Here is a 72,089-nt window from a genome sequence, read left to right as displayed (position 1 = left end):
GCCATGCCCTGCAGCACCAAAACACCACAGGGCACCTTCCATCTGTAGCCACCCCAGCAGTCCTCCCATCTACAAGAATCAGTGAGACTGTGTGTGGGTCTTCCCTTCCACCACCACCACTTTGTCTTATTTGGGTCACAGGCTCCATTTCTGCCAAGGAAGAAGGATGCTGTGGCCATGACTAACATTGCCCTTCCACGGACACATCACCAGACCTCTCCTCTCTCAGACAGGCTGCGTTAGGATCCAGCGCCTTCCAGGGGAGCCCCATCATGAAGGATGGAGGCTGCTGAGAGCTGGCAAGGCTTGCTGAGGTTTCATAATTCATACTTGGGTTTTAAGAGCCACTAAGAACCCGCTGCACGAAACTCAGCAGAATACTCCCCTACGCATACCCACATACAGCAAATTGCACACAGGATATTCAGAACACGATGTTGGCTTTTCATTTATTTCTTTTTAAACACTCTAGCATCAAATCTTATACCTCGAAAACACTCTGGGCACATGATGATTTGTTTTGGAAGCTCGGGTTACCAATTCAGATGGAACAAGCTAATCATGATTTTGTCTCTATATTTAACTCATAAGCCAAAGTTAAATAGTCAAACCTGCTTTTTACTCCTACTTGTGGACAAAAAAAAAAAAAAAAAAAAAAGAAACCGAAAAAGAAACCGGAGATTGAAAGCTCCTATAAATCTCTGCAAGCCCATATGGATTTTCTTGTTAAAAAGGGTAAAAATATATTTTTTTTTCCTTGAGAAGATAGTGTCAAGAACAAGCCAATCATTAAAAACACGAGCAGCAGACTGGGGATCTCCCCAGCCGGCACCATGTGTCTTCCATGCGAGAGGAAAACTCCCTGTAAGGCAGACAGGGAGTTTGAATTATTAAAGCTGAAGGAATAATACTCAGACTGATCAGAGCAGGGCTCTCTCGAGGGCTGCTGGGGTTTTTCCACTGGCAGGCAGACTACATCGTACGTGAGCTGCATTTAAAGCATTAACCAGCGTATTTCCATATTGCTTTCTCAAGCAGAATCTCTATTTGCTGCAAGTATTCCCCCCCCTGCCCCCACCAAAAAAAAACTCTCCACCCCCACCTCCACTGTTAGAGATGATCAAAAAATCAAACGAGAAAATAGGATTAGATTCTCCAGAGAATATAATGTAATTTCCCCATCACTTCACCAGTTCCACGGGAGGACTTTTTTTAATTATGAATAATTGCACCTACAGGTGCATAATGCAGCAAAATGAAAATCTATGAGCACAGGGTTTCCCAGGCAACCTCTTATCAATTGTCTGTTTCTAGGTGATACCATTCACTACCCTATAAAACCTTGAACAGGCTCAGCCGTCGCAGACTAAAAGAAGGGGGGGGAGGCAGAGGGAATCACCCCAACAGGAGGTTCCTTTGTTGGAATATATGAAATCTCTGTAATTGTTTTGATTCCTAGGAATAATTTGTGAGCTATCTGCGTGCAAATACTCATTGTAAAGCAGTACACTTAAGAAAAAAAAAAAAAAAAAAAAAAAAAAAAAAAAAAAAAAGAATTTATTATCCTGAAGACCAGAAAATAAATATTTAATCTCCTATAGAAAAAGTATCTTACAAAAGAAAATAAAATTTAGAAAAGTCTGGCATCTCTGTGAAATATTTCTGGCTTATTTTGTATTTCAGTTGTGTCACTCACATTTAATATGACTTTCACCTCCTGAGATTTCACAAAAAGAAATGCCAATCACACTACAGACATACCGCAAGTCTTTTCTCTCCGTGTCAGTTGCTTTGTTCCTAAATTCTCCAAGATGAAGAGCACAGGGAGAGGCTGGGGGCTGCTCTCCCACATGCCAGCATTGCGTGGTGTTATGACAGTGGGCTTCAGTAACAACAGCTAGTGTGGGAGCTGAAAGCCTGTGTTTTGGGAGAGAATTTACGTGTCACAGGGTTGCCTGCCCATGCTGAGAAAACAAATCAAGAGCCTCCAATTACTAAACCCAAAGGCTTTCCAGGTAGCAAGAACACTGCATGCAATAAGCTTTCCCTCCTCACTGTCAAACAACTTGCAGCAGAATCTCTCCTGCGAGTTCTTTCAGCAGCCACATTCCCCCCTCATCTTTCTCTTCAGCTCAGTTCCCTTGCTATGCCCTTTCCTTACCCTTTCCTTTTCAGTCAACTTGCCTACACAAAAATTAAAAAATAAAAAATCCTTTGGACCAGTCAGTCAAGGCAGGGAAAGGGGATGAGCTGGTAACCTCACTCACAGCACTGCAGCACAGAGACCACCAGCATATTCCAGGAGCTAACCCCCTTCCTGCTGCACCTTCCACTCCAGTCCCTCAGTGACCAAGAGGAGGAACACTGATTTTTCTTTTTTCCCTTTCATATTCCCTTGAGACGACAATGAAAAACCACCCGATATTTTGGCACATACAAGTGGAAGAAAACAGATGCTCTCTTTGCTTCGTCGGCCACCTGGCAGGGCAGAGGCTGCCATCATGGACAAGCTGCATCCCAGATTCTTCCCTGGGGTAACTCAGATGGGAAACACATGGTCAGGAACCTGCAGATCACTAACAGTTAGCAAGGGGCTAAAGAAAAAGATTGAAGCTAATAAAATGAAAAGGTCAAAAGCTGACTCCTAACTTTGAATACTAAACAGACAAGCGCTGCCTGGACACACTCAATTACACTCCCCTGTTTTTGCTGCAGCTTCATTCCAAATTTAACAATTAAGTCACAAGGATAAAACATGGAACAGAAAGAAATTAACACCTAATTTCGGTAACAGCAATAACAGACATACACTGAGTAAAACAGAACACTATCCAATGGTAGTTTACAATAACTTAGTAAGAGAGAGCATTTGAGACTGGCAAAGTAAAACATAGTAACAGTTATTAAAAATTACAATAGGAGATTGCTTTCATTTTGAGCCAGTCCCAAATGACACGATACAATTTAGTCCAATTTTTTAGGATGGTTCTTTGTGTGGTGAGGTTTTGGGTGAGTTGTTTTTTTTTGTTGTTTTTTTTTTTTTGGCTGTAAGTAAACTTCAGAACACTTATACAGTTAGTGGATGTTTTGCAAATAAATAAAAGCAGAAGACAATCTATTATGCCCCATCTACAAGAGCTGAAGGGAATTACCCAGCATTATTGTATCATAAAAATTATTCTGGAACATGTAATCCACTTGGCAAGGCTAGCCCAGGCCCTGATGGGTTTCTACTCCAGAGCAGCGCACATGGGTGGGGAAGTGCACTCTGATGGTGTCAGTACTGCTTCTTCTGTGACAGGTTGTCCGGCCAGCAAATTTTGGAGGTAAAGCTCTAGGCACAAGAGAAAGAACGTCAGCTGGTGTGAGCTTAATCACTGCAATATCACAGGCATTACAGAGGAAAGTCAACTGTAACCAAAAAAAACACTGTCTTCATGAAGTCTTTTGGTGCCAGAAGAAACCCCTAACTCTGCTCTGGTTTTATTTACATTTTTTTGACAGTAGCTGTAGTCAAGCAGACAGGCTGGAGCTCCCTTGGGCTGAAGTCCTTCACCGTTGACTTCCCCAGGGTTGCTGGGTCACACAGAAGCTGGAATGAATGAAACCCAAAACTGAGGATGTCAAAAGTAGAAATCTTTTCTTCATGAAAATGGGATGATGGGGCGAAATTAAGATGCAGCTCATGATCTTGCCAATGTCGGCCTCCTCTTGTAAAATGTTTTATTAGCTTATAAAAAAAAAAAAAAACTTACAAAATATTATCTCATTAGGGCTGAGTACTCTTAAATCTTCTTCAAATAGTTTTTCTGTATGTACAGATGGCCATAATCCTTTAAAAGCCCTCTATTAATTACCTCAATTAGATGTGCAAAATGTAATAGATGATTGAGAACTTCTAACGAGGAGAGAACAGCACACAGAAGCAGCAGTGCTGGACATACATAACCCTTTACCCCAGTACCACCAGTTCAAAGCTGGCCAATATCAAAGCAGACAGAAGCACTCTCATCTGACAGCAACTATATGGGCTGTATGAAATTAGTGGGGGGTTGCACCCCAAACATGGTGACAGTGCCCTTCCCACGCCCCAAATCCAGCAGCTGCACAGTGTAGCACGAGGTTTCTGCTCCCAGTGGGGAAGGAGCCTGTGCTACCCCTTCATTGAAGCCTTGATCTCTGCCCAGCTGCAGGCCATCCTGTTGTAGGCAGAGAGCTCTGCTGCCTCCTGAAAGGCGATGTGTGGGGACAGCTATGCTGTTCTAACAGCCTCACATCCTCCTTGTGCTGGGGCCCCAGCCCTGGACACAACACTCCAGGTGGGGTCTCACAAGGGCAGAGCAGAGGGGGACAGTCACCTTCCTCCCCTGCTGCCCACCCCTCTGTTGATGCAGCCCAGGATGCAGTTGGCCTTCTGGGCTCCAAGCACACCCTGCTGGCTCATGTTGAGCTTTTTGTCCACCAGAACCCCCAAGTCCTTCTCTGCAGGGCTGTTCTCAGTGAGTTCTTCTCCCGGTCTGTGCTCATGTCTGGGTTTGCCCCAACCCAGGTGCAGCACCTTGCACTTGGCCTTGTTGAACCTCCTTATCTTCACATGTGCCCACCCATCCAGCTTCTCCAGGTCCCTCTGGATGGCATCCCTTCCCTCCAGCATATCGACTGCATCAACTCAGCTTGGTGTCATCAGCAAACCTGCTGAGGGTGCACTGAATTCCACTGTCTGTCACTTTAGGAAGGTGAACTTCCAAATTAGAAGAAGTAAATAAGACAACTGTCATGGTAATCCCTTCGTTTCAGCAGTAGAAGGAGGAAAAAAAAAAAAAAAAAAAAAAAAAACTTTATGGCTGATTTCTTAATAGTAGTTTCACTCGGTATTGCCTGAAGAGACCTAAGCAAAAGCTGTTCCCCATGCACAACTCTAGAGTGCTGTTAATAGCAGTAATTAGCTGAACAACCAAAACATCCTTTCCCTATAAAATAGGATCGGTTAAATTTTGAGAGCTTGGATTCCATTCAGAATACATCACCAACACAGTTAACAGGCTTCAGCATTTTATTACCTTGCAATAAAACCCAAAGCAGTACCAGTATTATTGAGATGTACTCAGCTAGGGTGTGAGAGAAGCAGAGCAGCTTTACAGAGGTTAGGAGCAGGAGCCTCAAAGTTTAAATATTGTTGTTGTGTTTGTTTTTTTTGCTAATGTTTCACAATAAAGCAAAAAGTGTGGCATAATTAAATATATTTAAAATTAGCTTTCCATCAAGGGTAAATAAAATGAACCTAAAATATTATCATAATTACAGCTGATCTGCATTCATTTTAGATGTAAAATCTGCAAGGTTACTAAGCGGTAGCATTAAAAAGCTGTAAAACTAAAAGTTATTACGGAATTCAGTCACACAAAACACAACTGAATATCTTATTCTGAAAATATAACAGGCTTTCCCTTAAGAGGGCATTTCAAGGTTATTAGAGTTTTTAAAAGGACTTAATATCATCAGCCTGTGGATTGAAAATGTTTACTTGAAGGGGAATGTGCTAGAAAGTGCAGTTCCATTGTTAATAAATAAAGATTTCTAGTTAAATAAATAGATGAGCTAGATAGCCACAGAGCCCTGCTGAAGGCTTCACTCACCAGCAAAGCCAGGACCCTGTCTGCTGAAGGTGGTGGACCCAGGTTAGTTGGGACACGAGTTTCCACCTCTCCTGTTTGGTGCAAGCCTGTACCTGTAAAATGAGAGTGTGGAAACAGAAAGTGTAATAAACACAGGCATCTCTGTGTGAGTGCTAGGGTCACCCCGCAGCGTCCCACCAGTGCTGGTTTATACAAGTGCTCTGGCAGTTTCTCAAGATTTCAGTATCATGGTGATGGGAGGTTTTTTACTCCTTCACAGCACCTCTGCCTTCCAGATACAGTCATTAGAGGCCTCTTGGTTTTCTCCACTCAGAAATCTGCTTTTAACAGCATGGTATGATACAATACAAGCAACAAAGAAAAGCCTCATTTCGGATGGGGCAGTAAGAGCTGCTGAGCTGCTCACAGGGTGCATGTTTCCTGCTGTGAAAAAGCAAACTAAAGTGGTGCGGTTTCATTTTTTTGCCTTGGAGTCACCTCCATATCAGGAGGCAGCACCAGTACCCACAGTGATGGTGATACAGTGATGCTGGAGCAGCCAGGACATTTAGAAGGGTCCACCACGAAACTTAAAAGTTCATCAGATGACAAACTGAAGTCATTGTTATCTCTCAGTTTTTTGATTGCTGCCAGTTTGTAAGCAAGAAGTTCCTCTCAAAAGCTGGTCCACAGCAGAGAAGGTTAACAAACCCTCACAGGACAGATACAGCTTACACAGCAGGACTGCTTGTGCTGACACAGCTTAATACTACTGCCACAAATGAAATAACCTGTATTGACTTGTTTGTCAAAATGAGTTGCATTTGCAGTAGGTATTTACTCTGCTAGTATGAAAATGCTGATCATTTTAGTTTTCACCCCACAGATAGACTTGAAAACATTCCTTGCATTGACCCGTGCCAGTGCCTTTCCCTCTCCCTGCTTGATTGTCTGCATTTTTAAGGTTGGTGGGCAGCCATACTTCTGTATGCAGTCTTTAACCATTCTTTGCTTACTGCCCTTATTGGTGCTTTCTTAGGAAGTATTTTTTAGGGGCAGTGGTGAGGAAGGAGAGTGACTTTTTATTTTTATTTAATGATACCCCCAGAAATCAAATTTGGATTGTAATTTTCCAGAAAAAGCTCCATATGAAATATGTTGGTAGTACATTTGGCACAGGCACAATTCCCAAAAGACACGTATGATCTTCCAGACAGGTTGCTGTGGAGCATGAGGAATATTTCTTTCCCCCTTGCCTGCCTAGTCCAAAATCTTGTCTTCACAAATTAAGGTCTCTGATCACTCACAAGATCAAGGATGACTATCCAGAAACTTCTCATATCATTTCATTGCTTCCAGTGTATTTCTGCTCCCTCTCAATCTATGTTAAGGAGATTGCAAAGACAAGTAACTTTGCAGATACAGGAATAGCAACCACCCCAAGGAAAATTGTATTTACTGGAGAAAGAGAATCAGAGTACAGAAAAACACACATGCAAAGCATTTGATACTGTCCTGCATAACATCCTTGTCTCAACTGGAGAGAAGAGGATTTGATGGATGGACCACTCGGTGGGTAAGGAATTGGTTGGGTGACCACACTCAGAGAGTTGCTGTGAATAGCTCAATGTCCAAGTGGAGATCAGTCGCAAGTGCTGTTCCTCAGGGTTCAGTACTGGGACCAGTGCTGTATAACATTTTTGTCGGTAACACGGACAGTGGGATGGTGTGCACCCTCAGCACATCTGCCAATGACACCCAGCCGAGTGGTGCAGTCGATACGCTGAAGGGAAGGGATGTCATCCAGGGGGACCTGGACGGGCTGAGAGGTGGGCCTGTGAGAACCTCATGAAGTTCAACAGCCCAGGTATAAGGTCCTGAACCTACACCAGGGCAATCCTAAGCACCAATACAGGCTGGGCAGAGAATGCACTGAGATCAGCCCTGAGGAGAAGGACCCAGGGCTGTTAGTGGATGAGACATGAGCCAGAAATACGAGCTTGCAGCCCAGAAAGCCAACCATAACGTGGGCTGCACCAAAAGCAGCATGGCCAGCAGGGAGAGGGAGGGGATTCTCCCCCTCTGCTTTACTCTTGTGAGACCCCACCTGGAGCACTAGGGACCTGTTAGAACAAGCCCAGAGGAGGTCCATGAGGACGATCAGAGGGCTGTAGCATCTCTCCTACGAAAGAGCTGGGGTTGTTCAGCCTGGAGAAGAGAAGGCTGCAGGGCAGCCTTGCAGTACCTAAAGCAGGGCTACAGGAAAGCTTGGGAGGGAGTCTTTGTCAGGGAGTGGAGTGCTGGGACGAGGGGGAATGGCTTTAAACTAAACAAGGGCAGGTTTAGATTAGATGTTAGGAGGAAATGCTTTACTCACAGGGTGGTGAGGCCCTGGCACAGGTTGCCCAGAGAAGCTGTGGATGCCCCATCCCTGGAGGTGTTCAAGGCCAGGCTTGATGGGGCTTTGAGCAGCCTGGTCTAGTGAGAGATCTCCCTGCACCTGGTGGGGAGGTTTGAAAAAGATGGTCTTTAAGATCCCTTCCAACCCAAACTATTCTGTGATTCTATGCCAAAGGGAAAAACAGAACTAATTCACTTATTTTAACACACAGGTGCTCTGCATTCCCTTGGAAGTTTCATAAGATAAGCTGCAAACAGCAACTGCCAGAGAGAAAAAGAGTGATCATGTCTCCTTGGCTTTTTAAATACAAAGACCAAGGGCGAGATTTGTGTTATACTTTGGAAATGCAAAATTTGGAAATGCAAATCCTACCTGTCTGATCAATTCGAAATGCAGTAATTCTAGACAAAACTGACAGATTTTAACAACTGCTTGTTAATTAAGCTTCATAAACACTATGAAGAGATGGTTCTTCTGAAAGTCCCAACCACACACAGTTACCTGTGAAATAAACAATGTTTAAGGGTATATATCCTGTTATTTAAGGGTGAAGACTTTCTTGTTTTTTAATAACATTTTTTTACCTCCTTATAGATAGAGGAAGCATAAGACAGGGCAAATACAATTACCAAAACAGAAACTTAGAATAAACATACATTAGTTCAGTGCTTTCTTTATTCCCTTCTGTAAACTGCCTCCAACCAGATTTTTAAACATTAGCTTTGAAAATGCTAATGTTTATTATATTTAACATTAAAATATCAGATGTCACCAACCTTCCCAAGGTCTTTACTGCCTGACGTTGGAAGATGTAATTGTTCACATACATGCTCTTCTCACTCCCAGTTAATTAAGATCCATAAAGAATGGTTCATTAGCTGAATGCAATCAACCAGCAAGAGTTTTTTTGGTGTTGTTTTTTTTTTTTTAAAAAAAAAAAACATTTTGTTTCTGATAAGGATGTAAACAAAAAGCTACAACAATTAAAGAATATTCATTTCTATGTTCCGTGGTATAGATTTTTCATCCTCTATTTGTGAAGCTTTAGTTCCTATATTTTAAGCCTTTCTCGACAGAACATCGCCACCTTGTGACTGTGGCTGTTTATGGGAGCGTCCAGAAACCAGATTAAAGGACCTTGACACGGGAAGGCTGATAGGCAGGAAAAAAGCAAATGAGGAGGAAAGACTCTTTTTGTTATTTTCATTTGGAACAGTTTCCTAAGTAATTCGAAATGCAAAAAGATAATTACAAGTTGATTAAATAATTAACAAATAAGTAACAGTACTTACCATCTCAGATAAGAGAAGCCAAGCTTTTAGCTCACACTGTATCAGATCAGTTTAGTTCAGTAATATCAGACATAATTTGAATTCGACTAAAATGTAAAAGATTAAGACAGAAGAAATTCAGACAGTGTCAGCAAAACCTTCCCAACAGTGAGACCTATTCACTGGAGATACAGACTCTTGATTCCTCATGGGATTTTAAGTCTAGGCTATACATAAGCCTACCTTGCAGAGTTCCAGCCCACAGTTACTAGATTAAAGCAACTCTGTCTAGTCCAATGGATATTTTTTTTCTCAGACTGTTTTTTTTTTTTGGGGGGGGGGGGTTCCAAGATATCTAAAAGACAGAGATCTCATTTTTAGGTAAGGTCCCCACAATAGACCACACACTATTGAAGTGTTTCTTTCTTCAAGACCATACTACCACTCCAGCTGCACTCTGTTCACTGACTTCAAAGTAATTTTATGAGACAGGAATCCAAAATAAAGACTAACTTCATACAATTTTCTTCTTTTTTCTAAATTCTCCAAAATTAAGGATCACTACTATCTTGTGCTGAATGTGCACAAGACAATGCACATGGTAAAAATGTGTAAAAAGTGGTCATGCCTGGAGTTTTCAGCTTGACCAGAGAGTGAACACAGCTGCACCCAACACTGAGCAGTCTCGCAGGTCTCTGCCAAAAGCAAGGGAGTATCCACGCCAACACATTACCTCTCAGTCAGTTGAGCCTGGGAATAATGGCCTTTACAGCAGCAATTTTAGGGAAGTTTTAGGGGAGCATACCGGTAAAGTGCTTTCCCTTTTAAAATGCTTGCTAAGGCATTTTCTCCCTGGTTCTTTCATTGCTTGGTACATTGGAAGGACCATATTTATGCTTTTCCTGCCAGTAAAGTGCCATTCCTGGCCCTGTTCCGAAGCTTCATGAAAGCTTTTTCTCACAGCTGCCAAGGGGAATCCTTTCAGGGGTATTGCACGTACATCACTGTGATTAAAAATAGAAGCAGCAGAAGCTATCAAGAGACTAAGCAGGGTAAGAAATAAAGGTGTCGTTTGGGGGCTCTACAGAGAAAGTCGCATTGAAAATCCTGCATTGAACCAACACCTGTTTTGCTATAGATGTCTGTTAAAACAGTGTCAAATCCAAGTTATGACAGCCAGTCTTATTCTCATCTTTCTTAATTTATTAAAGATGAGATAAATTCAAAACTGAGCCTCTTTTTTGTTGCTTCCGAGAATACAGTCTTCACTGTGAATTAGACTCAGAACAGTAACTCACCTTTGTATGCTTTGAATTATGTCACTGACAACCTATATTAGCAATGATCAACAGAAGTAAAATTTACACATCTCATACTGTGTTTTTTTATAGAAAGCTGGCAAGACAAAATAGCATGCATCATTAATCATTAAAAACAATCTTGATACTATTGAGTGGCACTTGGTTCCAAACCTACATATAAAGATACTGCTAATAGAAAAGATTTTCCAAAAATGCTAATCATTGGAAATTGCAAAGATTTTGTTTAATGGTCAGCTACAGACTCATTTCATTTTAAAGATAAGATTAGGTGTTAGTCTTTTCCTGTGATCATGCTGTATATTTCAGCAGTTAAGCAAAATATGGGCTTTGTTCACTAAACCAAACTGCCCAGTGATGTTCTAATCCACTTAGAAATTGTTTCATTTGACTTCCCTTGCACTGAGCACTAGCTTTAAAGTCATATTTACAAAATTAATGAACATAAATGAATCTAAATGTCATGTTTTCTCTGAAAGAAATCCCATTCAATGGCCTTATTAATTTGAAATTAGCTTCTATTGTTTATTAGTTTTGTTTAGCTTCAAATTTTTCCAGTTTCTCTTGTGCAACAGAAATGTAAGTCTTCTTCTCATAAACATATGTAACATTAAATATATATGTATTAAAGCTAAGACTGATACTCTTCTAAGCTCTACAGAAAGTCACTTAATGCATGATGCAGAAAGAAGCATTTTTCCCCCAGTCTTAATAAAAATAAGAAAAAAAATAATGCTCGTTAGTTCTCTATGTTTTTTAGAAAATGGTTCATGTGACAGAAGTTGATAAAAAGCTATTACTCAATTGGCCCAAATGTTTCAAAACCCAATAATACATTATCTTGGAACACATAGGATTTTATGCCTGGAGTAGCATATACCTGGATGTTTTGTGCATTAAAAATAAATCAGCTGTTAAACCTCCACTTTATCTATATCCTGGATCTCTAAGCATATCACAAATCTCATTATGTTTTTCGAGGCAATGTCACCCTGCACATCTAGCAGCATCTGGGAAAGTGCAAGAATGCAAGCACAAAGTCCTCAAGTCTCTTTCATTTGATTACAGGCTAACAGACAAACATTCAGGTTAGTCACTCCAGGGACCCTGGCAGCATTCTTCCTCCCTCTTTACAAATGGCAGCAGAGCCCAGAAGCAGAACAGACAAAACCAAGCTTCACAAAGAAATACAACCAGCTGTGCACTTTGGAGTTGTTACTCAAGAACAGACCACAGGAAAGGGGGACAAACCCTGCTTCAGGACAGCACAGGACATTACTCACTTCAACGTTTAAAAAGTTTCCACATTGTCAAACCAAAAGGAATTTCTTCATGAGGCATGTCTCCATCTCCACGTCCTTTAAACAGACCTTAATAAAACAGGATAGCATCTACGTAACCTGGAGACACATAACAGCAGAAATGCTCTTAATTTGCAGCACACTGCATTCCAGTTTTTTTCTAGCATACCTGTTGAGTTCTCGCTGAACATCATATCACACACAAGTTAAAGTCTAGTGGCAAGAGACTCAAGTTGCTAAGAAATATTACTATTACATCAGACTACAGGTCAAAACATTGGTAACATCACAGCTGTCTGTGCTAGCATTGTATTTTAATATGCATGCACTATGAGAGTTTGCAATTAGAAGAGCAATTCGAGCTATATGAGATTAAACATGACATGTATGAATTAAGAAATGAGCACAACTATACACACTGGGTTATAACTTAGCAGTTTCAGCTCCCAGTTCAGGAGTTTCCACAATAACTTAACATAACATAACATAACATAACATAACATAACATAACATAACATAACATAACATAACATAACATAACATAAATACATGTATAGTACAAATTAATCCCAGAATAAGTCAATTCTCTATGGCTTCCTGATCACAATACCATCAGCAACATTCACCATTGCACTTCTTTACAATATCCCATTATACTGTGGCTTCATATCACTTCCATGGTACAAACAGAGTTCTTGTCCAGTTCTAGTCCATGCCTATGGTCAATGTGAATTATGAAATAACGATTATTGCTTCATACCTATAAAACCTTAAAACTGTTACCTGGCCTGGGGATGTTGGGTCTTGCATGTTGATAGATAAACATGGAGCACAAGTTCAGAAAAACAGGGAAAACTAGAAACTAAATTTGGATTAAACCAATCATGTTTTATAGGGTAAGAAAAAGGAAGAAGAAAAGTCTCATTTAGAAACAACCCAAAATATCATTCAATCCAAAATACAATGATTTCTCTACAGCCTCCTTAACCTTCTTGACTCTTCTGTGATCAGCTTCCAAATAAAGCTACCATTTTCAACTAAAAGAATAAAGATTCAGTTTTCAAAGGATTTCCAAAATTTCTGACTCAAAAACTTCACTAAATACAAGCTGACTCAGCAATACTTGTACTTGCTTCAAAACTATTAGGTTTACTCTTAGACATTAACATTTTGCATACTTACATTCAAAACAAAACCTTAAAATACATGTAGCAATTTTTTTATTAATAATGACTTGGTAGTTTTAATGCATACTTCGATGATTCACCAGCAGCCACTTTATGGTATTCTTAAATATCAGTAACCTGTAAATCAGGGGAACAGTGATGTGACATAGGCTGGGAGCAGATCGTGTGCTATGCAGAGCACCCGGCAGTAACCACGTCCCCTTTTCCCTCTGCAAACCTGGTTCAGAGCTGCCTGAGCAATTACTGTGTCTGCAGAGTGTGCCCTGCAGAAGCACAGATCTGCCTCCCATTGTGCCTTGTGCTGCCCAATACCTAGCACAGGATGAAGGGGCATATTTTATTATCTCTTGCCTGGAACTTAAAAAAAAAAAAATACTGAAAATTGACTCCAGTTTCCAAACCATAGTCCTGAGGAAAAGAGGCTATTACTGGCATTGAGAGGAAACCAACTACAGAGAATGCCTGGTGGTCTCTAACAGCACGATAAGCCTCCAGGTCCCAGGTAGGCTTATGCACATCTTCTGTGCTAGGTCAGATTTAATGGGCTACGTTGTGAAGGAGGTCAAACTACACAATTTAATGGCCATTTCTGTCTTTAAAGATTGCATAAAGTCTGGGAACATCCTAAGCAGAACACACTGGCAGTCTCCAATCAGAAAGAGCAGAGAAGAACCAAGAGGTATTTGAGTCTCAGCTGAAATCCAGAGAAAGAAAGAGGGTCAGGCAGAGGTAATAGTGGATGACTGCCTCTCCTTTCCCTACCTCAACATCATTTTTTTTACCTGCTTTAAAAGCTCTGCCTTCTCACCTTCCTCAAGATGTGCATGACCAGGAATTATTTAATTGCTTTTTTGAAGTCTTTGGATTATGGTAAAAGCATGCAATACCTGTCACAGGAAGAACAAATAAAGCAAAGGCTAGAAGCAGCCCTCAGCACATTCCCAAATGCAGAGTTTTGGCATGGCAACAGAATCTCTGACAATAAAAAAGTCACTTCTTTGCAAAAGGAAAAAGCAATGCATAAGATTTATACCCAAACATTCAAATAAAGTATGTGGAAGACACAAAACAATCCTGGCATACCACAGACAGCACCTAGATAGTTGGACTGACTTCTGGAAGTCAGTCACCGGTTGTATCTTGGCATATATTTTCTTTCCCTGTCACAAGCCCGGGGAATGTGTAAAGTCCACCAGATATTCTCTAAGCTTTCACCACACCTCTCTAGGAAGGCCTGTTTTTTTCTCCTGCTGTGATGGCCTTCCTCCCACCTCACACTGCAGGTAGGTCTAGAATCACCACCAGAGGAGCCAGGTTAGGCATTTGGATTTTTCCCTCTGGTTTTGGCACCTCCAGAGGTGATGCATCAGCCAGAATGGCCACTGCCTCTGTATGTTACTAATTACCTGCCATTCAGACAGCCAGGATTCCCCTGCTGGGCATGGAAGAGGCCCAGCTCCAGCAGAGCTCACAGGCAACCGTTTTAATGAACACAGAAAAACAGAAAGCACTGTGAAGCCCTCCTGCCTCTCCAGCATGGGGCTGGGGCTTATCTCCATGCTGTACTTGCTTTCACCCAGCATTTAATTAAGTATAGGTGATGGGCAGCCTTCTGGTGGAGCCTCCAAGTTCAGAGATATCATCTTGCTCTACGCAGCAACTTTCCCCTCCCTCCTGCCAGCAAACACAAAGCAGACCTGCACTTTTCAGGTCCCCTTAAAGAAGGCCTAAGTGGGTGCCAGGAGCCCCACGGGCCACTGAGACAGTGTTCAGGACACTGCAGAACCTCTTGCTGAAGAGCTGTCTCAGGACAGATAAATACAAAAGCTTTTATCTATTGTTTCATTACACAGTGCTTCATACAGCCTCCACTCTGACAGCATTAAGACGACTAATAATAATAATAATAATAATAATAATAATAATAATAATAAGGCTGAATGTTACAGAAAGATACCAATCCACAAAATCTGCAGTTTGTGCCAGGTGCAGAGTACGTTGAGCAATGGGAACACTTAGTGGCTTAGCACTCGGTGTAGCTTTTCTCTCCCTTCAGCACATCAGCCAATATCAGACCTAGGAAGAAAAAAGCACACAAAATCTCTATGGCACAGGGGGCCTTCAATGCAGTCCTCTTCCTAATGCTGTGTTAAGGTTTGTTCCCATGCACACAGAGGGAAGCAGTTGCACCCCGAGGCAACACGACTAGCACCTTAATTTTTCACAGCCAACTATATATCCAGATAAGCTGTGTCCTGGTTTACAGTGAACACAGCTCATTTTTATAAGATGGCTACCAATGGCACCTTCTAATTTTAATATTAGAGCTGACACATTTCAGTAAAATTGTGGTGAAAAGAGTTACCACACTCAAGCTCCACTTCAAGGTGAAGATCCTCCTCAGTATATTCCTAAAGTCAGATCCAAACAAAATTCCAAGCTATCTAAGATACAGAAGTGATGGAGACAAATCCCATATTAGTACAAATAGTACTAACAGCACAGCCCATTTCAGAGCAAAAGCCAAAAAAACTTCATGCAATAAACATCTGTTTCTTTCCCATCCCAATCCAAGGAACAAGAAAGCCCTTGAAAAGCTAGTCAGAAAGACATCCACTGCTTCCTCTTCATCCCCCTATGTTCTGATGTCTTTTCCCTTCACTACACTTTTTTTTTTTTTTTTTTTTTTTTCTGTAGCTGTAAAGAAAAACTTGACTACTGTCTATCATGGAATACTGTCCATGCAAGGAAACCTTGCAAAGACATCTATGCCCAAAGTCCTTTCTTGATCAGTCCTTTCTGATCTTTTAAAACACAGTTCACGAGAACATTCTGTGCTTAGAAACCAAAATTTGCAATAATTTCATAAAAGGTACACCATCAGGTGTCCTCTTGCTCCCATTAAGTAATGCTCAACACAACAGAAACGTTATAAGCATTCCTGACAAGATTACAGTGGAGAACCCGTATTTGCACCCCAAGTTCAAAAATAGTTCATATGGTAAATCGCAGAAAATGAGTTCAGATGATTTGTTGCTATTTTTTCACCAAATTCATCACAATGTACTCTAACTTGTGATAAAACAAATAATAATAATAATAATAATAATAATAATAATAATAATAATAATAATAACAATAACAACAATAATAAATGATGTAGTTACTACTTACTGCAAAATTTGGGGGAAGAACAAAAGTTTGGTCAGGTACCAAACATAGCTAGTTTGTTTTTATTTTTCCTGCTGACATTTTGTATGCAACCATTTAAAACATTTATTTTGTCTTAGCCAGCCACATCTGAGTTCTGTGCTAAGTAAATGTATTCTTTTTCCCTTCTTAATCTGGGGACTGTCCTGTTTGTTTCTCATTCCCTGCATAAAAACTTCTGTCATAAAATAAGCAGAACACTGAGAGAGCCAGTTTTCCTGTGTCTGATTTCAAGAAAGAAGTGTTGCAGTGCTGCAGAAAAACAGCCTTTGACTTTCAAAGAACTTGCTGCCTGAAATAAGCAGTAAATTTGAGCAGAACCTGCAGGGCAGAGACTCCTTATTGGTGCATATTGCTTTTGAAAGGATTAAGCTTTGACTAGCAGAGAGAAGTAGCAATATGCCAAGATATTGTTGTCCAAGTTCAGCTAGGGTTCTTGTAGGCTATCTACACCATTATTATATAAATTAGAGTGCTAAAGTAGTGATATATCTATCTCCAGAGGAATAAAACAGGACACAAGGATGGATTTCATACAGCACTACTTGATGCTACTGAGTGTTTCATTTTGGATTCAAGATTCAAACACTTATAAACTCCTTTTCTTTCTCTACTTTTTTTTTTTTTTTTTTTTTTTTTAACTTTTTCTTTACTGTGTAAAGCTGACAATTCTTTCAAAACTTTAAATATCTTTTTCCTCACCTACTTTCAGATCCAGTGAGCCACATATATCTCTGGTATCCTTTTTAGTGACTGCACCAGGTCCTGCAGTAGAGAATTTTAGGTCTTACCTAAATTTGTAATGACACTGCACTAAAGTATAAGTCCCAAAAGTATCCAATGACATCGGTCTGGAGCCTTTAGAGTTGCACATTTTACTTTTTTTGTTGTCTTTTTTGTAATGTTACTACTAATAATACCATGCAAAGTCTCAAGCAAATACAAAGCTATAGAACTTACTCCGTGAGTGAGAGAAAATGCTTCCCAAGTTTACAACTCAAGTGGAGTACAAAAGTGCTCCAGACAAATTCTCTCGGACAAAGAAATAGCCCAGAGCAGGGCTCAAAGAGTTATGCAGAAGGCTGCTGATGTCTGCACTTCAGCTGGGCAAGGAGTTTGATTTTCCATGTGCTGCGTGACCAAGAGCTGATCTAGGTCAAATAAACAAATGTTGAACTGCTTTTATACACAGCACTGCAGTAAGAAGCACTTCACAAGCATTCTCTAGAAAACTCCCAACAAGCAAGGCAGATAAATACCTCTCTAGACAGCTGGGAAGCTATAAGCAAGTTAAACAAGATTGTGGAGAGGAGTCGTGCCAGGGCTGGGACCTGGATCCTGAACCCTGTCCTGAGCTGTTCTTTTGGCTTAAGAAACCATACTGGTATTAGGTGTTTCCTGCAGTTAAGTTGTGTTCCACAGCAGTAATGTTGACACAAGAACAGTATTATTTAACGGCTTTAGCACATCCTTATTGCACTCACCTCTTACCATCTGCTTTCCACAACTCAGAAAAAAATACTTAAAAAAATAACTTTTAAGACATGTCTTTTAATATGTACCTACAGAAGTCATTCCCTTTAGGGAAGTGAAAATTCACATGATGAGTATATATATAAAGCAACAGCCTTATAAGTAATATAAGCAGATATGGAGCAACAAGTTACTGCATAAATTCCTTGCCATAATTCATTGCTTTTCCTGGGGAGAGGCCATTTCATTTGCATGTGCTGATAAATCTAGGTTTTGTTTTAAAATAAAATCCCCACCAGACAAGAGATGATATGCTAGCCAACTGCACCACCTAGCTTCACCCTGAAGGATCTCCATAGCCCTATTTTTCATGACATTGGTGTTTATATTCCTTCAAAGTAAATTCCAGTATAACTGCTATCTGTCCAGTATCTAACCACCAATTTTACAAACAATTTGTCATCTGTGACATTTTCAAAGGTGAAGAAACCACTCATGTAAAAAAAATAAATAAATAAATGCAGTGTTGGTGTTCATAGGAGAGTAAAAGATATGTTATTTACCCTCACATTCTTTTATCCTACGCAGACTGATGTGACCTTTCAGATGGAGGTTGTTTCCTTTAATTCTCATCTCCACGTTTACCAGAGCCTCACAACATCTGTTGTTGGTTTTAATCACTAAGGAGTGAAAGAAGCATCATAAATTAAAACAAACAGAACATGTGAGCTCCACCACTTGTTACTCGTTCTGTGCCTGCAAAGTTAAGGCTCCCTCGATCCGAGTTCCAGCAATATTTGCTTTTCTAAGAGTATTAAAACAGGGTGCCTGAGTTTAAAATAAAAGCTGATACTTTTCCACTAAGTATCAATCCCTATAAAAGCATGATTTTCACAGTTTTTCAGCTTGAGTATTGGGAAAAGAAAAAGGAAAAAAAAAAAAGAAAAAAAAAAAAAAGGAAAAAAAAAAAAAAGAAAAAAAAGCCTCCATGTATCTCCTCTGGGTAAATGAATCATGACCCAAGTCTTTCATTATTTTCTGAAATTATCCTTCTTCAATGGTCTAAAAAGTAAAAGAAGCAGAATATAGTAGCCAAGCTATGGTTCAACATCACACTAAAGAGCAATATAGATATGGCTACAGTGCTCTCACATCCAAGCTGGGCCCTGGTCCACCATAGCGTGCTTGCACACTGCCTCTACAGACATTAGACAAAGAAATTCAGACATGAAAAAATCTGCTGTTTGCCATATATACATTAGTTTAAACAGCCCAGTCCAACTAATGAAGGTAACAAGAAGAATAAGGTTAGAGCACCAGTCCGTGAGTCTCTGGAAGCTTCCCAGCTTGTTTGTAAGACTTTATAAAGCGTTCTGTGCCCCTTTTATTTTTCTCTTTTCAAGTGCTTTAGGCTTGTCCTAGAACAAAAGAAAGGAGTATCCCTCTTTCATATAAAGGCTGCAGATAGCACACAGTAATTCACTTGCACCTCAACTAGTATAGTATTAGGGCATTTAAAACATAGCTATGTCTAAGCTGATGAAAGCAGCAGCTGCTGAAATAACTTTGAAGTCCACTTTAAAAATAAATTTGATCTTGATGTTTAACTCCCTCTCCTACTAAAAGCAATTCTGGACCTCAATTTCTGTTGATTTGTTTGAGTTATTTCCCTGAATCAAATCTGAGACACATAGTCACTCACTTCCTAAAATGGAAATTCAGAAAAAAAAAAATCCCAGTAAATTTATAGTTCAGCCTTGGGGCAGCATTATATGATCTACCAGTGAGGCTTATGATAAGGGTAGTTTGCTGTTGTGTTGTTGTTGTTGTTTGTTTTGTTTTTTACATGTGAAAGTGGTAATGATTAAAAAGCAGGCTACACAATTTCTCTTGAAAAGGCGATTTATTATTAAGATGAAAGATCACATCATCAAGAGGTTTTTGTACAACTGAAGCCAAGCAGTTACATTTACCCAAACTCCACTAAATCAAGTGATAAACAATAACTGGTGTTCATGCTAGTGAAATTTAACCAAGTCTACAAAAGTTTCTGAACTATTGTGAACTACATGTACCAACTATTTCACAGGCATGTGCTACCCTTGGGGAAAAAAAAAAAAAAAAAAAAGATTATTTAAATAATGTGTTACAAAGACAGTGTCAACATACCACATTGAGATTAGTCTTTGGCATGAGCGAACTGGTTCATGAATATCACACTAAATCTCACTGGGGACTGAATTTATTGCCTAAGAAGATAGATCTCCGGTTGGAAGACTTCAAATGGTTTAGCTGCTGCTTCAAATGGTTTAGCTGCTGCACATTTCTTCATGCCTATAGATAAGAAGGCTCAGGAAAGCTAGAGATTTTCAGACAGCTTCTTCTGTAAAATTTGTAAGAATTTATGTGAAGCCACTACCTTTTCCTAAATAGCTTAGTTAAAATCAGCAAAGTGCATCAAAACCTGCTGCAGAAGACAGCATTGCTTCTGCAAAGAAAGAACAAAGTGAAAGAAAACTGTTAAAAAGTAAGGTTTTTGTTCATATTTTGACAGTTACAAAGAGGACACACTGTAAGCTAAAAGGTCACAGAAATTATGTACCTTTTCCACACACTGTGCTTTTAAGAAGATTATCGGGATGTTTCACAGGAGCTGAAGATATTAAATGCATTTTACGTGTCACACAATTTTCCTCTCAGTTTCTACCCATGTCCAGAACATCCTCATATAGAAGCAATTTTGACAATTGTGTTTTGTTCCTTAATCTTATTTGATTTCTGGTAGGTTTCGCCAGACATTCTCTACAGATAGAACAAAGTGTTACATTCTTTAAGAGCCCTGGGCTACAACCTTTGCTCATACACCAACAGCACCAAATGCAATATGCGCACTCACATGGGCAGAGTCACAAGATCGGGTTGTTAATCTCAAAGCCACACAGCAAGAGGCAAAAAATAATAATTATTTCATACACATTATTTCATACACATACACACCTCCATACACATGGAGGTGGCTTTAAAACTCCATATGGGTGTGACACATAAAAATACAACCTCCTTTCTGAATTACCTGGGACGGTAATGTACCAATGTTTTTTTTCATATTTTCAGGGCTCTAACTTCATATCCTGTAACGCAATGTAAGGTGTTGCCTCAACCTGCTTTCCTGAGAACTGATTTGTCTTTAAAAATCAGACTTTTGCTTTCACTTTAGGTGACAAACAACACCTAATTCCTTTCAAGAACTGTAAAAAGAATCACATTAAATAAACCTTTTAACCTAAAGAAGCATCACCTACTTCCTGTAATGTGGTGCCCATCAGAAGATACAGTAAAAATCACAGCAAGATATCAGCAATGATGGCTTGAAAGCAAAATGGCATAGTCCAGGGGGAAGGAACAAGTGCAGCTGACTGTGAGCAAAAAGATGTAGGGCAATAGGAGACAAACTGACAATATTCAGCTAGTGAAACCCAGAAGTGAATACATCCAGAAAGTGGCTGCTTTGGAACAATCACTACAGCTCCATATGAAAGAGAGGAAGAGAGAGAGTGAAGCTGCAGAAACGACTGTAATTCACTTTAAAGACAAAGTCCCTAGGGGAAACTATGAATTGATCTAACTACAAGCCAGAGAAATTGGCCTGCCAGGTATGAGCTGTGATTTAATTTTGACAGCAGCCAGGATCAAGCATTGAAAAAGCAAGTTGAAAATAAATAAATAATCATACGGTGGAAATTTAACACACAAGCATTGTCAGAAATGGTCTTTGTAGATTTTGTGGCAATGGAGCAGAAATGGTAACCATTCAAGAGTATCAAAAAGCTACAAAAAGTAAATATTTAAAGAAATAATTGCTGCAAATGCACAAGTTTAGACTTCCAAATATTTAACAAATAAAAATATTTTAGAGAAAGGAACTAAATGATGTCTGTAGCTAAACAGCTCACCACCTTTGCCTTATTTTCAGAAATATTTTATTGAGGAGGTGCTGTGCCTCATAATTTTCTTACACGAGCCACTGCTAAAGCTCTGACCTACTGTCTCAAGGAACTGTTAAGCAATGCCTTAATCAGCACTTCTTAAATAAGCTTTGCTCATGTATGAGCAGGGTTTGCAAACTTGTGGCTGTCATTCATAACCCTGTTTCTTTCCCCTTCCTCCTCACTCTAATAGTTACAGTGAATGGTCTACTTTGGAAGCACTTGATATTCTCTGTTTCAGAGTACACGTATGTCAAACCCTGGCTGACAAGCACCAAGCTAGCATTTTTACTACTGCCCTAGTAGTGCCCTTTACATCACTGATAGTGATGGGCCATTTTTCCCATTTGTCATAATAGGTGCAAGGCTTCAGTAAACTGCCCGCTGTTGCCACCCTGGTTTATTTTAGGAGATTCACTTCTTTGCCCTGTTTTCTGCTTTAGTTTTCACTGCACGCATTCTCACATTCAGTCAATACCAGATAGACTGGGTGTCTCTAAGAATCCCCAGTACAGAGCTGTCACACTGGAGGCCTTCCACAAACCGATGATCGTGCTAGCAAGCCACATGACAACCAAGATAATCTCTTCAGAGACCAGGAATATATGAAGAGCAGAGTGAAAACGTAAAGAAATGTCTATACACAGGCTGATGAAACTGGAATGTGCTTGATATTTCAAAATAGCACTTTTCCAGAACGCTTCAGGGGGCTGTTTGCAGATATAACATGTAAAGAAAAAATAATAATAATAAAATAATAATAATAAAAATAAAAATAATTTTCACTGTGCAACAATGAAGTTGTTGCAACAGTGAAATAACTACACGGACATTTTGCATGTATTGCACTGAAGTTTTGTTTATCCGTACACCATTATTTCCACTGGATGAAACCTAGCAAAGTTTGCATGGATGACAATAGAGAAAATAAAAGTAGTTTACCCAAGAAAACAAAGCCACTTAACTCTAAGTTTCAGAAGTGGAATCATTTAATGTAGATATTCAGCAAGATTCACTCATAAATAATTTAAGCTGACTTCTTGACAATTACAATTCAGAAATGTCTGACTATGATACTACTAAGAAATGGCTGAACAATTCAGATGACAATGGGACTGAAAAAGCACAAACGTAATATATTTCCTTTGTATTTTTTATTCAGAGATATGTCAGCAAATGACTTTGCACAGCAAAACAAGGTTACCATGCATCCTATTTTCTCAGTATTCCTTTGTTCGAAATAACCTCTTCTAGTAGTTTACTTCAAAAAAAAAATAAAATATTTAAATCTACTAAAGATTTAACTAGTCTGAACATTTAAAGCTACCACATGATGCTCCTTACAGGTTTAACATAGGCAAATTTCTGTGTTGCCATTTACAGAAATAGCATTTATATTCAGTTTTACAGACCATATGTTATTATTGCTGAATTTCAAAAGTTCCAATGATGAGCTGCAACAACTACTGCTTGGTTGTCTCTTGTAAAGGCAGTCTCAGAAGTCACTGATTCACTGACATGCTGTGGCACTGAGCTTATAATTACAGAGATCAGAAGTAAACTTTATTTAGAATCACAATTCAAAAACTAATGTAAATATTTCCACGTAGAGGACTTTTCAATGCCTCGGTAGCTTCAAGACAAGTCTCTTAGATTTGCTTTCTCATCTCTGATATGTCTTTCCTGAGTTGAGATTTTATTCAGACACTAACGACACTACCAAATACATATAAGGTTATGTGCAACTTCACAGGAAAAGGAGAGAAAGCAGAAAATATAAATGAGTGAGATAGAGCACAATTAGGGAAGAAAATAAAAATTAAAATAAAAAAGAGGTTTTCATATTAATAGAACCAAAAATATCACATTAAGTAAAAGTCCTCACCATGAGTATGGAGTTATGAGAGTTTTGTCATTATTAAAATTATTAAAGATATGAAAAAAGCAAAGCCCTGTAAATCTTGTTTTAAAACATTTGCTTACCAGTAAAATGAAACCAACTATGTTAAGTCCGATCATCATGAAAACATTGACAAATCATGGAAGGAAAGTAGTTCAAGTATGCTTTTAAGACCACCTCTCAATATGTAATTAGCTTCTGTGTACCCTCCTAGAGCTTGAAGCTGAGTGTGGAATTACTTTTACGTAAAATGTTTGATTCTACGGACATAACTGCCAGCTACAGTCAGAGCAATGAATTCAATGAACATGTTTTGAAATGCTCTTTTCAAAACACTGTCACATTGTGCTGTGATAAACCTGTGTGCATCCACCACCATACTATCACACTCACTTTCCTCACCAGAACAAGTGCAGAAAACATGATAGAAAAAAACTCTTGAGGTAAGTACAGAGAGAGCACTCACGGATCACCATCACAGGTAAGACATACTCAGTTTAGAGAAGATTAATGTAATTTATTGTCAGATGATAAGAGTGTAGAGCAGTGAAGAAAAAAATAATAAAAAAAATAATCAAAACACCTTCCTCCTAGCCCTCCTCCTTCCCAGGTTCAACATCATTCCTGACTTCCCCAACTCTTCACTCTTACTCTCCACACCCCAAGCAGCTCAAGGGAATGGGGGCTGTGGTCAGTCCCTTACCCTTTGTCTCCTCCGTTCCCTCAGGGTCCCTCTCTGCCCCTGCTCCCCGTGGGGTCCCTCCCAGGGATGCCGTCCTTCCCCAACTGAGCCTGGGGGGCTGCCCATAGGCAGCAGCTCTTCAAGCACTGCTCCCACACGGCTCCGTCCCACGGGGTCCATCCATCCATCCATGCCCCAGGAGCAAACTACTCCAGCACGAGTCCCCCACGGGTGGGGGCAGCTCCCCCCAGACCCCCTGCTCCTGCGTGGGCTCCTCTCCACGGGCTGCAGCTCCGGCCCGGGGCCTGCTCCTGCGGGGGCTCTCCATGGGCCGCAGCCTCCTCCAGGCCACATCCACCTGCTCCACCGGGGGCTCCTCCACACATGGGGGGGCTGCAGCGTGGAGATCTGCTCCATGGGTGCAGATTTTTTTTTTTTTTTTCTAGACCAAGAAGAACCAGCAAAAGTCGGGTGAAAAATGAAATGAAAAATGTTAAGGCCAGGCAGCTTGCTCACTGCAAGTGCTAATCTGAAAGCAGATGGAGTGCATCTTCATACACTCCATCCTGAGACACTCCACTCAACGGGCCAGACCAGCTGATGAAGTGCATTGCTGTCCTGAAGTTTCATGTGATGGGCTACTTTTAAGTCTCTTGTTTATGCTGTAGTACTTGAGGTCTATGGCAGGACCACAGCACACTCTTATTTGTCTACCCTTCTTTCTTGATCGTGTGTGGGAAAGAGAGAACGTGCAGAGGCCCTCAGCCACATGTTGCACCTGTCACTCTGTGCAGCTACATCACTGAGCCAAAGTACCAAACTTCATGCTTGTGAAAGGACTTGACACAAACTACAGAAGACTAAAATGAAGCATCCAAACACTTACAGAAGGGTGGGCCCTCTCGATGCACCTCCACGTGTGATCCACAAGTCCTCACGTGGTTTCATCACATCCAGCACACTTCTCTGTCCCTCCTCGCTCAACTTGCTCAGAGGCAGCTGTTCCCAAGGTGTCGCAGTGACATCATTCAATTCTGTTTCTGAAGTCATCACCGTAGGCCCCTGGCAGCGGCAACACAACACTCTCTGTTGCTAATGCGAATGTCTCAGAAACAAGTAGAGAAGTACCACTCTCCCCAAGCTGACTTTAATTGGAGTAGTTCCAAAATTATTCTCTGCCCCCCTACATCTGTGGAAGGTGTGTGAGAAATCTTTTCCTTAAGAAAGGATTACAAGCAAAAAAAAGCTTGCTTCTGATACGTTCCCCTTCCTTTTCGAGCTGTTCACCTTTGATTTCCAAGGAAGAAAAAAGAAGGTGAAATCAACAATTCTCCTCCTCCGAGTTGGGAATATGAAATAAGCCCAATTATTTAGGAAGCCTGAAAAAGGAAACTCTACATTTCCTTGTTAAACACCTTGTTGCTTCCGAAAACTTTTCCAGTACTTTGCAGCTGCAGTGCTTTTCGGTGGGTGGGCAGCCGAGCTCCATCACGGCCACTCTCTCCCTCCCCCTCCTCAAAGAGAAAGGGAGAGAAAATACGATGCAAAGGGCTCAAGGGTTGAGACAAGGACAGGGAGATCGCTCAACAAGGATCGTGATGGGCAAAGCAGACTCAGCATAGGGAGACAGGAAGATTTCCGGCCTAACTACTACTACTCCCAGGCTAGACAAGTGAGAACCAAAGGAAAGAAACCAAAACCACCTTCCTTCCCCCCATCTGAGCTCTTCCAGCTCCTCCCCCCGTGCAGCGCAGGGGAACAGGGGGACTGGACTGGGGGTTGTGGTCAGTCTGTAGCACTTCATCTCCACCACTCCTTCTCGGTCCCTCTCTGCCCCTGCTCCACGTGGGCTCCTCTCCACGGGCTGCAGCTCCGGCCCGGGGCCTGCTCCTGCGGGGGCTCTCCATGGGCCGCAGCCTCCTCCAGGCCACATCCACCTGCTCCAGCGGGGGCTCCTCCACCCATGGGGGGGCTGCAGCGTGGAGATCTGCTCCATGGGGGACCCATGGGCTGCAGGGGGACAGCCTGCTCCACCAGGGGCCTCTCCCTGCACAGCCCGCAGGGGAACTGCTGCTGCTTGCTTGCAGCATCTCCTGCGGCACTCACCTGGGGGCTGCAGGGCTGCTTCTCTCACGTTCTCACTGCTCTCTCCTCTGTCTGCTGGTGCATGGTGTTTTGTTTTTACCCCTTCTTAAATATGTATACATATTGACACAACCACTGTCACTTATGGGCTCAGCTTTAGTGCCTTTTGGAGCTGGCTGGAACTGGCTTATCTGTCTCTTCTACAGAGGACACCTTTACAGCCTCACCTGGCTACCCAACTATTCCACATAAACCTATACACACATGCAGGGTAAAAATAAATAAATAAAATCATTGGACATCCCAAAAGTTTTAGTTGATATAGGTTATCAACAAAGTTTTCCTGGAAAAAATACAAGGATATTTCCATTACTAAAGAATACTTACCTTATTATTTCTTCTTCCTCTTCTCTTAAAAGCCAAGCATGATTTTTTTTTGTTTTCCTCCTAAGTGTTTGAATGAAAAAATTGCTGTCCATTCTAGAATTTAAGTCATCTCTCTCTTGTAAACAGTAATTACTAAAGGAGAGGATACTATCAGTCACATTTAAAGCTCGAAAAGAGCTATGAATTCCTATTCTTACATATGAAGAAACTTGAAAGAAGTTTCCCATGTGTACCCTTGAAACCTATACGCTGCAGCAGGGAGTCCAATGCACATGGGAGAATGTGAGGCAGAAAGAACAAATGAAGAGGCACCATCACTTGCTGGTAAACAAGGTTTAGGCTGGGAGGGCAATGTTTTAAAGAAGCTACCAGATCGCTGCCAAGCCCTGGGATATAGTAACATATACCACAATCTTTAGAAATGAACAATTTTTCTCCAAATAATGATACAGGAATAAATACAGATGAGTAGTATAATTAGCTACATCATAAAGACAGCAAGTCCAATAATTAACTAAGACTGGGCTAGACCTAGTATATGGGCTCCTGAGGACTGACTTACACAACCACAGCTGTCAGACAGGCAAGAAGCAGGAGACAGCCTCTTCTCTGGACAAGACTTTGCTGGTGCAGCCAAAGACCTCAAGGAACGCCGAACTCCCTAGCCACGCTATCTTTTTCTTTTTTTTTTTTTTTATTGTCAAGCCAGAGAAGCACCACTTGGGCTTGTTAACTGATCACACACCATCCCTGCTGCCCATCTGCTCCACTTCTACCCCTGGCGTGCATGGGGCCCTGAACAAGACAATACTACCTGTCCTTGTTTTGTGTGCACAGGCCCAAAAGTACTGGAGAAAGCAATACTAGGCTCACACCTCCATTGCATCCATGGTCTCCCACAACACCATATTAGACAATACCAGCTTCACAAAAACTCAGTCTTGGAAACACAAAACCAATTGTTTATGCATGGCAGTCCCTACACAGTATGCAAGAATGAGTACACTGGGTATTCTGAACTCTGTATGAATATTTTTATTAGACACTGAGAACATAGGAACAGGCTCAGAAGCAGAAAAAGCTCTCAGCTTATTTTAGAGTAACTACAAACATCGTGCTGACAGTGAACAGACTGAATTTATACCAGCCTTATAAAACAGTAAGTTCACTTTTAAGGAGAAGCTCAAAATGAAGAAAACTTTTTTTTTTTTGAAAGACAGCAAAATCACCTTGTAATAATGCCCACGTTAGTGCCCTCTTAAGACTTCCACTTGGCACCAGGCCATTGGAAGATTATTTCAGTTTGCCAAAGTGCAAATACCTTTAGAAAGTCTAAAACAATTGAAACTGGAAGTACACAAAGGTAGAGAACAATTGAAACTGGAAGTGCGCATTGGACCAATCTACTCTCAAAGAAGTTTCACACTCCTTTTATTTCTGTATTTAAACAAACTGACATTCACCAGCTGCCCAGTTGTTTGTCTGAATACTGCTCTCTCACACTGCGCATATAGAATTTGAACCAATACACAGAATCTTAAAGTGTATTAGGAGACAACAACTCTCAATTCATTCACTTTAAGGAAACTGCAAAACTAATTAATATTACACTGTTTTCTCTTCCACTTTTTACTGTGTTGAGAAAGTTTCAAATGTAAACTGTGCATTTAAACTACTTGCTGTGCTACTTAAAGCCCACTAACTTAACATGGTCCAGTGTTTCAAACTTGGTTCCAAATTAAACCTTTTTTCTAAATTTCCACCACATACAAAATAACCTCATTAGAAAATACAATTCTGTCAAAACCAGGCTGGTGAGTAACATTATTGTTACAATACAGAAATAAAGAAAACAACATAATTTCTTCTCTTTTTTTCTCCCCCCCACTGCTAGCAGCACAGCATTACTAACAACTTCAGGAGCTTCTTGCACCACCTTCTTCCTCTTCTTTATGTTGTAGGCACAGTGCTGGTTTTACCACTTTTAAGTGATGTTTTGACAACCACAGCTGAAAAAAGAAAAAGCAAGAAGAAAAGAACATTTATTACTAACTGTAGCTGTTAACAATAAACTGCAAAAGTAAACACCATAAGGATATATTGCATATAGATAGCTTTTCCTCTATCATAAAAAGCAAATAATACATGAAATCACCTACCTCTACTATATTACTTTACATCCTCAACTCAGTTGAGTTTTTTCTGCCAAAGGAATACGATCCCAAAGTTGTAGCAACTGCTCTCCAACTTGTGGTTCCAGCTCCTAGAAACAAGCAGGAAATGTAAGAAGTTATTTCTACTGCTACTATTAAACATACAATTTATATCTGACAATTTAGTTTCTGTAACTAGTAAATTTGGAGTATGAAGGAATAATGTACTTTTACAGAAGACTTTCCATGTGGAGTATATAGTTTTGTTGAAAGCATAAATACAATACATATTAAAGCAACGAGTCAGTTTCGACAACTTGACCTATTACTTCAAAGGTGCAAAGTTCTGCCAAGTAATGCTTCTTCTACCACATGAACTTTCTCTTGTTCCACAGCAAAGCTTCCATTAGTTCAACAGTAACGCATTAGCAGAATATGCAGAGTGCCTCAATGAACTGTGATTCAGATTAACAAATACATCAAGACAGCTGATAGATGTCAAGCCTAAAGGAAGTAAAAATAAAACCAACATAGTTCCATCAAGTAATGGAGATGCTATGAGACAGTAATATTACCTGGCCATCTCTGCTTATTTGTACTTTCTTATTGTCATTCCAAGGGTTGAGCAAATGGTGTGCAAACTGAAAAGGAATGCTTTCTTTTCGGATCCACTCCACCTTAAATATACCTCCTAAACCGGCAGATCCCCAGTCTTGACTTTTCTCACTCCCTATCTCAGAAGACATTCTGGCAAATCCCTGGAGCAAAAATTGAAATGTGAAAGGAAAAACACAGATTAGATCTATTTGCTTTGGAATTAAGTAATGATTGGACTGGAGACTAAACTTTCAAATTACTTTGAGTGATTATCACTCTCTCCCAAGAAGCTGGATATTTTAAAAAGTTTACATCTGGAAATTAAAAGTATCTTTCATTTTTTCTGTTTCAAATATGCCTTCTAGAATTTGACCATTGAGAATGCCTCTCAATCACTCATGACTACCGCTAAAAGGCTCCAAACTTTTTACAAAGTTTGAAGTATGTTGTAAAAGCATTTAAGTGTAATGGATCAAGATGAGTGTTCTACTACAAAACAGTCAGTTATTATTTGCTAGCTGTAGGTATTTCTTACAGAAAATATATTCCTTCATTCTCATTCCCTCTGTTCTACTGACTCTATGTGAAATTTTAACATAGCTGTTCATCAAAGAAAGAAGTCACAGTGTGTTTGCTTTTTTTATTCAAAAAAAATGAAATTCCAGAAAGACAAGTATACAGATAGGAAATTAGAGAAATTCTAAACCCAAAATTTCTTCTCAGTTCTTTAAGTAGGACACCCCTACTTGCCTCCTACCAGCCCCCCCCCCAAAAAAAAGAAAAAAAAATACAAACGCTCCTAATGCAATCATTCAGGCAAATTTTTATCAGCCATGACATATGTAGGGCACTGCTCTTCTTAGACTCCTAAGTTCCCAGCACACACTACTGCTTTAAGACGCTGTATTGGACTTAACATGGCAAGGTTTTGGTAACAGCCAGGAGACGGCAGGGGTGACCTCTGTGAGCAGAGCCCAGCAGCTGCCCCATGTCAGAGCAGAGCCAGCTCCAGCTGCTCCAAAAGGGACCTGCTGCTGGCCAGAGCTGAGCCAGGGAGTGATGCTGGGTGGGCCTCTGGGAGAGCAGAGGTAAGGGAGGGGAAAAAAATGCCGTGAAACAGCAGCTGGGAGAGCAAGGAGTAAAACATCCTTGCAGACCCCAAGGCAAGTGCAGAAGGAGGGAGGGCAGGAGGTGCTGCAGGCAGGCAGCAGCAGTTCCCCTGCGGGAAACCCTGTCCCCCTGCAGCCCATGGGTCCCCCATGGAGCAGATCTCCACGCTGCAGCCCCCCCATGGGTGGAGGAGCCCCCGGTGGAGCAGGTGGATGTGGCCTGGAGGAGGCTGCGGCCCATGGAGAGTCCCTGGGCCTAAGAACTGACCACAACCTCCATTCATCATTTGCCTGCTCTGCTTCAGGAGAAGAGACAATAGGACAGATGGGGTTGAAGGGATGGTACTTTTAGTTCAAGCTGTTCTAGTCTGTTATTAGGAGGCAACAAATTACATGAATCTCCCTTAGGCTGTCTGTTTTGCCTATGATGGTAACTGGCAAATGAGCTCCTATCCTTATGTCAGTCCATGAGCTTTTTTTCCACCATAATTTCTCCTTGTCTTTTTGAGGAGGGGGAATGAGAGAGCAGTATGGTGGAGCTTGTCTATCTACTGGTGTTAAACCACCACAGTCCTAGATAGCTCAAGACAAACTTAAATGGAAATTAATAGAAGGAATGGAGGTTTAAAAAAAAGAAGTGGAAAGCAAAGACAGACTTGGTGCAAGAGAACAGTAATAGTAATGGAAATCTCACATTTTCATGAACATTCATTGTATTGTCAAAACTGGAGGGCAAGGCAACATCAACTACTCACACTCCAGATTTCAGCATGTATTTCCTAGCCTGTTTCCTTCTCCAAGAGCCCCAGTACAACAGACCATTCTCACAACCAACCGGCATGCCAAAAATTTCTTTCCAGTAGCACATCTGCATTTGCCAAATTATCACATGGTATTATCAATACAGATGTATTTTGACTAGGTCATTATGTTTTTACATTTAGCTGACTTATAAGTAGATTTATATAAAAAAGATAAACTTCTTTTACCCATAACAACCGAGTTCACCCTTCTCTATAACAGTTAACATGCAACTTTGTGCCACCAGGTCAGATCTTTAACTTCAAATTGGACAACTTTTGATGACAAATATCTTGCTAAGCTAGAATTTTTAAAGTAAAGCATTATAGTACATTTTACATAGGTCACACTGATCACATGCTCTGACCTAAACATTTGACAAGTCAAGACAAAGCTCTGCAAGTATCATAGTATGAATTCCCCCCCTCATAGATTTTAGAAAATACTGTTCAAGCAAATCAGCTATTATTCAAGTCAGTCGGAGACATCTATCAGTTTCCTAAATTTAGAAAGCTGCCATTGGATTTTAGCTGCTTAGTCATTTACTAACATTTACAGTGTTAGTTTTGGCATGCAAAGAAAAAGGTAGCAAACCCTTGCCTTTTTTTGTGTGTGTCTGCTTTTAACAGATTAATATAGGCCGTAAGCATTCTGACAGATGTTTGAAGGCAATTCACTACTAGCCTTTGAGAAAAAGGTTGAATTACCTGAAAAGTCTTTTTTATTCTAAGTAAAAGGTCAGAAGTCCTTTCTGAAGCAAAAACCTCTGCACCAAACGTATTCATCTACTAAACCATCAATCAGAGCTAACATTTAGCATTAACTACAGACTCACCTGAAAGTGTCCAGATCCTTGAACAGAAAATATTAAGTAAACCATGCTGCTGTCCCAGAAAGCTCTATTTAGTTTTCGTTCATTGTTTGGCATTGTAGACCATATACCTTTCTGCTGAGAAATGTCAAGGTTTTGCAAGTTGCTACTTTTCATTATGAAGTACCGAACTGGCATATTTGATCTTGGTGAAGGAGATTGGGAGGCCTGGAAAAAATAAATTTAAATTAATAAAGTAAGTCAGGTTCTACGGTTTTACTTTTAAAGCATTTAAGTACATGAAGATAAAACTTTCAACTGCATTCCTGCCCTCCATTCCCATATTCTGCTAGAAGCACAGAACCTCTGTGGTGGTTCTGCCTGGATTGTTTTTTAAATGAATTTCAGGTCTGTTTTTTACATTTTTGAAGCATTTTCCAAAGCAATCATTCATGAGGAAAAGCAATGAAGTACGGCAGAATATGCCTAAATTGTCCAGTGATTAAATAAACTTCTTTGAAGTTTGACACATCTTCAGGTGAAGCTAAGCTGCAGTCTAGAAGAATTAACTTTAAGTACACTACTTATAATTCTGCCTTCAGGAAACACTCTTTTACACTGGCTGAATTTAAAAATTGAAAGACATAAGAGAAATTATTAAATCTTCCAATAAGTCACTGCCTAGGGGAACAGCAGGTTTTCTTCTTAGTTATTGGTTTAATATTACTTTGGTTTATTAAGTACACAGGGAGAATTACACCAGTGACTTCAATAAAAATGCATGCTTTGTTAAAATAATTGTCATTAAATAAGTAAGGCAGGTAACACAAAAAAAAAAGAGAATCAGTATCTCAGTGTATGCTATTATGAAAACAGAGGTGTGAAAACACAAGAAGCAAATTCAAAAGTGTACTAATTCTTTCAGATCTGTATTATAAACACTAATTCAGAGTAGAAATGAGAACACCTTATCTGCCTATTATATGTAGGTTTTAAAAAATCATTTTTATTTCGATAGCTTTACTTCAGCTTTTATATTTTGGATAGCTTTTAACTCAGCACTGTACAAAGAAGAACATTTTTTGCTTACTAAACTAGCATAATGAGGATATTTAGTCTAGGTTTTAGGTTCTAAAAGTTAATGCTACACAGCTGTTAAAAAAATGAAAATCTAAGTTCTACAACGTTGTTGAAAAGTATCGGTGAATTTATTTTTGAAGTTCTGCTGGTTTCAGAGGGGGATAATTTATGAGAACTCTACCTTTCCAGATGTTGTTGAAGAAGGACTAGCACATGGGCTAGGATAGCTACTACTGTCTGTAGACCTCGCTGATGATTGATCTGACCTGTCATCTGATGTTCGTTTGGAGTGCGAAGTGTTTTTTTTGTTGTATTTCTTTGGCTGGAATTCTGGAGGCATAGATTTCATTAAAATTCTAAAAAGTAAAGGAGGGTACAGGATGTTTTAAGATACAGGAGTTTGATACAGAAAAATTTACATGTACATATCAGTGTTTTCCATGAATATGCAATTTCTGTAATTCTAAACAATATCAAACACTTTAATAATAATTTATACATATATTTATGCATTTGTTTTGCATGCTAGGGTCAAACCTTCTCTTCTGATACTTCTTCCCAGAGAACACAGTTCATGAACAACATTCCTGAATGTCTTCTCAAACAGCATGCATACATACCAAATACTTACCAGTGAAATCATAGCTACAGTATACTACAGGAAAGTACCAGTTCTTCCATCTATACTGCCATTTTTTTCTTCCTTTATGTGACTAGCAGAAATTCAAGTGATGCTTTTACAGATAAAAAAATATTGCTTATGTTGTCTAGAAGATCTCAATAGCTTACTTTTCAGCATTAGAGGAGTCATCAGGCAATTCAGTTTCTGCTGAGCTATTTCTACTGCTGGTTGACCTCCATGCAGATGCTAAAGGAAGTTCTTCAGAAGACATAGGCCTTGGCCTCTGACCAATTCCTGAAGGCTGCTGCAAACCTGCAGCCTGTTCTTCAGTACTTAAAACAGTTATGATTGCTTTTATTATCGTTTCATCAATTTGAGACCACGGTTTAGAAGGAGCTCGCATACGACGCAGAAATAAGCTATGCCACTTCTGTCTGAGTTGCAACAGCAAACAAGCAACCTGTAATGAATTTCAATTCTGTTAAAGACTAATGAAAGTTAAATCAGACAAGTACATTCAGACTTATTATTCAGCATCTGGCATTCTAGAACAAATAGAGTCCAAGCCAAAGGGCAAGACTAAACTGTAGGGGAAGCCGGAGAAAAACAAACATTTAAAGAAAGCTGCTAAGTGCTTTAAGGTCATTATTAGAACCTTTTATTTCAACTAGTTCTGCACCAGATTCAAGTTATTATACAGTAAACTTACAGGACTTATTTTTCACTTTAAGTCATGAAATGCTTTATGCCTTTTCTCTCCACCCAGTCTGAATGAATGTATGCTTCATATAAGAGGGAGAAGAGCTTAGTTCTAGGGGACATCACTTTCTTATGCAAACTTTAGCTCAAAGGAGGTTAACTGAGCTTAGAAGACTCTAATCCAACTTCCATGTTATCAAAGTTTTGAACATCTCTACAAGAGACAGTATTATTATTGGATCTGATTACTCAGTGTTTCATAAACAACTCTGCTTCCTAAAAGAGCCAGAGCTTCTCTACACGTTACTTACCTCAGAGTCCAGTTTGAGATGAAGCCATTCATCTAGCTTCAGTAACGCTGAATTAGAATTTGCTTCATCCTCCAGCTCACTATCACTGTTCTCATTGGATACCCCATCCCCTGGATTAAATTAGTGTATATAAGGTACATTAACATACCTAGGTACATTCCTATATATTTTCTACTTACAAAAAATACTCACTATTGTATTACCTGAAATAAACCTACCTTCCTGCTCAATTTTACTCCACTTGATACTATTTCACCTACTTTTCAAAGAAACATTTTAAGATCACTTATTTCATGCAAATACATCGCCGTAACAAGTCTGTTGGGCTGCTTTTGTTTCAGTAGCAGAACTCCAGCATCTAGACCTGCTGAGGGTCCTGCTACATAAGCAGCTGTATTGACATAATTTGACTCAACCCACATAATGATTCGTTGATGTTGATAATGGTTACCACACAAACCTTTGCTTGAAGCTGTTTGCAAAACTGCACATCACTCTGTGCATTACTTTCTAGTGAAACAGCAGATTAAAGACCCAAATAAAAAAGTAGTTATATAGATATTACGAATTATTATTATTTCTTGGGGAAAAACATTGCAATTCAATCAGGATAAATACCTTTTTTAAATAAAAAAAACAGATAACAGTTAAAGAACAAGACAAGAAAACTTCTAACAAACTCTTATTTTGATTCGAACTAGTGTTTATAGAGAACAGGCAGCAGGACCAATTATTTCTGCTTCTATTCCTACAGCATTCCACTTAAATTTAAAAAAAAAAAAAGAATGAAACTTCTTTGTATTCCCAATTACTTCTAGCTACTAGGATAGCCAATTGTTTTTAAAAGTTATCAGTAGAATAAAACTGATAATGTTTAAAATGCATGTTTCAGCTAGAAGCCATATATATTTTGCCATACCAATAGTTTCTAAATTGTTTGAGTTTGAGTAATCTGGTTTACACTGTCAGAGAAAGTGATCTGTAGGAGAAAAAATGTATATACTGTATTTTCAGTACTAATACTGCCATTACACGTTTCATAATATTAGTTGCATTTTTTATTTCATTACTAACTATAATTTGTGATTCTTCAGAACTATGTGAGTATAATTTATGGATATGAACCATTAATATTCATATACATTAATTTAAGTGATGTAATATTGGTTGCATCTTCCTTGGGGGGAAAAAATAAAAGTTGCTACTGGTTGCTCTAGAAATATTACAAAAAAGTTCTAAGTTGTTCTCAAAATTTGACACCTATCTTCAAACTAAGTACTAGCACATCAAAGTGCCCTCTGTGGAAATTACAGCCTTTCCCAACACCTCATACAATTTCGTTCCAGTCAAAAAATGCTTAACATCACCTTAAAGGTAAGTCTCGTGTTGGTCCTGTCTTCAGAGTGACCAGACTTCTACGATTGGACTTGCCACCTAGACTTTAAGTACTGCAGGGGGGGGCATGAGGAGCAAAGAGCAAAGGAACTGGTAGCAACTCCTACAAATCTATGTTGAAGTACTACAGACGTAGTTCAGAGCAGCTTTCAATCACTTTTAAAGCTTGTTATACAACTTGATTTAGGGAAAAAGTAGGATATACTAAATGAGAATCTCTGTATGGTTGTGTCCATTATCCTAGTGTTTACAAAGAGGTTAATTCCATACCATACCAGGTCTACAGTCACCCAGTTACTGTCGTAAAAACTCCTATCCTGATTAGGATAGTTCATGCCTCAAGGAGACAGTAGTCATTCTGACCTACCCTCAGTGTTTCTTCTAAATTTATTTCAGACATTTTTTGGCAGATTCTCAAGTTATATTCTACAGACTCTACCCTTCTTTTTAATTTCAAGAACTGCAAAACTGAAAGTAATTTAGAATTAATTATAAATTCTGTTATTACAAATTAGTTGAAATAGCATTATAATCTTATTCATCAAGTTGTAAGTCAGAAGGGATTTCCTCAACTTTAAAATAAGGTCATTTCAGTCCAGACAACATTCAGTGGTATAGCCTTTTCTCCCTCATCTAAGTTCTCTAATATTTGAAGGCTTGTGACAATCTTCTATAAATCTAGTTCTCTACTTCTCCTAACACAATAGGCTGCTGAAGTACTCTTAGATTAGTATAAAATACGAGTAATTATTCAAATACTTTCTGGAACTTCAGCAATTCCTTTGCTCACAACCCCTTTTTCTGGTTAACCCCTTTTTCTGGTTCTGTCCAGTAAGGACACAGGTATTTTGTATGGTATGTTTTCACAAACAGATAAAATAGTAAGAGGAGAAGGGAACCTCTGTTATTCTTCAATTGCCTTATGCCAGGGAAGCCCAAAACTTCTGCCTTAATGCACAGACAGTATCCAAATCACCCAGGTATGGCTCACGTTACAAACACGGGGAAAAAGAAAACAATACTTGATAAAGTAATTTTTCAGGAATGATGGCTGTTGATGGAATGTAGGTATAACATGGAACTGGAGTTTTCCTAGTGTGATCAATTAACAGCTGCTAAAAAAAACCAACTCCTTACTGAGAATAGCTCTTACTGTAGATTAAGAATGTAGATCACAATCCCTGCAACAAATTTCATAATCCTTACATATAGCAGAATATTAGAATACAAGGTCAGGGATTGACAGTACAATGAAGAATTAAGTTCCTTATCTTCTATTTTTCATTACTTATTATACCAACAGTAAAAAGTTGCATTTAATGAAATCAAAATGTAGCACTTCGTAAATGTTTTTGTTTTGTTTTTTTTAGAAGAAGAAGAACATTAAGCTAGAAAATTTCTTGTGCGTAACTGAGCCATTATTTACAGAGCCAGTAAGCTATTCTGGAACAGCTATAGGAACCATAGCTCTGTAGCTTAAAGAATTAGCCAATACACGTACTAAATACCCTTGTGAAATGAGCCTTCCATATCACATTCTAATATGTAATAAATTGAAACATTACAAATCTGAAACCCAATATACCTCGAAGCGATGAAGGCTCCTGCAAAGCGTTACGTGGTAACCTAGCTGGTCCACAGAAGAGTGCCACAGTGACAGATGTTACAACTGAACAACATCTGATATTTGCTATCCTGTGAGCTCTTGTCATTTCATCATATATAAGCCAGTCTGTGGGGAGTGCCTGAACAGCTGCAGCTTGCCCGTTCGCTGGTGGAATCTGCACAGAAGCAATCAAGACTAGGCTGTTTTACCCTCTGTTTGTAACTGAAATAAGTTTTAACATTTCTCATTTGATAGATATATATATATGTAAAAATACAAACAGATACACACACACAAAATTCAATTTTACTTAGAAAGAACATCCACCTTTAAAGCCAAATATTTTGCTTCAAGCATCTAAAAATTCAAGTTTCAGAGCAGAACTGCTTACTACTATGAGCAGAGATCACTGTCTTTTACACGAGTTCATAACTAGGGCTTTAGTCTTTTTTTTTCATATTGTCTTGTTCCACCTAGAAGGATTATTCCTTCTGAATTAATTTTGGATGAAATATTGTAAAACCAAACCAACTCTAATTCTTTGTTTTATCAACCAGCAGGAAAAATATTTCCTAAAATTCTAGTGTCTAATAACTGCCACACACGCTACTTTTAAAAGTACAGCTATGAAAGGACATTTCTGAAACTTTCATAAATTTGATAGAATATCTTTGAATCTGTACTTGACAAAAGACTGTAAGGGATTTTACCTTTTTATACTGAGTCTGATTAAGAACAGAGGTAGGATGAAAACGCACTTTCTTCTCTTTTGGTCCCGTCAAAACCAGGTTTCCCCTGTCCACATGTACTAGATTAGGATACATCCCAGCCACCAAGGCAGCTTTAACTACAGCCCAGTTTTCAGAGTTAGTGTTAACATCTCTGATATCAGCTCCTCCTCGGGCTCTGACAAAACCTGAACGAGGAAGAAGACAGATGTAATACACACATTCATAGTTTTGTTTCTCACTGCATTTTTCTTGCTGCATTTTTCACACTGCCAAACTTAACAGCACCAAGCAGAAGCTATTCGACCAAAATCCTTCTTGATAAGGTGCTTTGTACTAACTCAAAAAGCAATTAGTTCTTAAAGCACAGAAACATCTAATACAGATATGACTTTCATATGAGAGATGTTTTCTTGAATTTTTATGTTATGTTAATTTATATTTCATGTGAAAGTCAGCATAATGCAGAACTACAAGAGTACTTTCAGTAAGATTAGCATCTGCTTCTGTTTTTCAGCAACACCTCCTCTCTTGGGTATCTCCACCATTACCAGAATGGATGTATACTGGTCTGTTTCAAATTAGCAAAGGACACCTGTGAATGTTATTCTTGTTATAATCCATATGCATTTACTCTATTTTGGAGTCAGAGGCTGCATTAAAAAAAATTCTGATCTACTTACCTGAAGCTCTAAGCTGACCAAGCAATTGTGTTCTCATTCCGATGATGATTTCCATGGTGGCCTGAGAAAGAAAGTTCTTTTCACAGAAGGTTCTCTCCCAGCCATCACTCCGTGCCTTCTGCCATGCCTGTAAAGAGTATTTTTACATTTGCCTTTAGATTTGGTTAGCTAAAAACAACAACAAAAAATTTACTTTTCAAGTACAGTAACATTTACACAGAAAAACAAAGACAAAACAATTCTCAAACTGAAATGCATCAAATCAGATTTTTTTTCTCGTTAATGTAAAGAGAATTTAGTAGTTAAGTTAATTGGGTATCTCCAAGTTATTTTATATCCTGTTACAATAACAGGAAGTCTCATTTTGTTAGAACCATTAGAATTTAGATTAAAAATATAAATTAAAAAGCTGAAAATGTTTCCTCACAAAGTTACTAGTGAGTTTAACAATCAGAACAGCCACTAGGCGAAAAAAAATGTTTTTAAGTTTATTATCTAACAACTTACTCACAATCTATCACTCTACATTCAACTTTATAGGCACATTTTTTACTTCAGTACGTGATCTATGGTGATTACTGTTCTGAAGAAGAAATAATACCTGGAAAGCCCTGAGAAGTGCCATATGGTCACTAAACGTTCCTGCAGTTAAACGTTTTCTGCACAGCAAGGCTGCACGCTTCTGAGAGGCCAGTGTAGGTAGGACAAAAGGGTCCCGATATGCAAGAGTACAAGCAATAGTAAGAATGGGATCCAGGCACTTCAAAACAACAGCACACAGCACCATTTTACCAAGGTGTGGCTCTACTGGTAATTCAGCAAGATGATAACCAAGTTCAGTGAGGTCCTCCCAAGGATCCATAGCATCTATTGTCTGTTTGAAGAGAAAAAAACAGAGGGTGAAAGGGGAAGCAGACAAAATTAATTTCCAATAAAAGCAGAAAGAAGGTGCATACAGGACATTAACTAGACTTGTTCCGAATACTAAGAATACAAGTCAAACTCCGTGTGAAGTTTGAGATGAATTTAAGCATTCTTTTCCTTCGATATTAAAACATCCAGCCACACAAACAAAAACAGAAACAAAACCACAGTAAACATGAAACTCAGTAAGATATACTGCCACACCACAAACATAGAAACAAATACAATTCCATCTAAATCTATACTTCTGCTGACCTTAAGCATTTGCACAGCATTTCTCACAATTAAAGCCGGTGGAGGATCAGGAGCTTTCATAAGGAAGTCAACAATTGGACAATTAATTGGAGCCAGCAGTTTTGTGTGTAAACAAAGCTCCTACAAGTTAGAAACATAAAAAAAGAAAATTCAGATTGTATGAAACCAACTCTTGTAATTGGTAGTACAGTTTGATAATACATTTTTTAAAGTTATAAATTATAACTGAACAAGCACCTGAAGTGGCATTCGTAGAAGTTCTGGAGTTTGAAATTCCAACATATTCTGAAATCTGAGCCTGCTGAAGAGACGGAAGCAGACTCCAGGCCGACAGCGCCCAGCCCTTGAAAATAAAATATGGGAAGTTGTTAATAATTACATCTTTTAAAAAAATAAATCACAAAAATCACACACATCCATAAACAACACAAACTTAGAACAGGAATTGTCTGTAGAAGCAGTTCTAATAAAAAGATAATTCTGTTAATCCTAATTCTCACATATAAAGTGAGAGTCTTTCAGAAAGTAGACTGGTTTTGAGTATGGAAATTCGTTACTATAATTTTATGCCAACACTGAAAGACTTGGGGAGAAAAAAACGAGGCCTAAACAAAGTGATGAGTGTTGGTTTTGTTGTTGTTTGTAGTTTTGTTGTTGTTGTGGTTTTGTTTTGTTTTTATAATAATCTAAGATCAATCCAAATATTACTGTTTTAGCTATAAAGAATATAAGTGGCAAACTTCATTTCTTCTTCTCTTAAACCTCCTTAGAACCCCCAAGAGCTGTAAGTTTTTCCAGGAGTAAAAGGTAGAACCAAGACCAAACTACTTAAAAATGAGGGGACAAAGAAAGCAAATTCTTACATGCACACTAAGATTCCTGAAAGCTAATGCCAATATTATAGCAGCAAACACTGGTATTTGTTGCTACACTTAGCCGTCACCCAGTGTCGACAAGAATGACAGTCCTGTAAAGTCAGAAATAGTTTGGAAAAAGTAAGTAAGAAATCACTGTTCAATGTCTCTTCTAACATAGGGATGAAGGGGCATCAAGCAAAAACTGGTAGGCAGCCCTTTGCCCAGAGGTAATACAGGTAAGTTGTGAAATACCTAACAGGGTACAGTGGGTGCTGGTAGCGAACAGTTTCATGGGGGAAAAAAAAATCAAAAAACAAGCCTACTGTAAGTTCTGGGAAATTCCTAAGTCACATTTTTCTCAGACTTGTGGAAGTTACTCCAAGGAACTACATGCTGACCCTTACTTTTCTTCAGAGACTTACTGGCCATGGTCAAACTTTATACTGGACTAACCTAGTAATGTTACCCAGTGTGGCTCCCCTTAGATTGTGTACTTTATCCTTACCATACAGGATGGTGGATGTTTGCATGGTAAAAACCAGCATGAAACATTTATTACCTGCCTTTTCTCTGGATGGCACTAGCTTTTGAAATCCACACAGTTTTTAGCATTGTAACACAACTCAGTGCATCAAAAGATTTCTACAAAAGAAAAGGAAAATAAAATCGAGATTTAACAGAGTACATAAAATAAAAATTATTAATGATTTCAATCATCAATGGAAGATCTGTAAAAAATAATATTAAGTACCAACATTTTTGGCACAAAGTCATGTTCTAAAGGACTTACTCAGAAGTGAAGTTATGCTACCTCGTTTGCAGTATCTTTGCACTACACAGTTTTCTAAATCAGAAGTTTTCTACTCAATGGTGTTAATCAATAAGTGCTATGAGTTGTGTTTTGCAGTATGACAAAGCAAGTGTTATTATACGCAATAAAGTTTTACTCTTGGAAATGATGTCCCACTTTCCCTGCATTTGGTGCAAAAATACAAAACAATTGTAGTACCATCAGAACTTGATAAATTTGGTGTGTATATCTCCCATGAAATTACTGTAAGTTCTCATGTTTCTCACAGAAGTAATTAGTATGGCATTCAATGTATCAAAAAACTGTCTGAAAACTTTGCACTAGATTAGAACTGGCCTAGACAGAATAACATGACAGAGGGAACTCCCAGTGTTGTTTAACTCTCAGGAAGATGGGGTTCTAAGCTGATAGACTTTCTTTGAAAATCAAACAGAAGCGCTAAGTTTTTTTCACATACAGTAGCCTGCAGTAACTTTTCCAGCATTTTTAAACATTTGTTTACAGTACTTGTCATAAAGAAAAAGGATGCCAGAACTTCACAGTGAGTTTTGTTACTTGACATCTGCTAGCTCTCAAAAATTAATTTCTCCAAAATTTATTTAAAAATACTAATATACCATAAATCTTAAAAATTTTACTTCCCAAAGAAAGTTTAAGTCAATCATACCTCTTTCATCTTGCCGGAGTCAATAACAAATACAACATCATTAACTGTGATGCTGGTTTCTGCAATATTAGTAGAAAGAATCTGCAAGTAAGAAAAAGACTATAGTAACTGTAAAAGACTACATAGATCAATATAGTATGTGAAGAAGTCATCTGATACTTGCTATTTTGCGAATACCAGAAGGTGGACTTCTAAGCACTTTCTTCTGATCCAAAGTCTGCATATTTGAATGAAGCATGAAAACTTGATATCTAATAAACGACAAGGAGTACTTTTTAAGGATCTTTAAAAGAAACAATAAAAACCTCAATAGAATCATTGAAATAAAACATTTTACCTGTGAGCATTGTCAGCAAATCTCTTGTCATCAAAAAGAATACGGTCCCTCAAGCTAACTATCTCATCATAGCCAGGAAGAAATATTAGAATTGCTCCTACAAAAAGAGGTGATTTATGGAGTTAAAGAACAAATTCACTTCAAATATATGAAAATACACTTCAGTAACATACATAGAACTACCCAGAAGGTTTTTGGTATTACTGAAAAACAAGAGCACAAATAATCAGAAACTGAATCCACAGCAGTTATATAGGACTGTGTATATATACTTACCACTATCTGAAGTGTGACAGATGTTATAAAGTATGTGCATGATCAGGTCCAGATCCACCTTTTCATCATCGAAACTGTGATGATAAGCTTTCAACAATTCTCTGTCCTCTGCTTCAAGGTCATTACCACTTGACTGAACAAGGGAACTTTCATCCAGATTTCCAAATTCTACTGATGCACTAAAACATACAAGTATAGGCCAGGGTCAAGGTTGTTTACTTCAAGTTTGCATTCAGCCATCAATTCAAATTTAGATCCAGACTAAGATGACTACCTGTATCCAATGTTTAAACTTAAAGTGCAGAAGAACAGCATGTCCACAATACTATTACTGTTGACTGACTTACGTGCTAACCCTGCAGAGCATGCAATTCTCATTTTTAGCATTAGAGTCATTGTACTTCACTGAAAGGTGACCCAAAAAAACTGGAGGTTACATAGTTTGTTTTATGTGCTAAAGGGAAAACATTTAGAAGAACATGTCTTCCAAAAACTTCCCTACCATGAAACTTAAGTAGTAAGGACACTAAGAAACTACACAAAGACAAATTATAACAACATAGGTCTACAGAACTGTAACTATTTCCTGTGAGTTAAACATCAAACAGTTCTTTAATGTACTGGCCTAGATGTTACCTGCATACAATGTTTCTTTAAACATGGGTATATCATGTATCAAAATTGCACAGAAAAAGAGAGGATGCCATTCGCACCATTTTCATTTAAGATGCTTATTTTGAAAGCATAGTATAGCATCAGTACCTCCTCCATATTTATGTAACTTACTATAATCACATCAAGCCTAGATACTGACATTCCTGTTGTGTTATAACATGACAGTAAAGGCTAATGATATAAGAAAGCTCCTATACCATTAGAACTATATTTATCCCAGGAGTTGTGCAAACATAATCACTAAAAAAAGTTTCTGTTCAGCATCATAAACAACATATTTTCAGAATGCTTCTACTCTCAAACAAATCCCTCTAGGCCAAATTCTAGAGTACACAAAACTGTTCTGATTAAAATGTGGCAAAACATAAACAAACATCCATATACCAAGTTAAACAACTGTTTTTGCAAAGTAGTTATAGCTTACCTGTAGGATTCCAACAGGTCAACAACCTCCGTCTGCCCAAAGTGCTTAGCCCAGTCCAGAGCCATCCTTAAAGAGTTGCATAATGGTCTTTATTATTTTCTCTTCACAAGATACATATGAGTAGCACCTTAAGTGAGAAGACAACTGACATGCTGCACTGCACTGTTCTATCATTTCTGCATTACCACTTAAGCAGTGTCATTACTGCTGGATTAGCAACTTGTAAAAACATCTATAATAAGTAGTTTCACAGTTTTTATATAGCTGCAATTCTTTACCAAGTAAAACTGGTATCTCTACACAGAAGTACCTGCAAAGGGAAAGGAGTGGGAAGAATGGCTTGTGTTTTTTAAAGGAGTGTCACAATGTGCACAGCTAAACTAAGCCTTTTTATAGCAATCTTTTACCTGGTCCTTTAAATAATCCTGAGAAGTCATACCCCAAGTGTTTTTCTCCATAATGCATAAAACTACTGGGTTCTGATTCCTTGTGGAAGTCATCCTCCTCACAATGCAGTTCATTCTGTTTTCCTTTTAAACTGAAGAACTTGGGAAGGAATGCAAAGATCAGCCCTCTGGAATCCCTATTCTTATCCTTCTACACTACAGTGATTTATAGTAGTTGCCATTTACTCAAAGATAGATTTATAGTCACCAAAATCTAATTTATTTATTTATTTATTTTAAGAGATTAACAGGGATTGTCCTACCCAACAGAACATACTTGCAGCTGTAACACTGCAAAGATCTTTGCACCTGCAGGAGAATTTTTTTTTTAATCCAGTATAGTTAACTCTCTTATAATTTGAACCACCAAACATTTGGGGTCTAATTCAATCAACCAAGTGAGGAAACATTCCTAACTTTTCCTAGCAGTAGGTCAAATCAGGTTCCTTGAAAGCAGGAGAATAGTACATCCTGTATTCAAGGCCATTTAATTGAGAATTTAATTTAGAATTTACAGAAAAAAATGTAATAGAACAGAAATTAGAAATTGTTTAGTCTGTCAAAACTCATTACCACTTATGTTATTATACCACAATATTCTGATAAATTAGTAAATTAAGAGTTCTGTTATGTTTTCTAGGTTTTATCATTTTTATATTGAGATACAAGTTGGTGGTTTGTTTTTTTTCAGTTTATCTGTTTGTTTTTACCAGCCATTGGATGATTTGCAGTGGATACTTGCTCCCATGCTAATCAGTTGTTCTACTTGACTCAGGAAGCCTCTCCCTGATGCAATCATTAGTGCAGTTGCACTGGTTTCACTGTGCCTATAATCAACTGAGAAGTAAAAAATTAGCAAAAAATTACAAATTTTTTCTTCTAAGCAAAATATGAATATGACTTTCAAAACCCAGCCCAACGAGAGTTTATTTATTCACTTCATCCTATCAGCCAATTCATGTAAATTTAGAATGTTTCTAAAACAATAATAACATATATATCAATACTTCAAAATGAGCATGATAACAAATAAGTGCACAACTGATTAACTCTGCTAGACATATTCATTTTTTTTGAATAAGCATCAGTATTCAAAAATAACATTTGAGAATTGAGATAACAAAATCACAGAAAATCAAGTCATTTTATGGTTGTTTTTTTCTTGAGAAACAAAATAATCAGAAGCAACTTACCACTAACATTTTCAGTTAAAATTAAATGGAACACCTGAGCAAAGGAATCAATATCTTTATGCAACCAGATGTCAGAAAGACAAGAATCCATTTCCTTTATTAGCCATGGTTCAAGACAATTTGCATCTTTTTCAGTCTGAAGAAATAAAAAGACAAAAAAAAGAATTAAAATGATGAATCCCTTTAAAAAGTTCTTTAAGTTCTTTTGTCTTTATACTCACATATGAATTACTAAGTATTCTGTCTTTTTTTTTTTTTGAGAATCAACAAGAAATATAGTATTCAGTGATCAGTAAAAGTATTTGAAGTATCATATGCAAGTACTGAAAACACTATCACTCTATTTACTCTATCTAAAAAAACATATAAAATCATCATAATGGAAAAGCATACTTTGGTTATCTTCTAGAATAGCTCATCCTAATAAAAAGAAAAAACAAGTAACAATGTCCTTCTAGAATCTCTCCAGGAATAATATCACAGAATGGTTTGGGTTGGAAGGGACCTTAAAGACCATTCAGTTCCAGTCCCTCTAACTCTCGGCAGACCAGGCTCCCCAAAGCCCCATCCAGCCTGGCCTTGCAAGTGCACATTGCCAGCTCATGTTGAGCTTCTCACCTATCAGCACCCCCAGGTTCTTCTCCTCAGGGCTGTTCTCAACCCATTCTCTGCCCAGCCTTGGGAATTGCCCCAACTCAGATGCAGGACCTTGCACTTGGTCTTGTTGAACTTCGTGAGGTTCGCACAGGCCCTCACAAGCCTGTCCAGATCCCACTGAACAGCATCCCATCCCTCCAATGTTAACTGCACCACACAGCATAGTGTCATCAGCATCATTCAATCCCACTGTCCACGTCACCAACAAAGATATTAAATAATACTTGTTCTTAATTCACTGACAGGTCCATCCATCAGATCCATGTCTCTCCATTTCAGAGACAAGGATGTCATGTGGGACAGTCTCCAATGCTTTGCACAAACCCAGGCAGATGACATCACATACTCCTCCCTTTATTCACTAAATGTTTCAACCTCATTGTAGGACACCAGATTTGCCAGGCAACCAACGTCTGCCCTTAGGGAAGCCATTCTGGCTGTAACCAATCACATCTGTTTTCCATGTCCCATAACATAGTTTCCAGTAGGATCTGCTCCATGATCTTGCCAGGTACAGCAGTGAGACTGACAGGCCTGCAGCTTCCCAGGCCTTCCTTCTTTCCCTTTTAAAAAGTGAGAGTTATGTTTCCCCTTTTCAAGTTACCGGGAACTCTACCAGACTGCCATGACTTTTCAAAGAGTAATGTCTTAGCGATTTCATCTCGCAGTTTCCTCATGACCCTTGTATGCCACATACCAGATCCCATGGACTTGAGCACACTCAGGTTCCTTAGATGGTTTCAGACACGATCTTCTCCTACAGTGAATGGTACTTGATTCTCCCACTACCTTTATAAAACAGTTTTTAAATGGAGAACTATACTACAAATTTAAAACATCTCTTCCAATAAATGGAAAAACTTACCAATTGATTAAATACTGTGTCACCCCCATCATCCATCAGATTATACTCTTCAGATAGATTCGGAACAGATCTTTGTCTCTGAGATTCTGTCTTGCTACTATCTTCTTGAGCAGAATACCACTCAGTAAGAGTGCTTTGCTGTTTTACTTCTAGAAGGTGTAAGATATTTCCAAAAGAGGTTTTACAATCATTTTAATTATCCATGGGTTTTGGTTATAAAATATAGTTACATCAAGTCATGAAGTTTTACCTACTGCATTCTCTTTTATTCAATCAAGAATGCTGGTACCAGTTCAATATAAGTTCTGTGATTAATGGCACCCAAAGTGTACTATTTTAAATGTCTGCTCTAAGAATAAGGTAAAAAAAAATCATTTGGGCGTTACGGGTAAGCCATCAGTATTCCAACTCAACTGCATTCAACAGAGTTTCAACGGAGTTCTCTATCTACACAATTATGTCCAATTTTTCTTCAGAACAGAAAAAACAGAGAAAAGTGAAATAGCTCCTACATGTAACAACTACTTTTTGCATGCAAAAAGAAGAAATAGTAAAGGATACTCTTCTAAGTGAACTTTGCTATCCATTGGGATTGAAGCTGAGCAACACAAATACAAAGTTCAGATTGTATGTTACAGATTCACGTTTTGTTTTGTTTTTTTCTAAAGACACTGGAATCATTAAGTTGTTAGGAAAACTTTTCTCAAAAAATATATCTACTTAATATAATTGTCTTAAAATTCATTAAGTTCAAGTCAGATAATGTCTCTGGGTTAATATTTATTAAATATACCCATGCATGAAGAAAGCAGTAAAAATATGAACCATTTCTTTGGAAGATATAATGGCAGTCATTAAAGAGTGCAGGACTTTTTAAATTTATACCCCAAAGAATCAACATACTGTCTTTTGCTTCTGTATTCTACATGCAATTCTATATCATAACATTTAGGAAAAATAAAACATCTAAAAACTGAAAGCCAGAAGAACAGAACTATTGAAAGAAAGTTAGAGGGTTTTTTTAATCAGTAACAAACACTAGGAGGTTAAAGATAGTAACTGTTATCTAATCCTGCCTTACTTAATATCCCAGCTTTGGAACTTTAACACATCAAATCATCCTATTCAATAGTTGAAACACTCAGCCTCATTGCCCACTCTCACAATTAAGATGTATACCAACCTCGCTGTTTCTCCTTTTTGTACTTTGACATCTCTTTGTTTGTATATCCAGTGCTTCGTAAAATGTCCTCTAAAAACATCTCTTTAACTTCAAAAGGCCTTCCTTGTACTGAAAATACAGATAATTCATAAAGTATTAAGTACTTTCTAGTTTCATTGACAATCTTAATCAAACAAGTGTTTTTGTAAACATTAAAAGTCAATTAAAAATTATAAGGACCTGGTTTAAGGAATTATTACTTTTCTTGACAAATTCTGTAAGACTATCTTCACCAGGAGTTTGCTTTCTTAAGATTAGTGAGCCACAAAACAAAACAAGATTTAAAATGGGAATGTCAGCTGGGTACATTGTTTTTCATTAACCTCTTTGATCCTATCAAAGCATTAAAATATATGCATTTGACAGCTTATTCATTGCAATTTTATCAAATCGAGAAAAAGAAAATAACCTTTTTCCATTTAGTGTTGAAGAATTCACTGTGTAAGACTGCCACCTGAATTACAGACATAGCAGTAATGTAGCTTTAGCGCAAGATCCCACAAGAAGGTTGTCATTTTGTATTGAAATTTTTTTCCCCCCAAGAAATATGAGATGTACTTCTTCCCTCAATTTCTTTAATCACTTCAGCCTTTTTTTTGCTGAGTAAGTTGTAACAAGTGAGATATTCCAAACGGTCTTCATCTCCTAATAATCTACCCTGATTTCTTTTTCAATATCACCATTTTCTAGATCGTTCTAACAGACATGAAAGGATACTTTTTCAAAGGAAATTCTCTAGATTTTAGTTTCTGGTCCCTTAACAGACATCTGCCATAGTCAAGTTTCAGTTAACCAAAACTTCTCTCTTCTTCAGAAAGAACCAGCTTGAACGTATTTTTAAAAGCTGTCAGGGAGAAGGCCTCTAACACTGATCACAAACTGTGTGGCTGTGGGTTCCTGTTGTATGCAAAGTGCTGGTAGCCGTGGTCAGGGTTTTATAGTCTACATCACTGAAGGAGGATCAAATCTTTTTTTTTTTTTTTTTTTTTTTTTATGACCTTAACAGATACATTATCTAAACAACTGCCCTCTTCTTTTAAATTCTCAAAAATGCAAAAAGCAAAGTATCTTAAATTGTGATTGGCCTGTGTAGACTAGTAGTATGTAGTCGAAGTATAACCACTGAGGTAAACAAAAGAGAGATATCTATTTTCTGCATAAATATATTGATATAAATTAACAGGATGCTGCAAGAAGAGTAAACTGGAAAACCACACAACATAATTGAGATTTCTTCCGAAAAACATTTCGATGATAGTGAAATCACATGTAATTTCTAGATTCCTGCCTCCAGGAAGTTGCACCCTGGAAGTCAGTACATTTAGAACTTCTCCTTTGCTTCAACTGAACATCACAATAGGGCACTCCTGCACTTACCATACCCCCTGTGATAAAATATTTCATTCTGAAATGGCTGCAAAAAGTTTTTAAAAAGGGCAAAACAAAATAAAAGGACAAACATTTTTCTAACTCTCACTCAGTGTTCATGTTCCCTTGCTCAGAATGCTCTGCTATGGTCTGTATAGACCATACCTAGTATACCTAGGCAGGTATACTCAAGTTTCAGTTTACAAAAATACTTACTGTGTATTACGGGGCAACTTCCAAAATACCTAATAAAGAGATTCGCATCTAGAGCAGCACTAGAAATGATTAGTTTTAAATTACTCTGTTTCTGCAATACATCTCTCAGTTTTATTAACAAGAAGTCACTGAATCTATCCCTCTCATGTACTTCATCCTAAAACAAAAGAAAAAGAAACCAACAGATAAACACCACAGATCTAAGATTATAAGCTTTCACAAATATGAACTTCTTGAATGAAAACATATAATTCATTTGTACATTAATGATACATTAAAATGTAGTATTCTAAATAGTTTATCTAAGGATTTTTTTTAAAAAGTATCCAGAAGTCGAAAACTTTTCCAAAGTTTCACAACAGTATCAGAACAGATTGTGCTGTTAATGTATAAGCCACAGACAGCTTGATTTCAGAAGCTAAAGTGAACTTCTGAAACTCTTCTATTTTAATGAATCTCATCTCCAAGATCCTGACAAGAACTACTGTTCCTACGTCTTATTTTAATACACTCTCACTTCAGAATTTATGAGCATTTGAAGAAATATATACCACGCAACCAGAAAAATTGATTAAGTCATGTAGAAAACTTAACACGAATTAAGGTATACAGCTGATTAAAGTTATAATTGTTAGTTTTTCTTCCTATTTTCTTCCACATTATTAATTTATCTTCTACATTATTAATTTATCAAGCAGGAACCCAAACACAACATTTTGAAGCTGAAGTCAAAATTATATAAAACATTCTCATGCTTCCATTAAACAGGCAAGTACATAGAATTATTTTTATTTTTTCCCGTTTTCAGAAATAGAGAAAAATCTTGCAAGATGATTCACTTGCTGGTTCACTGAGTTCTAAATCTCCATAATGGAAATAATCACAATCGAAAAAATACTTTGGTAATTTGCTGAAAGTTATACTACTCCTTATTTTGAAAACATTTGTACTAACAAACAGACTACAGACATAACTACTGCAAAAACTAATATATAATACAAGAAATTCTAACAGTATCATACTGAATCATATCCACATAAGCCTAAGGCTTTTATGCTTTCTGACAGAGGAAGTTAGGAAAAAAATAGAGCTCTGTATGCCACAACTGCTTCATCATACCTTAATTAATCATTGGCATGAATTTACAATAAGATACTTTTACAAAATAAAAAAAAATATATATATATACACACACATGTTAAAATGGGCTCAGTAAACTAGAAAAAAAGTCATGTTAGAATTAAGAAAACTAGGATCTCATCTTCTATTATCAATACATGTTGTTTCATCTCACATGAAAAACAGGATTCTTACCACAATAACATGTGTCACTGTTGATAGAGCACTGTCTCCTGTCATTAGTGTGCGAAGTAGTATGCCATTAGTGCAAAATGTTAACAGTGTCTTTGGAGAAACCCTATTGAACAGTTCATAAAGATACTTCAGTCTTTTACACCATTTAAATGCATGCTATCTTTTCATTAATGAAAATTAAAGTATTGAACAGCTACTCACCAAAAGTACAGTCTTCTCACAAAAAATTCGTAGTTTAAAACTATGCCTATTCCCAGAGAACGCCTACAGAATGTTGGTGTTTATATTCCAAAACTTCAGACAGTGGATTCATTAGCAAAGTGAGGTTCACATTTAAATAAATATATGAACAAATGAAAAAATCTTTAGAACCTCTGTTGTCTAGTTAGTAGAAAATTGTAGTCTAGCAGAAAATTGTTTTTGTAAAGCAATCCACACAAGTTCCAGTTTTTCAACATGCTTGTACTGAACTATTTGCATTTGACTATACTTGACTGAATCAGGTGAAATCCTTTCAAATGAATCATTTTTTCTCTTAAAGAGTTTCAAGATCTGTAAAAGCTACTATTCTAGTACCTATGTCAGAGTTAGTTGTGCAAGTAAGACAGCAGTTGCCACTGCTTTCTCCAGTACTGCCAGCTTAAGTTCTAAAAAAGTCCTTGCTATCATACCCTAGAGTTCTTTTTTCGACAGCATATAAACTCACTACTTATCATATACTTTCTAAGCTTCATCTTGCTTTTCAAAAATCCTCCTACATCATACTAATTTCAAGGATTCGATATTCCAAAATGTATTCCTCTCCAGCAGCCTCTTCTAGAAATCATCATTGCTATCTAACAGTAAAATTAAAACAATAAAACACGTGTTACCATAAACAGACCCCTTTTTTTTTTTTTACCCAACGTTGGAAATAATGCCTTCTCTCTCTTTCGTCCTTTCTTTTGAGAATCCTATTTATTCTTTTTAAGGAACATTTTTCACACTGCTTCCAACTGCTCTTTAGATCCAACTTTGTTCTTCTTACTCAGCCATTGTAGTATTTCCATACAATAATTATTAACTTTCTTCCCTCAGAGGGTGGTGAGGCACTGGCACAGGTTGCCCAGAGAAGCTGTGGATGCCCCATCCCTGGAGGTGTTCAAGACGAGGTTAGATGAGGCCCTGAGCAACCTGATCTAGTAGGTAGCGTGCCTGCCGGCCTGTGGTAGAGGGATCGGAACTAGGTGATCTTTCAAGTCCCTTCCAACCCAAGCCATTCCATGATTCTGTGACCTCATTTGCAATTCATCTTTTCTAGATCTTTATATCTCTTAATAAGCTTTTAAGCTTTTGTACACATACTCAAATTCTTCTTTAAATTGGCTCTGTTGTTCAACTGTACTTATTTTTATTAGCTGTCTTCATTTCTATGAACAACATAGCCTGTCATACCCTTTGCCATCTTCTCATTCATTTCCCAGCTACCAGAATCTCATCCATCTACACAAGTTGGGGAGTCTAGACATCCTACACAACCTCCAGAATTTCATCCATTCCTGGTCTGCTTTGGGAAAATATTTCTCACACAACCTAGAAATCTTTACTCCTGTATCACGTAACACCTTAAAAAAGAAGAGTTCAAACATTAAATTTATTCCGGACTAGACTGGTAAACAATGATCAGCTTCATCATTAATATTTTGTTATTTTATTTTCCTTTTTAAATCCCCTATAAACTGTCACTATAAAGCCCTCCTCAAAGCACACTGGCCCTCCTACCTACCATTAAAGCTTGCAGAACTTTGGGGCCTACAGCATTACAAGACAAAATGTGGGGAGAAAAAAGGAGAAGAAAATGTAGACTTGCTCTGAAAATAATAGAAGTTTCCTTCTCCCCCCTGAAAAGAAGTGAATGCACCTGCAAAACATGTGAGAAAACCTACTACATGGAACTACAGACTACAGGAGGAAAACTGTCTTCTGTAAATACTCCATTGCCCGAAATTGCACATCCTACCTATATTTTATACATTTGGCTGTTTACTAGGTTGTATCCCCAATATACTATAGTTTCAATGTACACGAGATTCAAGATACCGTCACAAGATCAATTGCCTCAAAGAAATACTGTTAGTACCTGCTTTCTAATCGGATCTGATAACCAACTGTCTGGCCAATCTTTTCTCTTCTTTCTGCCGCCACTCGTTCAGCCACAGCAATAGCTGCCAAACGTCTTGGCTGAGTGCAAAATATACGACAGGGAATTCCATTTTTGTAACAGTCATCAAGAAGGAACTGAGGAATCTATAAGAAGTGTTTTCAAGTTACTTGTTAGTTTGATGAAGTTACAGGGTTTTTTTAACCACACTGAACGAACTTAACCACATCTCAGTACTAGCGGCGTTGCAAGAGCATTCACAACAGAATTACTACATGAAATGTACTTGGAACATCAGGAAGACAGGAAAAAATTATTAGCTTAGAAATGTAATCTGCTTCACAAAAAAAAAAAAAGCTGAACCTTCTCTCACACTTCAGAGAAATCTATAAAAATACCTGTAAACAACCTTTCTTTTCATCATAACAATATTCTACTCTTGATACTAAAACTAGAACTAGCTGTAGAAGAAAAAGAACTAAACAAAATAACTTAAATAATTGGTAAGAATGGAGCTATTTTAATGAAAACTAGTAACTATCAGAAAATTACATAGACCAATTTACACTTTTAATAAGTACCTGCGGACTTAGTATTTCAAAAGCACAAAAGTGAATTTAGACAAAGACTTTACTATATAGGAAAATAAAAGCCTGAGAAGTCAAAGAAACCCTTACTACTTACATGTTACAAAAATTGTGTTAGTTTTGTAAAAACAGGTTTTTTAAGAGAAATAAATATACATACTTGAGTAGTTTTTCCTGATCCAGTCTCTCCCACAATTAGAACAACTTTATTTTCCTTGATTATTTTGACAATTTCCTCCTGTTTTTCAAAAACTGGTAGTGACTGCCTGAAATAATCGAACTCCGATTCCCCTCTTTTCACAGGAACCTGAGGGATACCACTGTTCAGCCGTCCACTTGCCTTGTTGATTTCTCTGTTTTCTGTGGAAAGAATTAATAGTTTAGGTATGTATGCGAAGAAACAGATACCAAAGAAGGTCATTAAAATATTGTTCATTTTTGTATGATGGTGAAGCATTCCTGACCTGGTATGCATCCCTACAGATAAAGCAATGCACCCATCATGTATTTATATGAAATGTTTATAGTTCCATATTCTGTTATGGTGCTTGAAATAAATATCGTTTAAAGGAGTTGCTACTTCCACAAATGTTTTAAACAAAGCTTCCAGTACTTTACTCAAAGTCAAAAAATGTCATGAAAAACAAAAAGAAATAGAAACTAAACTTGAGAAAAACAGCCTGGTGGTTTTTTTTTTTCATGTTTACGCATTCACACCTCCACAGTTTGCCTAGAAATATTCACTGCATAGTTAAATGAAGAGAAATAAGTTTTTCCAAACTGAAAAATATTACTTCATAGAATGGCCTGGGTTGAAAAGGACCTTAAAGATCATCTAGCTTCAACCCCCCTGCTCTGGGCAGAGATGCCAACCACTCAGCCTGCTCAGAGCCACATCCAGCCTGGCCTTGAAAAATTACTTCTGAGAAGTAACTCAGCAGTGATTCATATCCACTCTTTCATTCTGCCTGTTCTTCTATTACTTCCTATCAGTAACTTCTATATAACTTGATGTTCCAGTCTGCAAGATTGATCTTAAGTAACAGAAGTCAACTACACTGTATCTAGAACCCTAAACCCAAATATAACATTACCACGGATTAGAAAGAAATGCAAAGTATTCAAGGAAACTGCATACATTCAGAATTCATAATTACTTCAAATTCAAAATGCTGTTCTAAAATCCCCTTTTTTTTCCCGGAAGAATAAAAAGCCTTCTGTAAATCCAATGGCATGTAAACATGTTTACATAAACATTATGTTTACATGTTAAACATAAACATGTTTAACAGATTACATTATAAGAAGCATCATCTTACCAAGACAGACATAGGCTAACAGATTACAGTCAAAAAATGTAGAACTAAAACATCATTTAAAGAAAACTAGAAAAGAAACCACTTGGAGCATGAACCATCATAAATCTGAAATACCCAATGAAATAGGCTATTTTCCTATTCTACCCATATTGATAGAAGTGCAGCACACCTTTGCACATCTTTGAGCACAGAAATATAATGAAACTCTTGCATACAACTGTTAAAGCAATAACCTTATTCAAAGGATTGTTTTTAAAAAATAATAATAAAAATAAAACATATCAGAAGCATGCCTTCCAGCGGACTCTTTGATGTTCTGGGAATCAAAAAGTCTGGATGTTAAGCTCTTTGGAAACAAGTTTACAGCTAGAAGACGAGACAAAATTAAACCTGTGTTATCAAGAACATGAATATCTACAAGAAGAACAACCTCACTTCCTCACAGGCTATTCTTATGCAGTGGACTTGGTAGCATTTCTCTCTTCAGTTCCATTTCACAGAACTTGTAAGAATTTGTTTTGAAGTGGCTAAAAGATTCAAAATTAACTCTGCACAAGGGAGACATCAGAATGTGCATGGCACGATTGCCTAAGTAATACTTCTTCATGAAACCAGTCTGAAGCCACGCTGTATTAAGAACTGAAGATCAAGTCAATTAATAGCTTTATCTAGGGAGAGGTCTCTCCATTGGAATGCAAGATGAGACTGAAATCAGTGTGGTTTTATGTGGCTGGGTTGTGTTGTGGTGTTGTGTTCGTGTGGTATTTTTCTCCCCTAAGCCATACTGATGCACAAGTCCACATCAGATACACTGTACTTACCAGCTTCCACAGCAAATGCATTTCCTCGCTCAGTCTTTGGCAGAAGTTCTGTTCGTTCTTTGCTTGTGACAGGAAATCTCTGAATCAACCTCTGAATGGCATGTTTTGTCGTTGGAACCAAACAACAAGTCATTACTGCATGAATTACTTCTGATCCATCTTTCTTCCTTACAGTCAGGTATCGATTTGATCCTTTTCTGGGAGAGGAAAAAAATAGGAATAAGTAACTTATCTACCTCTATGCAATGCTATTTCACTGTAATTCTTCCAAGACTGCTGTCAGATTAGTTTCGAATAAAAGGTTATAACTAGAAATTTCCAGATAGCGTCCTTTGTCAAGTAACACATAATCAAAGTGAGAGAAGCATCCTCAGTATCCAACACCAAAGCCTCCCACTGTTACCTTAAGGTTACCTTAGGGTAACAGTGCAGAGACATTGCAGGCTTTGCATGCCTATGCCCAGCACACCACAATTAGGTCTCCATAATATAATGCTGGTCTGCTACATTATTTATTTATTTATTTAAAGTTGATCGTTACATTTGCTTCCCAAAAGATAGTGAATTCCGCCAATCACCGTTATCAATCGATACTGAGAGGTATTACACAAAAATCATTTCTAGATAGGAAAGAGATTTAGAAGTTAAAAATTAACAAATAGAAGTAACAGAAAAGCAAGGAGAAAAACAGCAGCTGGAAGAGTGGGGTGAGACAATGTGAGAGAAGCAGCCCTGCAGCCTCCCAGGTGAGTGCAGCAGGAGGGCAGGAGGTGCTGCAGGCAGGCAGGCAGGCAGCAGCAGTTCCCCTGCGGGCTGTGCAGGGAGAGGCCCCTGGTGGAGCAGGCTGTCCCCCTGCAGCCCATGGGTCCCCCATGGAGCAGATCTCCACGCTGCAGCCCCCCCATGGGTGGAGGAGCCCCCGGTGGAGCAGGTGGATGTGGCCTAGAGGAGGCTGCGGCCCATGGAGAGCCCCCGCAGGAGCAGGTTTCCAGCAAGAACTGCAGCACATGATGCACCCATGCTGGAGAAGTCTGTTCCTAAAGGACTGCACCCTCCGGTATGAAAAAACTGCAGCCCTTCTCATGGCCTGTGTTGTAGCAGCTCATCAAGGATTTGTACAGCATGGGAGGGACCCCACACTGGGAAAGAAGAGAGTCAGGAGGAAGGAGCAGCAGAGATGAAGAATCATGGACTGACCACAGCCCCCACTCCTCATCCTCCTGCACAGAGAGAGGAGACAGAAGGAGGCACATGGCAGGGAAAGGATTTTCAGTTTTAGTTCTCACTGCCTTACTGTTATTAATTGACAATAAAATCATCTTCCCCAAGTTGAGTTGATTTTACCTGTGACAATAATCAGTGAGTGAACTCCCTGTCCTTATCTCAACCCACAAATTTTTTCATTGTATTTTCTCCCCCTCCTGGTGAGGTGGGAAAGTGAGAGATAGGTGAAGTGGGAACCTGTCTGCTATCTAAGGTCAACCCACCACAACCGTCCACAGGAGAACATAGTTGCTATGAAGAGTTTATAATACAGTTTCTTTAAGTATTCAATATGTGCTTCCTTAATGTAAAGAAAAAAAAAAAAATAAGGACACACAGCATTGACCTGTGGTTCCCAAGAAACAGTTTTCCTTATTTATGCACTCATTGCCACAGGCACAGTAATGAATATTAATATTAAAATTATACTCTATTTAGAAATACAGTGATGGAAGTTTATATCAATCAAGCTGTTAAAGACAGGTAATTTCAAAAATTATTGCAAGTGTCATTATGGAGCTAATCTGGGGACACTAAGTCTAAGAATACTTGAATTTATTTTAAAAGGAGAGTTATGTTTCCATAATGTGCAATGTATTATCATAGTCAAAGAAAAAAAAAGAAGGTTTAGCCTTTCTAAGGGAACACTCTTTTTTTTTTTTCTTTCCCCATCTGATTAAATTTCAACTATTTTCCAATTTTCAAGTCACCCTGAAGGCTCCAAAAAACACTGCAAACAGTATACCATACTTGGGAGTCACTCAGAAACACTTAGGAAGCTCTATGAGGAATCAGTGGGGATTCAAGCAGGGTTTACTGTTCGGAATAGGTACAGTATAGCTCAAGTGTCTTCCTGCTGACTGTTTCGGCACTTGTGCTAAAGCTTTCTAACACTTCACATTCCCAAAATATGATGCAAAGATACACAAGTTCAACTAAATTTATTGGCCCAGGTATCTTCAGCAAAAATCAGCTGTGCTACCCCAAGATGAGAACCAGTGTAGAGTAGCGTAACTTCATCTGGAAACCATTCAAGCAATTCAATAAACTCTCCTGAAATCAAGCTACTCATTCATAACAAGTTGACCTGAACAGCACCCACGGAAATAAGGCAGGTAAGCACAGTTCAGAGAATTAGCAGGTTACACTCCTTTAGCAAGGATCACAAAGCACCACCAGAAATGAGTAACAGCAAATACTGCTGCAGTTTTACAACACTCTACACACACACACCCACACACAGGTTACACGCAGGATCCTAAATTTCTGGGTTTGTCCTTCAACTTTCCCTTTTCTCATTGTTTTTGTTTTTTTTTTTCACTTTAGCTTGCCCAGGAATCAGGTTCTCAGTTTTTATGCAAGCTTATCAGGTCAATAAACACGGATTCCTTCTTCGAAAGATCAGAGAAGGAGGGGGAGGGGGGGGCGGAAATTGTGAATACCCATGTATGAATCCTGTTCTCTAGCACTTCTAAGAAGCGCTCTTCTGGCATTTTACCTGTAGCGCTATCAGATTGTGTGCAAACCTCCTGGGCAGACAGCAGGGCAGGGAACTCTTTCCAGGCCCTGGAGCAATCGCTGCAGCAGTTAATTAATGGACAAGCCACCGAGCGTGCCAGGGGGTTTGTTCACCCGGCCGCTTGTCCCGGCGCCCCGCGGGCTGCTTACCCTCTGCTCTTCGATACCAGCCCGAGCGACTGGCACAGCCGGTGCACGAAGGCCCGCTCGATGTTCGTAAAGGAAGAAGGGAACTCCATCTCTAAGACAAAAAAAAAAAAAAAATAAACAAGAAGAAGGAGCGAGGAGGCGTTGCTCCGGCCGTGCCCAGCCCCCCCCCCCCCGTCCCCCTGCGCGCACCTTTCTCGTCCCCGTATCGGAACCGCTCCAGGGCCGCGCTGACGGCGATCTCCACCTCCTCGTCCACGCGGATATCCTTCAGCGCCCGGCCGCGCCCGCGGCCCGACGAGGAGCCCCCCTGCGGGCCGCCGGGCTGCCGGGGGAAGCCGCCACCGCCCCCACCGCCACCGGCACCGCCACCGGCAGCGCAGGGCCGGGCCATGGCTGCGAGCACCGCGGGGAGACCGGCACCGGGCAGGGGGCGGGCGGGGGCAGCGTCGTGACGGCAGCGCGCGGGGAGGGGCGGCCGCCGGCTCCTCCCGCCGAGGGGCGGCCGTTGGCGACCGTTAACGGCCGTTAACGGCAGGGGGAGGGCACGCCGACGTGCACTGGCAGGGGTCACGCAGCTTATCCCGTAACTCCATCTAATTTACCCCACAGGTACCGGCAGCACGCTGTTGGTGCTGCTGGTGAATATTCAGTTAATGAAAGCACGAATAATCATTATAAATATAAAATTGTATTGTAGAATGAATAAAAATGTTTTGTGTTGCTTTGTTTCAGCATTAGGCTGCTGAATTGTATGTCCTTGTAATAGTCTGCAATTGGCAGTGACCAAAAGAAGAAGCACTGATGTCCATCCAGCCATAAATTACGTAATTTAGCTGAGTGACAGTAAATACGAATGGGTAAGATCATCACAGTCCTCACTCTCCTCACCATAAAGTACTACTTGCTCTAGATTTTGTAAAATTTAAATAATTTTTCAAGATGGAACTCCACAGGAAGTTGTTTTGTCCTTTTGCTGTATGGGAAATTTGTCCATTCCTTATATATTCTTTAGACCAGTAAGTAACCCCTTGGGTGAAACAAGCCTACACAGAGGCTAAGTTAAAAAAAAATAATAATAATTAAAAAAAAAAAAAAAGGCTTTTAGACATGGCACAGGATTCACTTTTGATGGCTGCTACTTTGTGGTCATCATTTAGTCAGGAGAACACTTGGACCCAGAGCAAACTATTCCTCAAGTGTGAACTTAAGTGGACAACTGGGCCAATAGATAGCAAATAAACAGTGTAGAGTGTAGGTGCCTGAAGAATACCTCTTAAAGAGAGCTCTACCAAAGCAGTATGCAAAGCTCACTTCAGCATAATTCTGCTCTGAGAATTAAGCTGTGTACCTTAGGAAGATAAAGATCCCATGCCTTGGTATCAGCAGTCACGTTGTGTGCTGGGCCTGGCTGGGATGGAGCTTGCCGTCCCGCAGCAGCCCATGCAGCGCTGTGCCCCGCACCTGCGGCCCCAGGCCCCAGTTGTTTTGTCTGCAGTGGGGCAGAGCTGGCACAGCACCAGGGCTGGCCCCCAGCCCCACAGAGCCAGCAGGATGGGGTGGGAAGCCCTGGGGAGGGAATGCACCGGGGCAGCTGGCCCAAAATGCCCGAAGGGACTTTTGGGGAAGGGGCTCTTGTTAGGAAAGCGCCTGTCCTCCTAAGCAACTTGCAACACATTGAGGCCCTCCTTCCTGAGACATGGCTGAACACTGCTTGTTGGGAAGTAGAGAATAACTGTTTTCTCCTTTTGCTTCTGTGCAGACTTTGCTTGTTTTTCACTATAATTAAGCTGTGCTTATCTCAACATGTGAGCCCTTTTTCATCATCCTGTTTTCTCCCCCTGCTCGTTTCAGCAGGGGGAGTAGGGGGAGTGAGAGAGCAGTGTGGTTGAGTTTAGCTAGCCATCAGCTTGATAACCACCACCACGAGACTGACCATAGCAGACTTGAAAGAGTCACATTAGACTTCCATAATTATGAACACAGATCTGTTACCAGTTCCCATGTCTTAACAGCATCATCTTGCTTTCCTACAGAAAAAGCATGTGATTCTGCAAAATTATTCTTCAGACCCTGTTCTGATATCAAATTTGCAATCTTGTGTACACAACAGCTCACAAGCATAGTAATTTGCTATTATGATAGGTTTTGTATGGAAAGTTAAGAGTATGATGGGGCCCAAGTGCATCCAGCATAACAAATTTCTTAATGCATGGCTTGCTTCTTCCATTGCTGTGTTGACTCTCCAATGCTATTTTTTGTGAAAAATGAGGAAGATGCTATTTTAGTCAAGTAAAAAGACATGTTTCAAAAAAAAGAGTACACACATTGGGAAAGAAAGAATCATTGTTATATACTCCTGCTGGAAAATGAAGCTGCATTTTAAGGAGTGCAGCCTGAACTCACAGCTAGCATAACTCTTGCTAGAATTACACCAGAGGTTAGTTTGTCTCCAGGTGTTTAAGACAGGAACTCATAAAATATTAGTGAAATAAAGGGAAGCTTGGCTCACTAAACTAGCAGTGTTTGAATTTAACACATTGTAAAGATGAGTGGGGTGCAGGCACACTGAGCATGATATAAACTATCTGCTTGTTACAGCTTTTCACTATCAATATGCCAAAAAAAAAAAAAAATCAGGCATCTAATATATCATTCTCAGACTACAGATACACATTGGAGGAGTAAGGATTTAGGTAAAAATATCTACCGAACACAGAGTAATTCAACACTACAGTGAAGCAGGAGAAACATTTTCATGATAAGTAGCTGCTACCCATATGCTGCGTGCTCCAACAAGTCCTAGTCCTGGCTGTTTGAAATATGCGCTGAGTGTATGAAAACAAAGAGTGAAAACAAAATTGTGCCTTAAGCCCCAGTGTTCTGCTGACTGGATTCCAGATTATGAAAACACACTTCCAAACCCAAAAAGGGTGATTCTAGACCACCTCGAGGCTGCCCGGCAGCTCTCACTCTCCAGGTGCAAGCCGCAACCCTGGTCAGGCTGCACAGCACACACTCACTGGAGGACTTGACACCCAAACACGGCTGTATCAGCACGTCATGGGGCAGGCCCAGGAACTGCCCAGGGCCAGAAGGTGGAAGCTGATAACGAAATGCACCGTGCCTGCTGTTGCTGAAGAGCCTGCTTTTTCACAGCAATAGAGCTGTGGCATGCTCCCTCTGTTCTCTGCTCTGTGAGGAGCAGCACACTCTTGCCTTCAGAAACAGGCATGTGGATCTGTGGGTTAGATAATGAATAAATATATGGGATTTAGCAGTCCTGAGTTTTGGTTGGTTGTCAGTGAGAGTTTGACATGTGTATTGTTATGATTAATCTCAGTAAATCATCATGAAATTCAAAGTCACAAATTCAAGTCTGTTGTATGTGGTTTCCATTCAAGACATACTAAGAAAAGAGGAGCAGAATAAACCCATGAAACACGGGGTGAAAAATTAAACAGCATGTAACAGAACAAGCAAACAGACCATGACTAACGAGCCAAAGGGATTCTTGAGAAAAATTGTGATGAACATATTCATCACAATTTGGAATTGTAATCATCACAGTTTGGAATGTTCATCACAATTTGGAATGTGTTGTGTGTGTGTATATCTGTATATTGTGTACCTCGTATATGTATTACACGTGTAGTGCCTCTTCAGTATTGCCATACAAGCAGAAGGGCCTAATGCCATATAAATGCTGCCATTGTTTTCACTTCTGTGGTTTATTATGTTCATGTAGGCAAGGAGAAATTGTAATTGCAAAGTGCAGTTTTGACAGCTTCTCTTTTCCCCTTAGGAGTGCTCTCAGCATACTTGCTTCTCAGTCAATAACTACTCACTGTGTAATGTGGTCAAAGACATAGGTCCGTTAGATTTGTCTTGTCTCATATTTTTGAGAAAGAATCTTTACAGCAAGGTCTGTGTCTGTGAGCAGAGGAAATGCTCACTTGCTTTTAGGCAGCTCTTCACCCAGTTTGGTACTCTAGCACAAGCTCAGGCCAATATTAGATGTAAAAGTACAGTGGGAACATACAACAAATCATTCTGAAAAAAATTACATCCAAAACAGGTTTTGAGTTTGTTTCAGTCTACATTCTTTTACCTGGTAGTTCATGTATGTGAACTTATACCTTTTTATAAAAACTACTAGCCGTAGATTTTCTTATTAAAGTTAATAACTTGTAAGACTTCTTAAAACCTCTTTTCAGGGTTGGCCTCAGAAATACCTTCTGGCAAAGGCTTATGCCAAGCAAATATTCCTCAGATGAGAATTATTTCCTTCTATCACCACATGCCCAAATACCTACATATTTTTTTTTAATGAGAAGCATTAAGAGGCAGCAGAGCTTAATGCTAAAATACACCTGCGTATTCAAATACAATTATGCATTCTTATCTTGCCCTCTTCAGGGGCACTTTTACTATGTAGCAGTATTTGCAGGCTTGTTTTTTACTTTGAGAAATATCCTCTGTCTATTGAATTATGAAAAAAATATATCCTTTATGCACTAACTTCTTAAGTGTATTGTGTCAGAGTTGATTACAAAATAGTTACAGTCTTTCTGTGATTTTTTTAAAAATATTTTAGTGGTTAATGTTGTAAGATTTACTATCTCGTCAAATGTGATGCAAGAATCACTGATGATCTAGTAACATACAAGCTCGGGTTACCGAAAGAGCAAAGGATTTATATTTTTTCAGTCCCTTTATTAGAAAAATGACGTAGTGATACATTTTTGTTTTAGGTATCATAGCGAATTTGTAACCTGATAGGTGTTGGCTGTGGTTATTAATGGTCCTATTAAGATGAGTTATGTACTTATAAATATTTAAGGCAGTAAGGCTAGTGTGAAATTAGAATGAGAAATGTTTATTTAAGAGAGGACATGGTGAAAAAGATCCTCTGTTGCTTTACTGCACAAAATGGTATACACTCATAATATCCTAGAATTTCTACTGCTTGTGTGACTTAAAGACGCATGATTCCCTCCTCCACATTTCAGTTACTGTGCTGGGTTTACATGGCAAGGTTGTGGTAGCGAGGAGGGGCTGCAGAGGTGGCATCTGTGAGCAGAGCCCAGCAGCTGCCTCATGTCAGAGCAGAGCCAGCTCAAGCTGCTCCAAAAGGGACCTGCTGCTGGCCAGAGCTGAGCCAGGGAGCGATGCTGGGTGGGCCTCTGGGACAGCAGAGGAAAGAAAGGGAAAAATACTGCTGTGCAACAGCAGCTGGGAGACGGGGGTGAGAAGCAGCCCTGCAGCCCCCAGGTGAGTGCCGCAGGAGGGCAGGAGGTGCTGCAGGCAGGCAGGCAGCAGCAGTTCCCCTGCGGGCTGTGCAGGGAGAGGCCCCTGGTGGAGCAGGCTGTCCCCCTGCAGCCCATGGGTCCCCCATGGAGCAGATCTCCACGCTGCAGCCCCCCCATGGGTGGAGGAGCCCCCGCTGGAGCAGGTGGATGTGGCCTGGAGGAGGCTGCGGCCCATGGAGAGCCCCCGCAGGAGCAGGCCCCGGGCCAGAGCTGCAGCCCGTGGAGAGGAGCCCACGTGGAGCAGGGGCAGAGAGGGACCGAGAAGGAGTGGTGGAGATGAAGTGCTACAGACTGACCACAACCCCCAGTCCAGTCCCCCTGTTCCCCTGCGCTGCACGGGGGGAGGAGCTGGAAGAGCTCAGATGGGGGGAAGGAAGGTGGTTTTGGTTTCTTTCCTTTGGTTCTCACTTGTCTAGCCTGGGAGTAGTAGTAGTTAGGCCGGAAATCTTCCTGTCTCCCTATGCTGAGTCTGCTTTGCCCATCACGATCCTTGTTGAGCGATCTCCCTGTCCTTGTCTCAACCCTTGAGCCCTTTGCATCGTATTTTCTCTCCCTTTCTCTTTGAGGAGGGGGAGGGAGAGAGTGGCCGTGATGGAGCTCGGCTGCCCACCCACCGAAAAGCACTGCAGCTGCAAAGTACTGGAAAAGTTTTCGGAAGCAACAAGGTGTTTAACAAGGAAATGTATAGTTTCCTTTTTCAGGCTTCCTAAATAATTGGGCTTATTTCATATTCCCAACTCGGAGGAGGAGAATTGTTGATTTCACCTTCTTTTTTCTTCCTTGGAAATCAAAGGTGAACAGCTCGAAAAGTAAGGGGAACGTATCAGAAGCAAGCTTTTTTTGGCTTGTAATCCTTTCTTAAGGAAAAGATTTCTCACACACCTTCCACAGATGTAGGGGGGCAGAGAATAATTTTGGAACTACTCCAATTAAAGTCAGCTTGGGGAGAGTGGTACTTCTCTACTTGTTTCTGAGACATTCGCATTAGCAACAGAGAGTGTTGTGTTGCCCCTGCCAGGGGCCTACGGTGATGACTTCAGAAACAGAATTGAATGATGTCACTGCGACACCTTGGGAACAGCTGCCTCTGAGCAAGTTGAGCGAGGAGGGACAGAGAAGTGTGCTGGATGAAACCACGTGAGGACTTGTGGATCCCACGTTGAGGTGCATCGAGAGGGCCCACCCTTCTGTAAGTGTTTGGATGCTTCATTTTAGTCTTCTGTAGTTTGTGTCAAGTCCTTTCACAAGCATGAAGTCTGGTACTTTGACTCAGTGATGTAGCTGCACAGAGTGACAGGTGCAACATGTGGCTGAGGGCCTCTGCACGTTCTCTCTTTCCCACACACGATCAAGAAAGAAGGGTAGACAAATAAGAGTGTGCTGTGGTCCTGCCATAGACCTCAAGTACTACCGCATAAACAAGAGACTTAAAAGTAGCCCATCACATGAAACTTCAGGACAGCAATGCACTTCATCAGCTGGTCTGGCCTGTTGAGTGGAGTGTCTCAGGATGGAGTGTATGAAGATGCACTCCATCTGCTTTCAGATTAGCACTTGCAGTGAGCAAGCTGCCTGGCCTTAACATTTTTCATTTCATTTTTCACCCGACTTTTGCTGGTTCTTCTTGGTCTAGAAAAAAAAAAAAAAAGTGAACTCAGATCAAAATAGAAGGATTTCCTTTTCATTAATTCCATGTTCTTAACTTGACAGATTTGGTTATTGACGTAGAAGGGACGTATCTGGCCTGACTGCAACACCCATGCTCGCAGTGTGGACAGTTCTCATAAAGGTGATTCAGGGTAGTTTCTGGAAACGAAGACATCAGATGGCAAAGGTGATCTCCAAAATTTTATTTTTATTTTTTTTTTTTTTTTGTGCTAATGCAGGAAAGGCAAGTAAGAGTAAAAGTAAGAGTCCAGATAGTGTAAGAAGCAGCAGCTGTGAAGGAAACTTCCTTCTGGCTGATATGGCTCCATATCTAGTTGTGGAGGTCATAGTGCAGGTGGAAGCATGTTCTCGTCCAAATACTTAGCTCTCTGTTTTCACAACAGGTCTAGCAGCAGAATGTCTTTGAAACAACTGTGCCTATGACCAAGTTCATGCATCGTGGTAGACAAGGTAAAAGCTCTGGACAAGCAAAGGGGAGGGATGGATGGGCAGGCAATACGATCACTTCAATCTTATCTCTCTAAGAAACCTTACTGAGAAAACAAAACAGAACAGAACAAATGAAACAAACAGCTAGCTTGCTGGAGACATTGTCTGGGAAACAGTGGAAACACTTGCAGACAAAAACATATCCAAGGACTAACACTTTGAGCTTGATTCTAAACCAACATCCTCAACTCAAACTCTTGTTTATGTTCATTACAGACTGGTAGAATAACATGTCACATTTGATGACTTTGCAGCATAGATGTCAGGAATGCAGCTTGGGATCACCTGCTTCTCCTTAGAGTTCAGTCTGAAGGGATGAGCAAGTAATTGTTCCTGGGCTGATGGAAATCTGTTCTAAAGTCTGTTTTCTAACACTCTTCTAGATGCTTCTCTGTCCATCGCTCTGACCTGCCAACTCTGGTGCAAGTGTGCAGTTGTGGCAAGAGGGATTTCCTAGTCCTGATTTGACCTGGTGGACACCAACTTTCCTAGTCAATTGCCGATGTTGCTGAGGAGGCAGCAGTATCAAAGCCCTTGTTGATGAAGATAGAACAAGTCTGGGGAGGCTTTGGCATTTCTGCACAATGCTGCTTCCTGATTGTGACCCAAGACGCAGATTCTGGACTAGGCAAAGTAAGCTAGAGTAAGCTAGACTGCATGTCCTGGTAATTTTCTTTTCTTTCTTTATTTTTCATTCGTCGCTTGTAAGAAAATCTAAATCTTTCAACCATTTGTTTGAAAACACAGTTTTATGGAAATGATTGTGGGTGTGCTCCTTAACCTTGTTTGGAACCTGTTTAACCTCGCTTCAGTTAGAGGAGACCTGTGCTCAAATTTATGCTTACCATGATCAAGTGGCATCCTTTCTCCTTTTGGTATTCTTGACTTTGGCGCTTGTAAGTGAGGTTGAAAAGAGTTCTCAGGATGATTCTTCTTTTCCTTTGCAGTATCCCAAACTCCAGATTACATCTGATCTTCATCTCTGATCTGAAAAGCTTCGCAGGCCAAAAGAGAGTTGAGATGAGGAGTGAAATACAGAATGCTGGTGAATCTTTCCAGTTCCCACCCGTAAGTTTTGTGAGAGAAGCAGGTGCGTTGCTGTAGTGGTAGGAAGTCAATAAGATAACGATCATGCCCTTGAAGGCGAGTAATGGTATAAAGATGAAGAATGCAAGGCCCTGCTTAAAGACGGTCTTTAGGCTGCTTCTGGATCAGCAGTTTGTTTGGTTCTTGCACAGCCTCATCTCCACTTGCTTAGAAGCTGTGAAGATGGGAAGAACACTTGGTGTTTTTCATCCACTCTCAACCTCATCTCCATTTCCTCTGAAGCTGTGAATATTGGAAGTACACTTGGTTCTTCCAATGATGTGAAGAGCCAAGTGTCTTGGGTCTTCCATCAACGCAGAGATATCAAGAGAATAAGGTATTTGCTTGATAGGACAGTGCTTAATTTAGGTATTTATTAAGTGAAGAAGAACACTGAAACCAGCCAAAGCCGTATCAGACATGGTAAGGCCATGCTTCTGTTAGGAAGTAATTCAGAGTGCTTCCATGGTGTACTTTGGACAGGTGAACTCTGGTCCTCTGGACTAAGCACCCCCAAGGGACAATTCTCTGAAAAATCTCTCGGAATGATCTGTCCTTATCTCTTCCACTGTAGTCTCCATTAGGAAAGGATAAATATTCATTGCCCATGTGGAAAGGAGCTCCTCGTGTAGTTGTTTCTAACCAAAATCTCCTTCTTGTGTTCTGTTGACAGAAACCACTTGGCGAGCCAAGCCAAATCACCGAAAATGGAAGTAGTGGAACTACTGCCAAACCGTGCTGCTGCTTCTAAACCAAACTGCAGTGTAGGTGGGGACAGAGCAAGGGGACACAACCCAGCCAGGGCGAAATTGAAAGTCACCTGTCTGAGCCGCGGAAGGAAGTCAGCGTTTCCCAGTTTGAGACTGTTCCCTGACTGGACCCACAGCAGCTGGAACGCTTCCGATTGCTGCTGATGGATTCCCATGGATCAGCCAGTGACACAAGCTGCCAGAGCGACTGAAGCGATCTGGAGTTACGCTTCTCCCCCTTCTGCGTTCAGATCCGTGAAAGGAAGGAGAAGAGGGGAGAAGAAGAGGGGAGAAGAGAAGAGAGGGGGAAAGAAAAGGACAAGAAGGGAGGGAAGGGGAGAGAAGGGGAGAGAAGGGGAGGGAATGGGAGGGAAGGGGAGGGAAGAGAGGGAATGGGAGGGGAGGGCAGGGCAGGGCAGGGGCATGTAGGGCATTGTAGGGGAGAGTAGGCTAGTGTAGGATAGTGTTGGGATAGTGTAGGATAGTGAGGGGAGTGTAGGGGAGTGTAGGGGAGGGGAGTGTAGGGGAGGATAGTGTAGGGAGGGGAGTGCAGGGGAGGGGAGTGCAGGGGAGATGAGCATAGAGGAGGGGAGTGCAGGGGAGTGTAGTGTAGGGGGGTTTGGGGGAGTGTAGTGTAGGGGAATGTAGGGGAGGGGAGTTTAGGGGAGTGTAGGGGAAGGGAGTCTAGGGAAGGGCAGTGTAGGGGAGTGTAGGGGAGGGGAGTGTAGCGGAGCATAGGGGAGTGGAGTGGAGTGGAGTGTAGGGGAGTTTAGAGGAGGGGAGTTTAGGGGAGTTTAGGGGAGGGGAGGAGAGGGGAGTTTAGGGGAGGGGAGTTTAGGGGAGGGGAGGGGAGATTAGGGGAGGGGAGATTAGGGGAGTTTAGGGGAGGGGTGTTTAGGGGAGTTTAGGGGAGGGGAGAGGATTTTAGGGGAGGGGAGTTTAGGGGAGGGGAGATTAGGGGAGTTTAGGGGAGGGGAGTTTAGGGGAGTTTAGGGGAGGGGAGTTTAGGGGAGTTTAGGGGAGTTTAGGGCAGGGGAGTTTAGGGGAGTTTAGGGGAGGGGAGTTTAGGGGAGTTTAGGGGAGGGGAGTTTAGGGGAGTTTAGGGGAGGGGAGTTTAGGGGAGTTTAGGGGAGGGGAGTTTAGGGGAGTTTAGGGGAGTTTAGGGGAGGGGAGTTTAGGGGAGTTTAGGGGAGTTTAGGGGAGGGGAGTTTAGGGGAGGGGAGTTTAGGGGAGGGGACGGAAGGGGAGGGGAGGGAGGGGGTGGGTATTGGTGGGAAGTAAGGAATGGGCCAGGGAGGGAGTGGGAGGGGAGGGGAGTGCTACCCTAAATAAAATGGCCAAAGAAGTGACATTTTGGATCTGGAGCCAAATTTGTATGTTGCCATTCATTCCACAACGCGATTCATCACTGCAATCTGCGTTTTGCACAGTGCCATTAAGGGTTTGGCATGCACAGAGGTGACTGAGTATTTTCAGAACTAACTTTCCTTCCTAACTGATTGGAGACTTTTGCTGGTGTTATAAATGGCTCGGTCTTGCAAATAGGGCAAGAATCAAAGTTTCCAACGTATGAAAGGAACGCATTTCCCTTCAAGCTCTCTATTGACACGAATTGCTAAAACCTTCCTCACACTGGAATGCAAAAGATCAGGTGATTGGTTAACGTAGGGTTGGCAGCTGAGCAGGGGAAACATCTTCAAAACTTCCAAATATTGCCCCTATGCAGAACTCCAACTCCTTCTTCTCTGCTCTCTGGTTGTGAAAGTTTCTGTCACCTGCTCAGGAAGCAGAAGCAGTCAAATGGGATTTCGAGGGATCCAGCTAGAGCATCAGTGCCACTTAGAGGAAGCAATCAATTCCCAGGTAGTCCAGGGTTTGAAGAGAGTTTAAGCAGCTTTCCAAGGAACATGTCCAAGTGCAAAGCAACCAATTGATCTGACTCTCCAGTGAAAGAAAAGGAAGTGCAGAGCAGCAAATGGTTGAGAGAGGGAAACCTTTTTGAAGCACAGCCATTTGGGGCCGAGACCTGTTCATGTGCTAGGCAGTCCCAGGAAGCGTCAAAGTGTGAGCCGTGCTCTCCAGCACTGGCGTCCTGCACTTTCTGGAGGTTCTTGATTCTGTAATCAGAATTCCAACAATCTCCTCAACAGCATACAGATCCAAAACCCACAGACCCAGATCAAACAGCCTGCCATCTGCTTGTATCACTGTCAGGCATGCATTCTTTTCTAGTAACTGGTCCTTTCTTCCTTAGTTCAGATCAAACACAAATAACAAAATTCAGATGACTCCTAAACTCTCCAGACAGCTCTGGTGTTGCTGTAGGATGGAATACAATTGTTTTCCTTACAACCCCCCAGTTCTTTCCATGTCTGTTCTGGACCTTGGGATCTCTTTTGGGAGCTACATTACGCAGAGAACTACAAGAAGGCTGAGATCACCGCTGCCTCAATGTAATGCAAAGGTGAAGGCCTTTATGACAGCCAGTTTGGAAAGGAATGCAGCCCCATCTTGTCAGCATCAGAGCAGAGCCAGCTCCAGATGGCTCCAAAAAGGACCTGCTGCTGGCCAGAGCCGAGGCAGGGAGTGCTGCTGGGTGGGCTTCGGGGGAGCAGATTTAAGGAAGGGGGGAAAATACAATACTGCTGTGCAACAGCAGCTGGGAGAGAGGATTGTGAAAGCGTGAGAGAAGCAGCCCTGCAGCTCCCAAGAGAAGTGCCGCAGGAGGGCAGGAGGTGCTGCAGGCAGGCAGGCAGCAGCAGTTCCCCTGCGGGCTGTGCAGGGAGAGGCCCCTGGTGGAGCAGGCTGTCCCCCTGCAGCCCATGGGTCCCCCATGGAGCAGATCTCCACGCTGCAGCCCCCCCATGGGTGGAGGAGCCCCCGCTGGAGCAGGTGGATGTGGCCTGGAGGAGGCTGCGGCCCATGGAGAGCCCCCGCAGGAGCAGGCCCCGGGCCGGAGCTGCAGCCCGTGGAGAGGAGCCCACGTGGAGCAGGGGCAGAGAGGGACCGAGAAGGAGTGGTGGAGATGAAGTGCTACAGACTGACCACAACCCCCAGTCCCCCTGTTCCCC

General features: G+C 40.0%; 1 protein-coding gene and 1 long non-coding RNA gene across 3 annotated transcripts; both read right to left on the bottom strand.

Annotated features, from left to right (window-relative positions):
* Positions 1-1,646: 1,646 nt before the first annotated feature.
* Positions 1,647-5,729, bottom strand: LOC137848423 (uncharacterized). Its single transcript, XR_011091340.1, has 3 exons — positions 5,637-5,729; positions 3,153-3,334; positions 1,647-2,566 (listed from the first exon to the last, which is right to left on the bottom strand). It is a non-coding gene; the product is annotated as an uncharacterized lncRNA (long non-coding RNA).
* A 22,108-nt stretch (positions 5,730-27,837) lies between these two features.
* Positions 27,838-60,177, bottom strand: YTHDC2 (YTH N6-methyladenosine RNA binding protein C2). Of its 2 annotated transcripts, XM_068666415.1 has the most exons (30): positions 59,907-60,177; positions 59,718-59,808; positions 56,787-56,983; positions 54,807-55,006; positions 54,039-54,205; positions 51,920-52,022; positions 50,606-50,762; positions 48,983-49,090; positions 47,800-47,948; positions 46,278-46,413; positions 45,795-45,921; positions 44,639-44,704; positions 43,540-43,718; positions 43,264-43,360; positions 43,090-43,177; positions 42,927-43,007; positions 42,008-42,090; positions 40,829-40,934; positions 40,592-40,711; positions 40,014-40,286; positions 39,413-39,539; positions 38,712-38,917; positions 37,981-38,176; positions 35,001-35,110; positions 34,158-34,450; positions 33,550-33,724; positions 32,313-32,516; positions 29,546-29,728; positions 28,977-29,080; positions 27,838-28,826 (listed from the first exon to the last, which is right to left on the bottom strand). In XM_068666415.1, the coding sequence occupies exons 1-29, from the start codon at positions 60,106-60,108 to the stop codon at positions 29,000-29,002; spliced, it is 4,305 nt and encodes a 1,434-aa protein (XP_068522516.1). In that variant the 5' UTR covers positions 60,109-60,177; the 3' UTR covers positions 27,838-28,826; positions 28,977-28,999. The 2 variants fall into 2 exon arrangements, with proteins under 2 accessions (XP_068522516.1, XP_068522518.1); XM_068666417.1 differs by lacking the exons at positions 54,039-54,205; positions 56,787-56,983; positions 59,718-59,808; positions 59,907-60,177 and having other exon boundaries at positions 54,807-54,944.
* Positions 60,178-72,089: the final 11,912 nt, after the last annotated feature.

Source organism: Anas acuta, chromosome Z, assembly GCF_963932015.1.
Source record: "Anas acuta chromosome Z, bAnaAcu1.1, whole genome shotgun sequence".
NCBI classification, from domain to species: Eukaryota; Metazoa; Chordata; class Aves; order Anseriformes; family Anatidae; genus Anas; species Anas acuta.
The sequence above is the reverse complement of the archived record's forward strand: the minus strand, read 5'-3'. Positions and strand labels throughout refer to the sequence as shown.

Excerpts from the sequence above, each read along its gene's own strand:
- YTHDC2 (XM_068666415.1), bottom strand. The coding sequence starts at position 60,108 with ATGGCCCGGCCCTGCGCTGCCGGTGGCGGTGCCGGTGGCGGTGGGGGC. Across the intron at positions 50,763-51,919 it reads CAGTGACACATGTTATTGTG|GATGAAGTACATGAGAGGGA; the intron begins GTAAGAATCCTG and ends CTTTTGTTTTAG. Across the intron at positions 33,725-34,157 it reads GACTCCTCTAATGCTGAAAA|AATTTTAATGAAATCTATGC; the intron begins GTAAGCTATTGA and ends TTTACTTTTTAG.